The sequence below is a fragment of the Dermacentor variabilis genome, chromosome 1, assembly GCF_050947875.1.
Source record: "Dermacentor variabilis isolate Ectoservices chromosome 1, ASM5094787v1, whole genome shotgun sequence".
Lineage (NCBI taxonomy): Eukaryota > Metazoa > Arthropoda > Arachnida > Ixodida > Ixodidae > Dermacentor > Dermacentor variabilis.
Genome location: NC_134568.1, coordinates 267,113,599 through 267,185,687, shown reverse-complemented (window position 1 = coordinate 267,185,687; position 72,089 = coordinate 267,113,599). Strand labels below are relative to the sequence as shown.

The 72,089-nt window shown below is 45.7% G+C and overlaps 3 protein-coding genes across 3 annotated transcripts in view; all 3 read right to left on the bottom strand.

Moving 5' to 3' along the window:
* The window catches only part of LOC142573512 (uncharacterized), a 5,452-nt gene extending 4,451 nt beyond the window's left edge, over positions 1-1,001 (bottom strand). The window contains exon 1 of the mRNA XM_075683025.1: positions 534-1,001. Within this exon, the coding sequence (XP_075539140.1) occupies positions 534-949 (416 nt within the window). The 5' untranslated portion in view covers positions 950-1,001. The remainder of the gene's footprint in view (positions 1-533) is intronic.
* Positions 1,002-9,943: 8,942 nt separating this feature from the next.
* On the bottom strand, positions 9,944-16,013 carry LOC142566633 (uncharacterized). Its single transcript, XM_075677495.1, has 4 exons — positions 15,502-16,013; positions 13,043-13,285; positions 12,019-12,040; positions 9,944-10,126 (listed from the first exon to the last, which is right to left on the bottom strand). The coding sequence occupies exons 1-4, from the start codon at positions 15,915-15,917 to the stop codon at positions 9,944-9,946; spliced, it is 864 nt and encodes a 287-aa protein (XP_075533610.1). The 5' UTR covers positions 15,918-16,013.
* A 23,259-nt stretch (positions 16,014-39,272) lies between these two features.
* On the bottom strand, positions 39,273-48,296 carry LOC142564232 (uncharacterized). Its single transcript, XM_075675155.1, has 2 exons — positions 47,649-48,296; positions 39,273-44,331 (listed from the first exon to the last, which is right to left on the bottom strand). Exons 1-2 carry the CDS (start codon positions 48,108-48,110, stop codon positions 44,032-44,034), a joined length of 762 nt encoding a protein of 253 aa, XP_075531270.1. The 5' UTR covers positions 48,111-48,296; the 3' UTR covers positions 39,273-44,031.
* Between the last annotated feature and the right edge of the window lie 23,793 nt (positions 48,297-72,089).

Sequence of the window (72,089 nt, the reverse complement as noted above, 5' to 3'; positions counted from 1 at the left end):
CCAAAACTACCAAGCAACGAATGGATAAATAAAAATTATAGGCGCTATATTCACGCCTAGAAGACACAAACCTCCCAATTTGCGGACGGGTTCTGCTTGGAGCAAGTCGTGTTCGTCTCACCTTCTCTATACTGTTTGTACAAGAATAGCAATAATTGCGCTTTCGGCGGGCTTTGTCTTCCTTCTGCCAGACTAGTGCCGATACGAGACATCGCCGAATTCGCACAGGTCCATTCAAGGCGTTCAATCGTAACTCCTTGCTTGGCCTTGAGATGTGAAAATTAAGCGATGAAATTTTTTGTACTTATGGCATATAGCAGAATACAACCGACTGTCGGAGCCCACATGTTCAGTTGAGGCGTAAGCGTGTAACTCAACAAGTTACACGCATTCTTTCTTTTGTTTGCGAGGCAAAACAACCCGTCAGTGGGATTTTCACAACATTACAGAAATAAAATAAAATTCCTCTGTTCACTGAGTATGTTCGCAGTGGTCGTGACACATGATATAGAAAACACCGAATTGACCGTTACCTCTGTATCAGTAGGCGCATGGTGAACCTCGAGGCTTCCACCGTCTGGTGCCAGGCTCCTTGCGCGGCCCATGGCACTTGCTTGGTGTTACACAGGGGCACGGTGTCCTTGACGCCCATACTGACCAGCGGGTACAACTCGGCCCTCGGGAACAGCCTCCTTGGATGTCCTGCGTGGCTGCCGCAAGTGCGTTGGTCGACCGTGTACCACGGCTTGAGGTCCCGAATGTCTGGGAGGACGTCCTCGATGGCCAAGTTACTGAACACGTAGGACACGTCATCCTTGGCCCCATCTGGAAGTGCGGCGAGTGTGATCGAGGAAGGTGTCTTGCGGGATGGCGTCGCTTCCGAGATGGTTGACAGGCAGCCTTGGAGGAGACGGTGAATTTCGATGCCGCTAGGTACAGCGATCTCCATGACAGGTAGCAGGACGATGCCGTTCCTTTCTGCGATGGTTCTAAGTGCGTCCGCCACGATTAGCTGCGGGTTAGAAAGCACGGGACAGATTCTCCTTTGTCGCCTGGGCCTCGCGTGCCAGCGCGCGCGCGCGTGGTATCCGTGTCGTTCTTCTTTTTCTTCTCTTCCATCTCTAAACCTTCTTTAGCGAGTCAAGGCGCTTTGCTCATACGCTCTATGTTGGCCCACGCGCGAGCTCTAGCGGTGAGTGAAATTCGGTGAAATAAGAGTGTGTCAAACTCGCAGCCAGTTCTAAAAAAAAGACAGTGGGGGGAGGGGACGAGACATTGGCGCGCATGTTGACTATTTGGATTTCCGTATTGAAAGAAATGCAAAACGCTGAAATACTTTTATGAGACAACCGCTGTTCAGATTTGGGTAAAATTTGTTGCATCTAATAGATAAACTTACAGGCTATCTAGTTCGGGAAACACCATATCAAATTATGGCTGTGCATATTTGCACATCTGCCATATTTGCACATCTGCCAAATTCTGCACATCTATAATTCGCCAGCAAAAACAAACAAATTTCTATCAAGTGAATCTCTAAGAGAGGATAAAGCGGGCAAACGGTATATATGAAATGATAGTCTACGTAAAATTGCTACAATGTTTCAAGTGTCTTGCGAAAGTCATAATAAAAAATAGTGGTCTGTTTCAGAAAGAAGTGTCATCCCTATTGCAAAAACCTGCGCCACTGGGACCCAGTGCGCCGGATTATGGGCCCAGTACAGCGCGCTGGACGCTGGGGCGCTGGGAAGGCGCTGGGAAGGCGCGGCGTACTGGGAGGCACTGGCTACACGTGCGAAAAATAGCTCTAGCGCGTTAAATATACGGTGCCTGGACAGCGTATATATTTTTTTGAATACAGAAAGCAAGAAAGAGCGCTTTAGTGCAATAAAAAAAACAGAAAAAAAACGTAAAAAATAAAGCTGCTCCGACAAGGATTCGAACGTCCGACCTACAGATCCCAAGCCCGTCATTTTACCACTACGCCACGCCATTTTTTTTTTTTCTTTATTTCCAATGTGACAACACAAAATAGAGAAACCAACACAAAAATGTTAAATGCGCCAACCAGTAGCTTGTTGACGCGACATTGCTAAAAATGTTTTAATGACACTAGGTCATTAAGTACAGGATACCATGTTGGCTGTTCGTCCTGGGACTGGTACACATCTCGGATATAGGCAATGCTTTCAATGAAGTTTTCTCTTACCGATCTTACAATAGGATCTGCATGTCTGACAGCCATTCTTGTTTTCCACATGCTATGCATGCTTAATACCATGAACATGTCATAGGGCACACCCCCGTCATTGTTAACCGCAAGAAAGTTAATTCCATATGGTGTGAGGGGCAAATCTTTTTTCAGCGTTCTCTGGAGGACATCCCAATGAAAATTGAATCTAAACAGTCTAGGAATATATGTGTTAGTGTTTCTGGCTTGCGGCATAAAATGCAATCAACTGACCCGGGAAGAAAAAAGCCCTTTTCCTGCAGCCAGGGTTTGACTACGCCACGCCATCAGCGGAAAATACGCGGATAATTTGCCATGTCAAAGCCGAGAAGCAGTTTGTTTCGCAGAGATACGTCTCGTACATACGTGGTTGATGCGCTATCGCCCAGCAACTAGAACTCACGCCTGTACCAGAAATAAAAAGTTGCTGTCCGTATTCAGCAGTATGCTTCGAAGTCCCACACCATCGATTTTCGCTTGCGATTGCTCTTTTAAATACCCGCGCCGAGATCGCTCCCCACCGAAGCTTAGGCCTAGCGAATCCGCCGAGTCCGTCCTCTTGGCGTGTCTAGGCGCAGGAATCAAGAAATCTAACACGGATAAATCACTCTATATTTCAGCTTTCGCATCGATGTTCTTAAATAAACGATTTTTTCATGTCTACAGTGCCAGCACAAGAAGCGGTGACCGCAGATGTGACGCGTCATAAACACAGGTATGTGTGCTATCGCCGAAGGCTCCCAGCACTAGCCCGCGCTTCTCTGACGAAGATCTATGACTAGACATGCGTGTTGACTGAGAGGCATCACTGAACTAAGGAAACGGTGCATATCCTTTGCGTGAAGAACAAGAAATGGCTATCGAAATCGGCAGTAACAGGCAATACACCATCCCGGGTCGGCGGTTCATTTAGGACTTCTTTTCGAAATTAAAATAGCAATCGCAAGTGAAAATCGATGGTGTGGCACTTCCAAGCATACTGCTGAATACAGACAGCAACTTTTTCTTTCTGGTACAGAAGTGAGTTTTAGTTGCTGGGCGATAGCGCATCAACCATGTCTGTACGAGACGTAGCTCTGCGTAACAAACTGCTTCTTGGCTTTGACATGCCAAATTATCCGCGTATTTCCATCTGATGGTGTGGCGTAGTGGTAAAATGACGGGCTTGGGATCTGCAGGTCGGACGTTCGAATCCTTGTCGGAGCAGTTTTATTTTTTACGTTTTTTTTTTCTTTTTTTGTTGTACTAAAGCGCTCTTTCTTGCTTTCTGTATTCAAAAAAATATATACGGTGTCCAGGCACCGCATATTTAATGCGCTAGAGCTGTTTTTCGCACGTGTAGCCAGTGGCTCCCAGTACGCCGCGCCTTCCCAGCGCCCCAGCGTCCAGCGCGCTGCACTGGGCCCATAATCCGGCGCACTGGGTCCCAGTGGCGCTGGTTTTTGCAATAGGGATAGATGACGTTTATCTTCTCTTGGCGTTTTATTAGGTCTACTTTAGGGATTAGTAAGATTATTTTTCATTGCTTAATTACGGAGTTGTAAAGATGTCCCTTGGCTTTCTTGTATATTGAAAATATTTAACATTATTATAAGAACACTGGCGGAGTAAGAAATGTAATTGCTGCACTTGATATTGCCTTTTTCCTTGAAATGCAACAACCCGCATCGAAATTACTGTTGTCGTTGCCGAGTTAAAAAAAAAAAAAAATGTGGCAGTTTGGGACGAGCCGAAGCATCGCTTGCGATAGCAATATATTAGACTGCTATACGAAGGGAGGATAGTACTTTTATCGGCCGTGAACTTCTAAACATTCGCGTTTTGACTAAATTCACAAGCATCGTTTTACGCGCGCACAGGGAAACTTGAACACATCTCACTCGATGACCGCGGACACTCGCTGTTAAAATGTTGGCGTCACGAAGAGCGGGTTATGCAGCGAGCGAATTGACTCTAGTGCTGTCTCTCACTTCAACGCGTACTAAGCAGGGCAAGCACCACGCAAGAAACCATCAGTCCGCAGCATACCTACATTATGTACCGATCGCCTTCCGCTTTTACGATGGAGCCGGCGCGACCACGCTAAGCCGTGCCATACGCAGACGCCGGCGTATGGCACGGCGCCCCTCTCCCGGTACCTCGCGCACGATTGAAGACGGCGCGTTTGCTCCCCGGCTTCCACAATTGAACGAGCCAGATCGAGTCACCATCTTCGGCTCATCCTCGCAAGCTCTCACTCGCACCTATATAATGCACCTCGCGGACACGCGGTTATGGAACTTGGACTTTATACGGAATGTCATGGCGACAGTGACGACGGAAGTGTGCCAGGAATGTCTATATAATTGCTTTTACAATGAAACGATGAGGGCTCCCGAGCTAAAGCTTAGGCATGCCGCACATTCTGTTAGCAGAGGTAGAGCGCCTTCAAAGGTGCGAAATCGTCAAGGCAGTCAAGCAATGTAAGCTGTCAACGTGAATCCCTCCCTACATGTCTATCTGCAGACTCCTCGAAACGCCTGCAGCCTGCACCTTCGAAGGCGTATCCCCCCTTCTAGTGACTCGCATCGTTGTATCGTTCTTGTATTGTTTACTTGTATCATTCCCCGTACAGAAGGCAAGAAGTGCCTACGGGGGCAGTAGGCACACATCGTTGTGCAGGAGAGCTCGCCGACTGCTTCATCATCATCATCATCATAATCATCATCATCATCATCCAAAACATTTATTGGTTTCTATTCAGAGGGTCTTTGTTCACGCTCTTTACTAGGTTTAGCAGGGGTGGGTCCAGCGGTTTCAGCTGCCCTTCGTGCTCGCTGCACGAGAGCAGTTTTGTCCTAGCAGCGGTCGGCGGCCAACAGTGTTTGCCATTTCTCGCCACTTGGATTTATGATTTTGGGGACTGCTGTCATATGTTGGAATTCTCATGTGATCTGAGATATGGTATTTAGCTTCGCATCTGGCGGGGTAGATGTTTTACTTGGTATATTTATGTTGGGCAAGGTTCCTGTCTGGAGCTGTCTCGAATCAGTGACCTCCGCCCTCGTGTGTGACTTATGTGGGGGAGGATACTGTATCCTGGTTCCCCTGCAGTAGTGTGCCAATAAATCAGAGTAGTCACTGGGAACAGATGGTGGACTTTCGAGTTTGGATTCTTCGGCTACTCGGATTGCATACCGTTGAGCAACCCTGTCCGTCTCTTCGTTCCCCGGCATTCCTGCACTTCCCGGCACCCACAGGATCTTTTGTTGGATCGGCTGTGGCTGTGTTGTGTGGAGTGTTACGCTGCCTCTCATCTCGGGGAGTACACGGAGTGCGCGGTGGCCTATTCTGCTGTTGAGGAAATGTGAATCAGTTGGAATGGTTAGTGATTTCCCGGTCCTCAAGCCCTCTGCCGCAGCTAGAGCGATGGCTCCTCAACTTCATTCACGCTTCTTCAGCTTATGCAGCCGCTTGCAATTTCGGAAAGGCTTGCGTTGATGACCATGGCCATTCTGCACCCTCGTTCGGGATTTTGTGCGGCTGCGTCCTCGTACAGTACGTCGTTTTTGGTGGAGAACGTGCGTTTGATGTCAGTACGTTGGATGTCTCCAGCTTATGTCGCGTCCGTCGGGTTCCCTTATTTTAAAAATATGTTTGCGAAACTTTCACAGAGCTTGTAATAGAACTTACAAAACATATTTCACGTTAATAATTTTCTCACAGCATATGCACTCTGTGGAACAATCAACAAATGAAAGAAGGATCCTCCACGATTTGACCACGTTAGTCCATCTTTGCCATCTGCACCCTGAGGTGACGTGCAAGTGAAGTTAGCCAATAAAACTAGACGCGCCCTTGGAGTTAAATGTCATGTCTCCCTACGACTAGCTCATTTATAAGACGGGGTCGTCAGAGCTCACGAAGAGTACAAGCTTGGCCAAACTCCAGGCCTTCCTTCATAGCGCCCCTGCTATTGGATGTCTGATTGTGCCGTGTTCTAGAGCTTGGTAGGTACCCTACCCCCATATGGAATCGACAGATAATCAAAGCAAGAAAACATAGGCGAAATATTTGTTGTTTTACTTGGAGTGTAGAATTGATAAGCTAAGGGAAAATCAAAGTCGACGAAAAAACACGTAGTACGGTTGGAGTGTGTAGTGCGAATATTCGAGCGGTAGACTGTGGTGTGGGCCAGGCGTTTTCGCTCCCTGTCTCGAACTCACTAAATCACTTGGGAATTTGAAGGTCTCGTTTATTTCATGACATTTCAATATGCCAAAAAAATGTTTCATAGCGTTCTCGTTTAACCTTCTACGGTCACATTTAATTCTCGAGCGCTCAAAGGAGTTCTGCGGATACTTTAGCGCATCCGAAGGCGCCATGAAGACGATGCTTAACCGTGGCATGACGATTCTGAAATAATGAAGATAGCATAACGAGCACAGTACGACAACGACGGCATGGTGATAATGGGATGCCGACCGAGCGTATGACGATGTTGCCTTGACGACAAAGACACGACGATGATGGTATGACGAGAATCGGATGAAGAATGTGCAATGACGACAATGAAAGGGCCATGATGGTTTCACTAAGACGATATGACAAGGACTGCATGACAATGAATGTATGTCAACGACGAAATGACGGCGATGGCATAACGCTGGCATGTTCGCGACTGAATGACGACAGCGTCAATGCGATGAAATGATGAATGAATGACGTCGATTAAACGTCTAAAGTGGTGTGACAATAGGATGACGACGAGTGTATGATGATGACGACATCACGACATCTGTATGATGACGATCAGCCTTCTTTGACGACGATGTTGGACGACGATGGCGTGACGGGGACGGCGTGACATCAACTGTATAAGAATTGGATGAAAGCGATTACGTGAGAAAGCTTGGCGACGACTTGGTGTGACGATGCTGATGTGAAAATGACGGCGTCACACGACGACGGCCCATAACCAGCGGCACATACCCCTGGAGACTGCAGACTGCACACTTGTGCAGTCTGCAGTCTTGTCCGCGCTTGTGCTGACGGCGCCAACGACCCAAAACTGAGAAACGAGCTAAGGAAAACTAACACTTAAAGATAACGTGCCGATTGTTATGCCCGAACTCACGCCCTCCGCAGAGAGCATGGGTACGGCTCGTACCGCTCCTACTGAGCCTCTTTTTTATCTGACATTGTCTCTTATTACAGCGGAGCTGTATGTAACTAGGGGCGCTATAACGTAAAACTATTCCAAACTTTTCTATTCCAATTCTGCTATCAGCCCTCCACGATTGGTGAAAAACTTTTTTCGACCACCCCCACTTCACCTGTCTGTCACGCGACGTCACGAAAACCGCGATAGTTCCCTATCTGATATGATGTGTACACACTGATTATGCATGATTTGACAGAAAAAAGAAAAACAGTTATTTCTGATTCGACCCCTTTTCGCCATTAACCCTCGGCTATTGGTAAGAAGTTTTCTGGCTGCACCCACTTCACCTGCCTGTCACGCGACGTCACAAAACCGCACAAACTCACGGCGTCAAAGTGACGTGTACGCGATAAAGATGCATTAATATGCCGAACAAAACTGAATTTTCTTCGGAATAGCCACAGCCTGCCCCGTTCCGAAAGGAATAAATGATGGCTGCCGCCGATCGCTGAGACGCTGGCTACTCACACCTGTCGGAAAGCATGGATGTATTTGCGTTTAATAAAACTTCTTGCGTGGCCATGCAATGTTTTCGAGCACTTTCGGCACGTTTACCACTCCATTCGGCCAACTCTTCTTTGCTGAGGGTCAGTTTTAGCGTCATTCTTACGCTTCCGTTGCATGCCGCCGTGATTTTCGACCAGCCACCACAAGCTAAGTAAGGGAAAGCCGACCAATCGCAGACGCCGGCACCACCCTCTTCATCCGGTTATCGATTTTCAGTGCACTGGCTCTGCCCCAGCGAATCCCTCTCCACTGGAGCGTGCTCCTCGCCTCTTGTCAGCCAATTAGATACGACAAGCCGCTCAGTGCAGGCAATGTTATTCGTTTTTCAAGCAAACAAAAGTGACCTCCTATGAACGAGGACAGTGTTTGATTGGTCTGTTCAGACAACACTGCGGGTGACCGCCCGGTGCTTGCGTTGGTGGTTACGCAAATTTGACGTCAGGAAATTGGAATAGAAACATATTGGAATAGTTTTACGTTATAGGGCCCTAGGGTGCGATAGAATTTTCGTTTCCGCATGCAAAAACTATCATCATCAACGGCTCATACGCCCGTAAGTAAGCAATAAATGCAATGGCTCGTAGCCCCATGAGCCAGAGGCTACAAGCACACAGCAAAGTGAAGCGAAAAGTTTTTACATTCCTTTTAATCACGCATGCAACATACACAATGGCATGTCGAAAACTGTCATCATCAATGGCTCATAACCCCGATGGGCATTGGCTCATACCCCCGTTGAGGAATGGAATGGAATGGAATGGAAAACTGACTTTTTTAAGATTTTAGCGGGTCGAGGCCTAAGTCTTCATTCTTGAAGCTTGGGTCCTCTTCAGCCATGGATGGGCCATTAGTCCAGGGCTCCACTAAGCCGGGCCCCCTCGCACGCGTGCGCTATTAGAGCTCTTTGAGTCTCTAGCTCGCGGCTGGTGAGCCAGCTCTCCCATTGCTCCGCACTTCGTGTTTTGTGTTTGTGGAATGCCTGGTTTCTTGTATACTCCTATGTAATGTGGTATAAAACCAGTGAGGAATTTTGAGCCGATTTGTAGGCACGAAAATGCGCAAGTCGACTTTCATGACCTTCGTAAACCAAATAAATCAACATCAGCTGTCACATCTACGAACGACCACTATAGTTTTCAACATAGTGCTACAAGCCGAGGGGAAAGTTCACGCTGCGCTTTGTGTTGTTGTCGGAAAGGATAATGCGTATCTGAGCTACCAGAGTTAAAGGAACACTTAAGGATGGGTGGAACTTGCAATAATAATAATAATAATAATAATAATAATAATAATAATAATAATAATAAGCTGGGTAATCATGTTCTGATGTTTCTACTTCATCTTCCCAACCATTACCCCGTCCGAACGTACAGTCCGCTGGCAGCTTTAGAAGGACTGCCTTTCGAGCAGCGCGGCGTGCAATTCCAGCGACCCCTGTGCACCCGTGGATTACATTCCATTGCAGGGTATTACAGTCAAGCACACAAACAGAACCATTTGACTGGTCTGGCCACATTGTCGCGAGGCAGGATTGCCGAGATGACGTCGTAGCTTTTGAACGGTAGAGTTATCAATATAAAATAAACAGAATTACAGTGCAGGCCTCATTCAATTTCGCCCATTACCACCGCCCACAAACGCAATGCTCAAGGAATTAACATAGCAACATATTTCGATCGCAAAAAACTGTATTATAACCACATAAAATAATACTACTTTCACACAAATATACTGAAAAAAATGGTAAAAGTTACGAAAGAAAAGTGCACCCACTCCCGGGAAGCGGCGCCACAGTTTCGTAACACTATCGTCGCGGCATAGCGACACGGCGACTAGCTCGCAGCGGTTGCTGGAAGCGTCGTCGCCAAACATTGCGCAAGGCGACTCTCATCTGATCGTAGTGGAGCCGCCAGTGCGCCCCCAAACGTCTACTGTGGCCATCGTGCCAGCGAACCGAGTGCGCTACGAAGTCGCCGGTCACGTGGTCAGCAGAGAACGCACGGTCAGCCGCTCAGCTTGGATAAGCACAGCTGAGGGGACGGTAACGCCGCCTGCAGAGCTTGGCGCTGTTGTGCCGCTGCAGTGGTGACAAAGTGCAACCGAGCAGACGGCAGCCACACGTGCGGCGACGACGGGCGACTCCTGTCGGGATTGCCGTACTGCCGTCTACTCTGTTCGTGGAGAACCTGATGGAAGGAGGGAAAAGATACGAATTGTTTGTGACTCAGCCAGGGAGAGAGTCAATGTCCGCTTTCCCAATCGGAAAATTTAAAAAAAAGCTTTTTACAGCGGGTGAACGCACAGTATCTCCGAAAACAACTTTTCGATCGTTTAATCTTGTGTGAAGCTGCGAATGATGTGTTCTGCGCAGTTAATCGAATATACTTCAAAATAGCTATCATCCATGAAATACAAGCAGGCCTGTTTGTAAATAGAAAAAATAGGCACACCCGTAAACACTGAGAACCAACTCGCTTTGCTCTGCGAAAATCTGAGGGATCTGAGGGTTTGGCATTTAAGGCGTCTCCTTAAGAGGAAGCTTTAGCTCGGGTGCTCCTATCTAAATACATGTAAAAGGAGAATTCGTTTTTCTCGGCAACCACTGCACTAAATTTGACTGGGTTTGCTGCATTTAAAAGCAAAACTTAAAATCTGGTGACTGTTGGTTTCGAATTTTTGAGTTAGGCCGTCAATATTTTTTTAAAAATTGACAAAAATTGCAAATTTTCAGAAAACGAAACTATCAAGTTTACAACTCTGTAACTCAACAAGAAAAAATGATATCGCAATTCTGTTAATTGTATCTGATAGCACATCTGAAGCGGACAAAATTGATATGTTACACATGAATCTCAAAAAATGTAGTGATATGTAATTACAACTTTTGCAGAACCCTCGTAAACAATGTAACAAATTTACGTAAGATGTAAAATTACATATAATATTTGTCCGCTTTGAATGATCTAATGGATGCCGTTTACAGAACCGCGATATCTGTTCTTGATGCAGAGCTATTAGTTTGTAAACTTCATGCTTCTATTTTTTTCAAACTTCTGAATTTTTGAAAATCGTTCTAACAAAATTCAAGCCCTAAATCAAAATTCTGCTTCCAAGAGTCACTAGAATTTATCTTACTCTCTCAAATGCAACAAATTTCATCAAAATCGGTCCAAGGGTTATCTCAGAAAAACGTTTTTGCGTTTTTACATGTATTTGAATAGGCCGCGTCGGAGTTGGGCACGAGCTAAAGCTTGCGTGCTCTATAATAAAAAAAAAACGCATGCAAATACGAGCCAATCTTTGCCAAGACTACGATCATAGCCTGGTGCTAGGCATTTAGAATCAACTTAGCCGAGTTTAAGCTTCGTTGCGGCTGGACATTAAACGAGACATACAGTGTCATTTGGTCTTGAATACTCTAGTTTCGAAGTTACCTCGACGCTTCGGGCGGTACGGAGTGTAAGTCAGGGCTCAGTTTTCCATCGGTATCCAGATGTAAATATCTTCACGAGAAACTGGCTACTCAGCATAGTTTCTGTATTTTTCTCAAGACTAATGAACGGGAAAATCAGTTGCGCAATATTTAGTATGTCTGCAAAGAGAACCAAATAACTCTGTGTCGCGTCCTCCTGGGGGGCGCGTTTTCTTCCACTTTGTACTGTATTCAATGCGGCCACAGGATACGCTGCGCATGTGGCTGTTGACATATCGAGGGCAATGTGAGCCAAGGCACATCGCCTAGGCTGAGGGACCCTTATGAGTTTCCTTTATCGCTTCGTTCGACAGTCGGGTGAATAACAACTTTGCCTTTCTTTCGCTCCTTTGAAAACACAATGACAGTGACTCGTAGCTTCCACGAGGCGATACCTTTTCTGTAAGACCATATTTGACCACCATATGGTCTAGCGACTGGTCTCACGGAAGACTGGAGATTGCGATGCAAAAGTGACTACAGCGACTTCGGGCTTCTGCGTATTATAACCACGGCGGATCGACAATGAGCAGGAACGCATTTTCTCTATCGCTTCATTGTTAAGTTGGCGCGGTCGTTTGTTTTCTTTTCTAAATATTTACATACCAGTTGTATATTTATGGTATTTCTAAAATAAAAATAAATTAGGGGTGTTAGCTGCCAAAACAACGATGTTATTATGAGGCACGCCACAGTGCCGTACTCCGGACCTTTGTACCTCCTGGGTTTTGTTTAATGTGCACCTAAATCTAAGTACAAGGGTGTTTTCGCATTTCGCCCCTAGCTGTCGAATCCAGCAGCCGTGGCGGCCGTGATTGGATCCCGCAACCTCATGCTTAACGGCCTAACACCGCTGCCACTAAGCAATCACGGCGGGTGTATCGTATCTATTTATCATCCTGCACGCTTTTATCTATAACACGTACTTTCGTACGAACTTTATCTTATCCATTACTCCTGTGATATTGGTAGGTGGTGTATTTCATGGTAAATGTATATGGTTCAGGTGTCCATAGAGAAGTCAAACAGTAAAGAAGCCCGCAGCCTCTACCTTTCCTCTTCGTCTACGAATTCACGTAAAATTTACCAACGGTATACTGTCCGATTAATGACTCAACACATGCATATTTTAGAAATAGATCGTTTATATATTACTCAGCTACAAACTTGTAGACTTGGTGCAGCTTTTCAACTCGTATCTTATTTTTCTAAGATTTCAAGTTATATGCGACTGAATGTAAACAAGGATTATGCGAACTAAAAATTTGCTCTTCACAGCCCGTATATTTTTACACACTCTCTCTATCTCATAACAGCTTTGACTGTAAAGCCAAATTGCCCAGAACTGGGTACTAACGAACAGTCTACATGGCCTTCTACAAGTACGAACATCGGTATTTTACGAAAGCGCTACAATCTCTTCGCTGAACGATAATTTCACATTGAAAGATTACGCTAGATGATTAAACCGGCCTAGGCAGCAGTTCATCGTGACACCTTGACTTACACGAGCATATATGTGACCTACAATCACGGTGTCTCTTACGAGATAAGATGGCGTAAATGGAAGGGTAATAAAAGAGGCCGCACTTTGACTGCAGCGTTTTAGTGTGACTGGTGCTTGGCTTACCTCGCGGGTAGCCTCCAAATGCGGCTGCTTGGTACAGCCACGCCGTACGTGTCGGCGTTGCTGTCAGCCTTGGTGGCGTTCAGCATCGTCAACGCGCACGGCAGCGTGTCACGCGGGTGGATGCGTAGCCTGCAGCCCGAGACGTCGAGGCTGCACTCGGCAGATGCCACGTGGTCGCACTCGACGAACCGGCCACTCGTGGTGGCGGCCGCTTCCGATCCACGCGTACTCGGATCTCGCGCACTGCGTTGACAATACATGAAGACAATGAACAGTGCTGTTTAAATGCACATTCGACAAGTAAGGCTCCGACGAACGCTGCAGCTCGTCTCACGAAACGCGTTCTGCTTCATTCGAAGCAAACAGCGCCTTCAGAATCGAAACACCTAACGATGTCATCACCCATCCGGGAAGCAGCAAAATAGATTCTGGCTGCTCAATTGGGTTTTCATACCATGCAAATATGCTACGAAATGACGCTTGGCGCCGAATACACGTAGTAATGTTGGTTCTGGAAATACAACTGCTATGTGTTAGGATATAACATAATGCATTCTAACTCATCCTCACCACACTGAGAATGTTTTATAGATTGCCAAAAAATAAGTCTGTGTGTTCCAACAATTGCTTTCTTCCGTTGTATTTCAAACTTAATGATTAGCCGCGACCGAAAAGACCTCTAGCAACGGTATTCTTGGTTAGAATTTTTCTCTTCGATTTTGTTTATTCAGACACGACTTCAATGCAACCAATAAAGAAACGTAAAAAATAAGAAAGTGTCCTAATAGAATACTTCCCGGTGTACTGTGATTAATACGTCATGCGCCACTCGTTTTACTGTCAGTTTTTCGTGCCAGAATTTCAACCACTTTTGTTGTGTGTTCAATTTTCGCATTTTTTTCATAAATGGGCAAAAACCTGAACTTCATCCTTTGATACCCCGCTTTTGTCTATGTGACACAATGTGGTATCGGACCAGAAAGTGCCTGAATGCATGCTTTTCAATTGTTAATATGCTATTTGATTCTTATGCAATTTGTATGGTAACAGAGAGCGGCATCGTATATACGTAGGAGCGCCAACTTATCGCGTACTCAAAGATGTTGTTATTGTTCTCGTTGCTATTATTATTATTATTATTATTATTATTATTATTATTATTATTATTATTATTATTTATGGGGCAAAAATCTGTAATGATCGACCTGACGAATTTTTCTCGGTTCAGTCAAAAAAGGTTTTAAGGAAAATGTCATCTTCCGTTTGAGTTTTTTTATGTTTGGGTATGTGTTTATTTGAAGTAATTTTGTTGTCTTAACCTGTATATCTATATGAGCGTACGAAAATGTTGACTACGTTGCCAAACTTGTCCTTAATTTTAGTCTTTTGTTCTATATAAACATGAAAAAAAAATATGTTCACTACGTTGGAATAACATGTATTAATTTTTCTGTTTTTGATCTATATGAGCGTGAAAATATGTTCACGCTACACTGTATTAGCATGTATTTAATTTTCCTTCTGTTTGCACAATGTTTTGTCGGCACTTGGGAAACGCCTGTATGTGCATACACTGAACTCATCGCTGTTGCCGGCGCTGCCAGGTCTAGTCACACAAGCCATTTAGGCTACGACAGGCCCGCTTACTATGTATTTATTCTTGTGGTGCATAATAATAATAATAATAATAATAATAATAATAATAATAATAATAATAATAATAATAATAATAATAATAATAATAATAATAATAATAATCGTATGCAGCTATGCTAAGTTCTTAGCACATATTTTTATACCACTGTTCGCACCCGAAGATATATCAATACAATAACACTGAATCATAGGCTTTAACCCTTCCTGAAGCAATACTATCCAACGAAATGATGTGGTCTAGCTGTGAGGAGAGTTGAAATCAGTTGAGGAACCAGAACTATCAAGGAACGAATGGAAAAATAAAAATTATAGGCGCTATATTCACGCGTAGAAGATACAAACCTCCCAATTTGTGGGCGGGTTCTCATTGGCGCAAGTCGTGTTCGTCTCTCCTTCTCTAGACTTTTTGTACAAGAATAGCAATAATTGCGCTTTCGGCAGGCTTTATCTTCCTTCTGCCAGACTAGTGCCGATACGAGACATCGCCGAATTCGCACAAATCCATTCAAGGCGCTCAATCGTAACTCCTTGCTTTGCCTTGGGACGTGAAAATTAAGCGAAGAAATTCTTTGTATTTACGGCATATAGCGGAATACAACCGACTGCATAGCCCACGTGTTCATTTGAGGCGTAAACGGGTTACTCAACAAGTTACACGCTGTCTTTCTTTTCTTTGCGAAGCAAAACAACCCGTTAGTGGGATTTTGACAACAGTATAGAAATAACATAAAATTTGTCTGTCCCCGTAGGATGTTCGCAGTGGTCCTGACATATGATATAGAAAACACCGAATTGACGGTTACCTCTCTATCAGTAGGCGCACGGTGAACCTCGAGGCTTCCACCGTCTGGTGCCAGGCTCCTTGCGCGGTCCATGGTACTTGCATAGTGTTACACAGGGGCACGCTGTCCTTGACGCCCATACCAACGAGCGGGTACAACGCGGCCCTCGGGAACAGCCTCCGGGGTTGTCCTGCGTGGCTGCCGCAAGTGCGTTGGTCGACCGTGTACCCCGGCTTGAGGTCCCGATTGTCTGGGAGGACGTCCTGGATGGCCAAGTTACCTAACACGTAGGACACGTCATCGTTGGCCCCATCTGGAAGTGCGGCGAGTGTGATCGAGGAAAGCGTCTTGCGGAATGGCGTCTCTTCCGAGATGGTTGACAGGCAGCCTTGGAGGAGACGGTGAATTTCGATGCCGCTAGGTACAGCGATCCCCATGACAGGTAGCAGGATGATGCCGTTCCTTTCTGCGATGGTTCTAAGTGCGTCCGCCACGATTAGCTCCGTGTTCGAAAGCACGAGACAGATTCTCCTTTGTCGCGTGGACCTCGCGTGCCAGCGCGCGAGGGCGTGGCCTCCGTGTCGTTCTTCTTTTTCCTCTCTTTCATCTCTAAACCTTCTTTAGCGAGTCATGGCGCTTTTCTAATAAGCTCTATGTTGGCCCACGCGCGAGCTCTAGCGGTGAGTGAAATTCGGCGAAATAAGAGTGTGTAAAACTTGCAGCCAGTTAAAAAAAAAAAAACGGGGCGGGGGGGGGTGAGCGAGACAATGGCGCACATGTTGAATATTCGGATTTCCGTATTGAAAGACATGTAAAACGCTGAAATACTTTCATGAGAAAACCGCTGTACAGATATGGGCAAAATTTGCTGCATTTAATAGCTAAAGTTACAAGCTATCTAGTTCGGGAAGCACAATATCAAATTATGGCTGTGCATGTTTCTACATATGATTGATAAGAACAGGTAAGTCCAAAAAGTATGTATACGCAAATTTTACACATCTATAATTCTCCAGCAAAAACACACAACGCACTTCCATCAAGCGCATCTCTTAGAGCACATAAAGCGGCCAAACAGGATGTATGAAATAATAGTCTACGTGAAATTGTGACAATGTTTACAAGTGTGTTCCGAAAGTCATCATAAAGATAGTGGTACAGTTCAGAAAGGTGGGTCATAGATCACGTTTATCTGCCCTAGCCGTATTATTAGGTGTAGTTTAGTGATTGGTGATATTGTTTTTCATTGCTGAATTACAGAGTTGTAAACATGGCGCTTGGCTTTTTCGTATCTTGAAAATATGGAACATTATTGATATTAGCTTTTTCTTTGAATTGCAACAAGCCGCATCGAAATTACTGTAGTGGTTGCCGAGTAAAAGGAAATCTGGCAGTTTTGCACGAGGCGAAGCATCGATTGCGATTGCAAATTATTAGGCTGGAATGCGGAGGGAGGATAGTACTTTTATCGGCCTTAAACTTGTAAACATTCGCGTTTTGACTAAATTCACAAACATGGTTTTATGGGCGCACAGGAAACATGAACACATCCCACTCGATGACCGCGGACACTCGCTGTCAGAATGCTGGCGTCACGAAGAGCGGGATGTGCAGCGAGCGAATTGACTCTAGTGCTTTCTCTCACTTCAACGCGTACTAAGCAGGGCAAGCACCGATAGTGACCAATTCCTATGATAGTGACCATATGCCTGCAATTGTTTAAAAAATCCTCTCCTTTCCATACAATACCATTAAGATCACCCCATTGGAAACTCCATCTAGCAGACTTATTTCTATTCGCTGAAAAGGCCAGTCCGGACTCATTAACAACAGTCCGGACTCATAGGCCAGTCAGAGTTAACAACACAGGAAATAAATGAAACGATTACTGCCTCTATACTCGCTGTAGCAGAGAAGACAATCCCGTAATCATTCGTCTTCTTAGGGGAAAAAAATTAAAATCCTGGTGGATGGATCAGTTGACAAAATCTAAAAGAATACAAAACAAAGCATGGCGTATCTTTCGGTGACAACTAACACAGGATAACCTACTCTCTTTCATAAAAGCAAAACCGAACGCCAGGTACACACGCAGAGAAGACGGAAGGCTGTCCTGCAGAACCAATGTATCGTCCATAAATAGCTCGATAATATCGAGAAGACTGCGGGATCAGCTTCGTAAGTTTACAGGCGACGACCGATCCTTACTCTATTCCCATACTCTCACCCGCAGGCACGCAAACAGATTTAAAAGAAAAAGCAGACGTATTAGGCCAGCATTTCCATGACATATCAAGATCTGTAAATTATTCTGCTACATTTCAAAAATACAAGAAATCACCAGAAAAACTAAAGCTTCCGGCCGCAAAAAGTTCAGAGTGATATCGTATATTAGGGGGGGGGGGCTGCTTTATCGCTTACGGAAATCAACAGAATACTCAATACTGGCAAAAAAAAACAGCACCTAATCCAGACAGAGTACATTACGAAAGGCTCGCTGACATATCTCTTAAAACTGTTGAAACCTTGCTTCGTTTTTTTTTTTTTACATAATCTGGGAGACCGGGAAAATGCCCAAAGAGTGGAAAAAGCTATCCTAATCGCTTTCTTGAAAACTGGAAGAGCAACTGACTACAACAAATACAACAATCCTACAACAGCAACCAACTATAGACCCATAGCACTCACAGGCTGCCTCGCGAAGTGTTGTGAAGTCATTATAAACATAAGTTTGACATACGTCCTTCGAAAATCAGAACCTGCTCGATAACCATCAGTGAGGCTACACGAAAGGTTACTGTACAATAAGATCACTTAGTCCAGCTAGAACATGAGATACGTGCGGCCTTTCTGCACAAGCAATACTTTCTGACTGTTTTCTTCGATATAGAAAAGAAAAGGCGCACGGCACAACATGGACGTGTGGTATCTTGAAGGACTCAGCGGATTTGGGGATCCGCGGTAGAATTCTCAAATGTCTAGCCTATTTCATGTCCGACCGAACATTTCAAGTGGGTTTAGGTACGGTGCTGCCATGCGTTTTAATTCAGGAAAATGGTGTGCGACAGGAATGTGTATTGTAAGCGCAACACTGTTTCTGGTAAAATTGAACTAGATGAATAATGTAATTCCCTCCTATGTAATGCATTCATTATACGTTGATGATCTGCAAATAGCGTGTCGTGCAACGAAGTTGGCAATTTGCGAACGGCAAATTCAAATTGCATTAAACAAACTCACGCAGTGGTAATCGGAAAACGGTTTTCGCTTCTCAACTGAAAAAAAAAAGAACTATTAGTGTTGTCTTTTTACAAAAAGGAGGCCCACGACACGATCCCATCCTTAAGGTACATGAAGCCACATTAGCATACAGCAACAGCACAAGTTTTTGGCTGTTCTTTTTGATAAAATGTTGCACTTTCTTGCGCACATAAATAGCCTTAAAATTAATTCAAACATAATCAAAGGCCTGTCCCGGAAGCGCTGGGGCTGTTATCGTGAATGCCTGCTACGCATCTATCACACTTTGGTACGTAGCATATTAGACTACGGTAGCATCATATATGATTCAGCCTGCCATTCTTACATCCGACGACTTGATCAATTTCATAACCTAGGACTATGACTGGCAAGTGGTGTTTACAGAACATGGCCTGCCCAGAGCTTATACGTTTACTTTTATGAACCTCCTTTACAGCATAGCAGAGCGCTACTAACTTTTTCCTACATTCTCAAACTGCAGTCCTCACTACAACACAAATGCTACATCATCGTCGCACAGTGCAACTCACGCCTACACTACACAAATAAACTGAACACGATCAGACCTCTTCTTCTGCGATAGGAAGAATGCTGTCCTGTGTATGACATTCCTCATGTGCTCCTTAAGGTTGATGAAAATCCACGACATCTACCCCCGTAGTGCGAATTTATAGATTTAAATGATTGGGCATTGGTCTCCCTAAAGAAAAATGACACCCCGTACGAACACATCATACAAGAATTCCGCGCTCATCAGGACAAATGTCAAAATTACATGGAATTTTACACTGATGCCTCGAAAACAAAACACCAGGGTGTGGGTGACGTAACGGAAAATTGGGAAACGCTTATTCGATTACCGCAGTATGCCTCTGTGTACACAGCCGAAGTCTACGTAATATCTTCTGTAGTTAAGAAGATCATCGCTGACAAACACGAAACCACAGTCATATACACTAATTCGTTAAGCACACTGAACACTGTACACATGAAATCCGTATGTGAGCCCCTGTTAGGGGATATATCAAACATAGTGACTAGAAGCAAATGCGGCAGATCAATTAGGCTTTGCTGAGTACTAAGCCATGTTGGGATACCGGGTAATCGAGCAGCGGATAGATGCGCATCAATGGCAGCGTACAAAGACATAACAAACACAACGCCTCCATGTATGATACTATCACTGCAATTAGGTAGGCCCTAAGGTCAAAATGGCAACACGAATGGGACCATTGAATAAGCAACAAACTACATCTTACTGAACCGGTAATTGGCGAATGGAAGTCGTGCAGTCACCAGCAATGGTTCTATGAGGTGATCTTTTGTCGACTTTGGATTGGACACGCACATCTTACACACAATTTTCTCCTTCGAAAAGGAGCCCGCGGACTTGCGAAAAATGCCATGAACCTCTTGCAGTGATACACATCCTTATGAGATGTCCATACTTTGAAACACAGCGACGGAAGCTTTTACACAACCTATATAATTTACATATACCTTTACACCCTACCCTATTACTGGCAGAAGAACCGCTACTGCCATTTACTAATTTGTTTGACTTTTTAGAGACAACTGGTTATTTGCATAAAAGAATAATGTAAGGCTGGTTTATCTGCTTTATGGTTGCGTTTTCTATTGCGTTGTGACAGGCGCAGCATGACCTGAGTAGTATTTGCGCCATTAAACCCCAACTAACTAACTAACCAACCGACCGACCGACCGAATTGCTGTCGTATATTACCGTGCCAATATGTTAAGAAATGACGATTTGCAGGATGTATTAGTCTTAGCTCTGCGAGTGCAACCGCCGTGTAGTAAAATATGAAAAAGAAAGTACACTGAAAAGTTAAGAGATTTCCGAAAAAGATATTTCGTGTGTGCCAAATATGCCTATTTTCCATTTTCTTGCAAGCTTGATGTTAAGCCGCGACCATTGTGGGCTCGAGAGCGATTATATGTTATTATTATTTTCTTGAATTCTCTTCGCTGATGCACGACTTCATTCGAACCAATGAAAGAAGGTACAACATATATAAAAAAGTATCCCAACATAATACATCCCCAGTACATCAGTATATCGAATGCCACGCGCTTTTTCGCGCTCTTGGCACTTTGTTCTAGCACCGTTTCCAGAACTTCGGTTTTGTGTTCAATTTTTGAATTCCTTCGCAAAGGGGCAATAGCCTTAAATTCATCCTTTCATACCATGCTGTTTTGACTAAGTGTGGTGTGGAAAAAGACGCCTTGTTGGAAAAAATGCTCCTAATACCCAGATATTTTGTTGTTTTTTTTTTCTTTTTATTCTTACGTCGTTTACATGGCAGCAGAATTCACCCGCCTCGTATGCACAGCAGTACCTCTTGCGCAATTATGAAGAATCTTTCTTTTTTGCTCATTCTATAATATTGTACTAAGCTTTCCAAACATGTTTTTGTCAGCTGCGTGCACACGGGAACTAGCATGCTGGAAACGAGACTAAATGATAGCCTGGAACCCTTCGTCGATCATTACCATCCAACAAACCTATATGATCTTGCTAGCATGGGGCTTGAACTCAACTGCGGAGTCAATGTCTACCCAAAAGTACCGAGGCTCGGATAGACCAAATTAAATTGTTGGCGCTGTTTAAAGCGTAGACGAAGAAACTGCTCTGGTTATGGGTCGGTCGTCATTGGCGCTTATGTCATTCTTTTTCTCTTTCTCTAGGTTTTTCTTGTCATCATCATCATCAGCCTGGTTAACCCACTGCAGGGCAAAGGCCTCACCCATACTTCTCCAACTACCCCGGTCATGTACTAATTGTGGCGATGTTGTCCCTGCAAACTTCTTAATCTCATCCGCCCACCTAACTTTCTGCCGCCCCCTGCTACGCTTCCCTTCCCTTGGAATCTAGTCCGTAACCCTTAATGACCATCGGTTATCTTCCCTCCTCATTACATGTCCTGCCCATGGCCATTTCTTTTTCTTGATTTCAACCAAGATGTCATTAAATCGCGTTTGTTCCCTCACACAATCTGCTCTTTTCTTATCCCTTAACGTTACACCCATCATTCTTCTTTCCATAGCTCGTTGCGTCGTCCTCAATTCAAGTAGAACCCTTTTCGTAAGCCTCCAGGTTTCTTCCCCGTACGTGAGTACTGGTAAGACACAGCTGTTATACACTTTTCTCTTGAGGGATAATGGCAACCTGCTGTTCATGATCTGAGAATGTTTGCCAAATGTACCCCAGCCCATTCTTATTCTTCTGATTATTTCAGCCTTATGATCCGGATCCATGGTCACTACCTGTCCTAAGTAGATGTATTCCCTGACCACTTCCAGTGCCTCGCTACCTATCGTAAACTGCTGTTGTCTTCCCGAGATTGTTAAACATTACTTTAGTTTTCTGCAGATTAATTTTTAGACTCAGCCTTCTGCTTTGCCTTTCCAGGTCAGTGAGCATGCATTGCAATTGGTCCCCTGAGTTACTAAGCAAGGCAAAATCATCAGCGAATCTCAAGTTGCTAAGGCATTCTCCATCAACTTTTATTCCCAATTCTTCCCACTCCAAGTCTCTGAATACCTCCTGTAAACACGCTGTGAATAGCACTGGAGAGATCGTATCTCCCTGTCTGACACCTTTCTTTATTGGAATTTTGTTGCTTTCTTTATGGAGGACTACAGTGGCTGTGGAGCCGCTATAGATATCTTTCAGTATTTTTACATAGGGTTCGTCTACGCCCTGATTCCGTAATGGCTCCATAACTGCTGAGGTTTCGACTGAATCAAACGCTTTCTCGCAATCAATGAAAGCTATATATAAGGGTTGGTTACATTCTGCCCATTTTTCTATCACCTGATTGATAGCGTGAATATGGTCTACTGTTGAGTAGCCTTTACGAAATCCTGGCTGGTCCTTTGGTTGACAGAAGTCTAAGGTGTTCCTGATTCTATTTGCGATTGCCTTAGTAAATACTTTGTAGGCAATGGACAGTAAGCTGATCAGTCTATAATTTTTCATGTCTTCGGCGTCCCCTTTCTTATGGATTAGGATTATGTTAGCGTTCTTCCAAGATTCCGGTACGCTTGAGGTCATGAGACATTGTGTATACAGGGTGGCCAGTTTTTCTAGAACAATGTGCCCGCCATCCTTCAACAAATCTGCTGTTACCTGATCCTCCCCAGCTGCCTTACCCCTTTGCATAGCTCCCAAGGCTTTCTTTACTTCTTCCTACGTTACTTGTGGGATTTCAAATTCCTCTAGACTATTCTCTCTTCCATAATCGTCGTGGGTGCCACTGGTACTGTATAAATCTCTATAGAACTCCTCAGCCACTTGAACTATCTCATCTATATTTGTAATGATATTGCCGGCTTGGTCTCCTAGCGCATACATCTGAATCCTGCCTATTCCTAGTTTCTTCTTCACTGCTTTTAGGCTTCGTCCGTTCCTGAGAGCATGTTCAATTCTGTCCATATTGTACTTCCTTATTTCAGTTGTCTTACGCTTGTTGATTAACTTGGAAAGTTCTGCTAGTTCTATTCTAGCTGTATGGCTAGTGGCTTTCATACATTGGCGTTTCTTGATCAGATCTTTCGTCTCCTACGATAGCATACTGGTATCCTGTCTAACGAAGTTACTACCGACTTCTGTTGCGCACTCCTTAATGATGCCCATAAGATTGTCGTTCATTGTTTCAACCCTAAGGTCCTCTTCCTGAGTTAAAGCCGAATACCTGTTCTGTAGCTTGATCCGGAATTACTCTATTTTCCCTCTTACCGCAAACTCATTGATCGGCTTCTTATGTACCAGTTTCTTCCGTTCCTTCCTCAGGTCTAGGCTAATTCGAGTTCTTACCATCCTATGGTCACTTCAGCGCACCTTGCCGAGCAGGTCCACATCTTGTAGGATGCCAGGGTTAGCGCAGAGTATAAAGTCTATTTCATTTCTAGTGGCGTCATTCGGGTTCCTCCACGTCTACTTTCGGCTATCCCGCTTGCGAAAGAAGGTATTCATTATCCGCATATTATTCTGTTCCGCAAACTCTACTAATAAATCTCCCCTGCTATTCCTAGAGCCTATGCTATATTCCTCCACTGGCTTGTCTCCAGCCTGCTTCTTGCCTACCCCGGCATTGAAGTCGCCCATCAGAATAGTGTATTTTGTTTTGACTTTACCCATGTACGATTCCACGTCTTCATAGAAGCTTTCGACTTCCTGGTCATCATGACTGCATGTAGGGGCGTAGACCTTTACGACTTTCAATTTGTACCTCTTATTAGGTTTCACAACAAGACCTGCCCACCTCTCGTTAATGCTATAGAATTCCTGTATGTTACCAGCTATATCCTTATTAATCAGGAATCCGACTCCTAGTTCTCGTCTCTCCGCTAAGCCCCAGTAGCACAGGACGTGCCCGCTTTTTAGCACTGTTTATGCTTCTTTTGTCCTCCTAACTTCACTGAGCCCTATGATATCCCATTTACCGCCCTCTAATTCCTCGAATAGCACTGCTAGACTCGCCTCACTAGATTTTCTTGTATTGCGATACAAATTATATGGACACTCTAGGCGCATTTTTTCTCTCGTCGTCCCCGTTCCCGTTACCGCGATGTTCGGTATGAAGTCCAAGGGCGACAACACCGTCGCCGCGCGTCGTGTGCTGTACGTGCGAGTGGAAAGCGCGCGAGGGAAGCCGCCGGTCGCGGCTCAACAAGGCTCGCTAAAAGCCAGAAAGCGGAGAGCAAACGCGCCGTCTTCCGTCGCGACGGAACGCGATATAAGACGTCGCGTTTGGTCTTCGCTTTCTGCCTTCGCGTGAAAGGCCGTGAGGGGATGGGAGGGAGGGAGGGAGGGCGGGCGGGGTTGGGCTCCGGCAGCACGTGCGCATTTCGCTACCGCACGCAATGGCACAAATGACGATCGCAGCTCAATCTCGCGCGCCATTTAAGGAGGAAAGTGGGGAGGCAAGCGAGGGAGGGAGGGGATGTGCTACATACCCTCAGGTGAACAACAGCTAGAAGCAGTGCAAAAGGTCCAGTGAACTGCTAGCGTCAATGTAAACACAGTTTTGTTCGTTTGTGATTACGCTCACGGAGTGCTAAATTCCTTTTTTTTTTTGTTCTGTCGTAGCTACATCAGAGTTGCTCAAACAAATCTTTTCTTTGGCATAGGTGTACTCATGCAAAGAATATTTCTAGGTAATATATTCATATCTTTTCGCGCTAGAAAAGAAAATAAACTTTAAAAATAGCGTTATCTCTGTTTACTTATTTCACACTTGATATCTAACGGGGGAAGCGGAGTGTCGAAGCACGTTGGTATTGGATGTAATCAGCCAGCTGTTCTCGTACAAAAAGAGTCATAAAGAGAATACAAAGATTGCAACAAAGTCACCAGAACGAGAACACGTGAAAGAAAAAGGAGCCGCGTTGATCGGCTGCTTTGTGGTAGGAGCCTTACAGGAAACCTCGTTTGGAATACATCGTCACTCCAGATAGAAATGCGCACTGAACATGCACCTGCTCCCTTCATAATGATTATAAAAAGCAACATGTCATTGTCTTTCAGAGTAAAATAAGTTATTTTTCAAAAAGAAGCGGTAATTGGAGAGGAACAACAGCAATGCTGAAAAGGAGGTTACTCAAATAACGGCAAAAAAAAAAAAAAGAAAGCAAGGAGCCCAACTAGCTTTTCATATTGCAAGCTCTCCCAAAGAACCGCAAATAAATTTAGGATTCGCTGAATTAGATCACTCTGCCAGGAGTATTAGGAAGCATGAAATACCTAGCACTGTACCCTTTCGTCTTTTGACGCCGAAATACATGGACATTTCATTTTCTTCATCTAGCGATTATACAGAGGCTTATGGGTTCAATAAAGAGCAGATTTCAGTGAAGACCATGGAAGTCATTGCTTAAACAATGGAAACCAAATTATTATATAAAAATATTTTTCAAGCTATCATTTAAATATTTCAAGCCGTTTCGTGGCCAATAACTGCGACGTAGCCATTCTCTTCGCAGTCGTTATTCGTAATTAAACGACGAGGACGAAAAGAATGTTACAAGCCGTTACTATTTCTATTCCTTAACACTTATATTGCCTTGACATGATCTTATTTTATTTTAAATGTATCAGCCGCTTATTGACCAATCCCCCGTGGTGGGCATGTGCGATATTGATGAAATGATCATGATCTTGGTCATCGTTGATTGAACTGCGCCACGTTGGGAAACCGCGCTGTCGCGGACGTCATTCGTCTGCGCATACTCGGTCACGGGTGCCATTTAAGTTGTGAACTTGATCAGGCCTCGCTGCCACCGCGACTGAGAAGCTGTGTGGATCCAATACTTTCTATTCGTGCCTTGGGAGACGGACCACTGGTGCCAGCAGCCATTCGCCTTCGCCAGCGTGGACGCGGCCGCTCTGCAGCAGGTCGCCGTTCAGCAGAACGCGAACGTGAGCCACAACTGCTGCAAGGTGTGCATCTTGCTAGAAGGCTATACAAGCGTGGGGAGTAGCATCGCCTCCCGTATTGACAATCATTTGCATGTAGTGACGTTGTCATCGCCAACGAGCGACCTGAGTTTCGTCGTATGTGAGCGCTGCCCGATGTCTGTGGGGTTTGGCAGTTTTTGTTCTCCATCGCACCGACATGTCACTTGCCTAAGCCACTGAAGGACAGCCTCGTTGGCACCGTGGTGCAGCCGTCGGGACTGCACCCGCCTGCTCAAGGAGGAACATTTCGTTGCCTTGCGTAGTACGCTGTACTCCGCATCGAGCCACAATGAAGTATTGGTGCTGCCGCTGGGCAGCAACACGACCCCAAACATTCTTCGCTACTGTGTGTTAAATAAGCTTTATTATTGCGTATTTCTTTAATTTCATAGCTTGATAAATTAAAATTTTTCGAAGACATACACGGTGATTTGCAATGCCGACATTGTTTGGTAAACTCGGATCAGTTTTCTTTAAGGGTCGTTTTAGCTTCGCTTTCTGGCCGCCTCCCCCTTTCAGGTTGGAAGAAAAGCAGCACATCCCATGTTCCGCTCATTACGTTCTGAACTTGGGCTGCCTCGCGTGTCACCCGCCGTGGTTGCTCAGTGGCTATGATGCTGGACTGCTGAGCACGAGGTAGCGGGATCGGCTCCCGGCCACGGCGTCCGCATTTCGATGGAGGCGAAAACACCCGTGTACTTAGATTTAGGTGCACGTTAAAGAACCCCAGCTGGTCAAAATTTCCGGAGTCCTTCACTACGGCGTGCCTCATAATCAGAAAGTGGTTTTGGCACGTAAAACGCTATAATTAAATTTTTTTTTGCCTCGCGTGTGATGACTGAGAAGACACGCCAAGGCTAGCTGTCCCATGTGAGAATGACAACAGTCGGAAAAGCGCTGGAAGACGGGAATAATATTTCATGTGGGGCCGCGGGATCCGAACAGGGTCTTTTTGAAAAATTGTTTGAGTGGCCTATGCATATAAAATGTACTAACTTATTAAGGCTTCCGCTAATCTGTAAAATGGACTCGAGACAGGATGTTGAACTTACTTCGTCTCGCACAAATGCAACCAGTGTACTCAACAAAGCGTTAGTTTTGTTCGCTGCCGGAGTGGTTTGACTTATCGTAGAGGCAGCCTTTGAAGGCGGCACTGCACACCTGCGATTCGACTCGAACTTGAAACTGCAGCACGTTCTTCGCCCGTGACAGCGCGCCACTTGCGCGTTACGTGCCATGAAAGCGCTGCTGGCGTGCAGGCGTTACATAAGACTTGACAAAACGCTGTACATATCTCTATTTAATATGCGTTTGTGTTTGTGTCTGTGTGTTCTGTTTGTTTGTGTATATGTGATCACTGTGTATATCTTAAATATCATCCCGCACCCGGAGATGCATGCCGGATGATAGGCTAAGCTATCATCTCCCGCATGTCATTATAGTTTGTTTATCTCTCTTTCTCTAATCAGCCGTATAAGTCGCAGTAAATATTTGCTTAACAACTAAACAAGCAGGGTATTATTCACTCACCGCAAACAGGGAGATTACGTTCGATGAGATCCGTTCACGTTTACCATAAAGACGCTTGTGACCTTAGACTTAGGTGCACGTTAAAGAACCTCGGGCGGTGAAAATAATCTCGAGTCATCTACTACGGTGTGCTTCATAATGATGTCGGTGTATATGCACGTAAAAGCCAAGAATTTTTGTTGCGAATTTTATCCAAAGAGAAGGTTTGCTTCAATATGATGTCATAATGTGATCGCATTTGTGATGTGAACGCACGCACGCAAAAGAACATCAACCTCCAACCGATATTGTACTGAGTAGTAACCAGTGGCGTAGCCGGAAATATCGTTGGGGGGGGGGGGGAGGGGGCTGACGTTGCAGCTCGACCTCCTCATAGAATTTGTGGGAGGATCAAATACATGATTAATAGCTGCATTGCCATTGCCAAAGATGCTGCAAACGAATTCTTGAACGCTGCGCACTGTCAATACAAGTAAAATATGTATTTTTTCGAAAAAGAATATACTCGGACGTCTCAAAAATTGTGCCCGAAATAACTGATATCAATTCTTCTATATTTTCTGGCTATTTAATAAGTAAAAAAATGTTACACACACTTAAGAAATATATCGGTTTGAAACTAGCAAAGCAGTGCATGCCGCTGATATGAAAAATGTAAGGGCCATGAACTGAACAAGTTGAGGACAAATATTTTAATGAATTTGTCATTCAAGAACTTTGTAAACATTGTTGTACATATACAACGGCCAGGAAATATATCAATGACGCTGTCCTTTGTTACAGTGTATTGCACAGGAGCAGCTGTCACCGGTCGTGTATTGTGAGTAATTGCACCGAAATTATAGTCACAACAGGGAGCACATATAAAAAGCAGGAGTTCTGCGAAATATACGAGGGCCAGTCAAATGGAAATGAGCCAATGCGAATATGTGACAAACGGGGTGTTTATTTAGAAGTAGTCGCCATGAGCTGTTAGACATTTGTCAGGCTGCCTAACGATTCGCGTGATTCCCGTCTCATAAAGTTCCTTGGGTTGCTGCCTCAAAAATCCTGTAACTGACTCTTTCACGTCATCGTCCGAGACGAATCTGGTTCCCTTGAGCTGTTTCTTTATATGTCCCAAAATGTGGAATTCTCAAGGTGACAGGTCTCGACTGTATGGTGGATGTTGCAGCGTCTCCCACATCAGCTTTGCCAGTTTATGTTAACCACATCAGCGACGTGGGAACGGGCACTGTCATGGAGGAAGATGACCCCATTCCTGAATTTTCCACGTTGTTTGTTCTTAATTGCGACATGCAGTCGTTCCGGCGTTTCAAAATATCGGAAATGATTGATAGTCTCTGCAGGTTAAGCAAAATCCATCACTAATGGCCCCTGACGATCAAAAAAAAAAAAGTCAGCAACACCTTTCCGAAAAAAATGACGGCCTTTGCTTTTTTGGGGGTGGTGAATTGGGATCTTTGCACTGTAAGCTTTGCCTTTGTGTTTCAGGCTCGTTGTGGTGCCAACATGATTCGTACCTCGTCCCAATTGCAGACAAGGAGTGCTCACCTTTTTGTGATACCGGATTAGATGAGTCAAGGTAGCGCCGTACCTGTGTGTCTTCTGGCGGTGGTTCAAATTCTTGCGCATCCATTGCGCGCACAAGAGCCGATAACCGACATGTTCATGAATTATGGTGTGACCCGAACCGTGACTGATGTTCACAGAACCTGCCAATTCGTCGATGCTTATCCTCCGTTCTCGTCTAATCAGCTCATGAACCTTTGCAGTTGTGGTGGGGGTGATTGCATAGTGGCTTCGGCCCGTCTTGGATGGTCTTTGCAACTTTCTTTTCCTTCTTTAAACCGTTTGCTCCAACGCTTCACAGTGGCCAATAGAATGCAATGTTCAACATACACGATAGCCATACAGCGACTAATTTCTTTTGGGGAAACACCTTCAGCTGTCAGAAACCTCGCTGTTCAACTTTTCGAGTGTTCATTATGTCACGCAACAATGTTCAGCGTAGTGTATGGAGAATTAAAACATTTATCCTGACACCTGCGTGCCACTTTTGTAAATGAGAGATGCCTGCATGCTACACGCATGCCTTGCATATAATTAACCGAACCATTATTGCACGGAGTGGGTTGGCTCATTTTCATTTGACTCGCCCTCGTACATTAGGAATTCGAAGATACAATGGGATAATACAAATGCGAAGATACAGCTTGATAAAGGTCAAACGTGTGTCACTGGAAACCAAGTTCAATGCACATATACACAAAACCTCGCAACAAGGAAGGAAGGAAAAAGTGGAAAAGGAAAGGCAGGGAGGTTAACCAGTTTAGCTTAACCGGTTCGCTACCCTACACATGGAGCGGGAGGGGGGGATGAAATATGGGGAGGAGAGAGACAGAGAGAGAGAGAGAGAGCACATAACACAGCACACACATCGTTAGTTACAGTCCGTCACTCTTGCGCGGTACGTGACATCACTGTCACAGCCGCTTGTCCAAGCCCGTCTCCTTCATAAACCGAAGTAGTCCCTTCGTCGCCTTCAGCTGCGAGGTCGTTTGCCGGTGATATGTCAAAATCGTTTCAACTGACAATGGTCTATTGTCAAGGTGCGCTAGAACGGACGCCAGGGACTGTCTGTAAATATCATATTCAGGAAAGTCGCACAGAATATGTTCCAGCGTCTCCTCGCAAAGACAGGCATTGCAGAGAGCGTTGTAGGCCATTCCAATGCGAAATGAGTAAGATTTCGTGAAGGCCACCCCTAGCCGTAAGCTATAAAGCAGGGTGGCCTCACTTCGGCGGAGTCCAGTTCGCATACAGAGATGCATCAAAGCGGGCAGGTCGTATTGACGATTGCTCCGGTTGGTCTATCTGCTTGGCGTGCACCACAGAGAGAGCGTGATCTCCCGTGCAAATACTCGAAGTCTGCTGGCTGCGTCGAACCGTGAAAGTGGCATGGCCTCTTCCTGTGTGTCTTCAAGAGCTGCCCGAGCGGCTTTATCGGCGTCTTCATTTCCTATGACGCCGCAATGACTTGGCAGCCACTGAAACGTCACGTGATGTCCTTTCTCATGTGATGTATGGAGTAGGCATCTAATATCGAACACGAGCTGTTCGAATGGCCCGCGACGCAGAGCTGATAGCACAGATTGTAGGGCTGCCTTTTGGTCACTGAAGATTGACCATTGTCGAGGTGGTTCCCGATTGACGAAACAAAGTGCAGCGCGAAGAACAGCTAATTCCGCAGATGTCGATGTCGTTAGGTGGTCAGTCCTAAAGCTGATGGTAATAGCTCTTGCTGGGACCACCACAGCACCGGACGAACACTGGATGTTTGTGGAACCAGCAGTATAAATATGTACACTGCCCGCGTACCTCTCGTGCAGAAGAAGCAGAGACAGTTGTTGCAGCACAGGCGACGACAGCTCAGACTTTTTCCTGATTCCTGGTACGCTGAGATGGACTGTGGGGCTGATAAGACACCAAGGGGGTATCGATGGTTTAGATGCAGCGGTGAAGCCCGAGGGAAGTTTGTCGTTGTACTTGACGATAGTTTTAGAGAATGATGCTTGGTGCCTGTCTGAAGGTAGTGTTGCAAGGTGGTGACAGGGGGCACATGCAAAATGTCTGATGTGCATTCTCAGGGCTTCCACCGTAATGTGAGTTTGCATTGGATGGTCCCGAGCAATCGCAATAGTTGCCTCTGTTGCCAGATGGTGGGAACAGGCACGGGCAACGTGCCTAATTTGCACTCTCAACACTTCTACCGCAATGTGTGTTTGTATAGGTTGGTCCCGGGCAATCGCAATAGTCGCTGCTGTCGATGTGCATTTCGGCAAACCAAGGCAAACTCTGAGTGCTTGAGCTTGTGCTTCCTGCAGAAAAGGAATATTTGTCTTGCAGGTGTTGTTCAGTACAGGTAGACTATATATTAAAAAACCGAGAAAGAGAGCCCTGTACAGTTTCAGCATTGCGTCTACTGACATCCCCCACGTCTTTCCTGTCAAGTATTTAAACAACTGGGAGGTTGCTGTCAGGGGCCGTTTCATGTAGGCCATGTGCGGGCTCCAACAGAGGTCTCGGTGGATAATTACGCCAAGAAATCTGTGGGATCTGACATAGGAAATGGTCCGCCCATTGATTGAGATGACATAAGGTGTCATTGGTTTGCGAGTAAATGCCACTAGTGCACATTTTTCTGGTGATATGCTGAGACCTTGTTTACACAAGTAGCTCGCCGTCAAAGTAGCCGCTCTTTGAAGCAGTGCACGTATCTGAGGACGTGTGACTGCTGCAGTCCAGACACAGATGTCGTCTGCGTATATTGAAATTTTGGTGGTAGTTGGCAAGTATTCAGCAAGTCCAATAAGAGTGGGGTTGAATAGCGTCGGGCTGAGTGCACCGCCTTGAGGAACGCCCCTGCTGGTATAGCGTCGCGTAGTTGGGCCATCGTCAGTTAACATATAGAAGGATCTTGCAGATAGGTAGCTTGCAATCCACAAAAAGACTCGACCACCTAGGCCAACCGTCACAAGAGCGTCGAGAATGGCCTCATGTAATACGTTATTGTATGCCCCTTTCACATCTAAGAATAAAGCTGTAGATAAACGCTTGCGGGACCTTTCGTGCTGGACATATGAAACAAGATCAACTACATTGTCGATGGAAGAGCGGTCACGTGGGAAACCAGCCATGAAATTCGGATAAACCTTGTAGTGTTCAAGGTACCATTCCAGGCAGCCAAGGGTCATCCGTTCCATTATCTTTCCTACACAGCTGGCCAGCGCTATTGGGCGGTAAGAGGTGAGCTCTAGCGGGGATTTTCCCTGCTTCAAGAGTGACACCAGGCGGCTTACTTTCCATTCGTCAGCAACATCTCCCTCCTGCCATGAGGTATTGTAAAGACTCAACAATGATATCCGTGCGGATTCTCCGAGATAGCACAGTCCTTGCTTTCTGGCGGCGTCTTCGGTCCAAAAAGCAAGGACTGTGCTATCTCGGAGAATCCGCACGGATTCTTCGACTGGCCGCCGTGTGATGAAGGGGGGGGGGGATTGGGGGTTAGTCTCTCCACCCCCGCCACCCCTGAACCCCATCAAGGACATAATAAAGTTTTATCTTTCTCTCCGAGATAGCACAAACCTCGGTATGATATACCATCTGGACCCGGAGATGATGAGCGCATGCAGAGAGCTAGTGCCGCCTCGAGCTCCCCCATTGTAAAAGGAAGGTCCATGCGGCAATCACGGGAAGGGGGGACGTCATCTCGGGCTGGAGGGTCTGGACGAGTCGCTTGGTCTGCCATCCGCGCACAAAAATTTTTTGCGACATCGATGTCTTGCTGCCCTTGGAAAAGCGCGAGCACCTTGAATGGAAAACGCTGTTCCGGAAGGCAACGCTGACCTTGCACCGTTTTCCAAATGTGAGACAGTGGCTTGCGGGGGTCGAGTGTCTGGCAAAACGTCGCCCAACGTTCCGACGCTAATCTATCCATTCGACGCTGAATCTTTTTTTGCATCCTCCTGGCTGCCCTAAGGTCATGGATTGATATTGTACGCCGATATCGACGTTCCGCCCGCCGACGAAGTACTCGAAGTCGCTCTAATTCTATGTTTAAGTCGTTTCGCGTGTAAGAGATCGTCAGCATGCGAGTGGCGTTTTGCATCGTATTTTTAATTGTTTGCTCTAACCCAGAGGGTAGGCCCTCGCGGCAGGCATCTTCCATATCAGATTTGAAGTTGGCCGATTGAGTCGTCCGAATGGTATTCCGTGGGCCAGATCTAGACGACAAGCCTTTGATGTTCAGATAGGTGGAAATGTGATCACTCCCATGTGTCTCAATATCTGGAAACCACTTCACACATCTAGCGAGAGAGTTGGAGACGAAAGCAAGGTCGAGGCAGCTGCCGCATGTCATGCCTCGAAGAAAGGTGTGGCTACCATCGTTCAGGAGAGTAAGGCCATAGTTGTAGGCGATGCTTGCTAATCTTCGTCCTCTTGCATTTGTCCTTGTACTTCCCCATGCTGGATGGTATGCATTGAAATCACCTGTGATTACCCATGGGGCGGGACAAACGCTCAAGATATCCACTAATCTTTTACTATCGTAACTGCTGGAAGGCGATATATACACGCCTATGAGAGTAAAAAAGAGTTTGTTCTTTTTTACTGTGATGCATATATATACAAATTGTCGTCATGGGGCGCAATTGGTTGCAGACCATAGGTGAGTTCACGACGAACAAAAACGATGATTTTGCTGCATGCACCATTTGTTGATGACATGATAAATTCGTACCCTGACAGGCTGATTGGTTTCGACAAGTTGGGCCCACAAATGACGATGAGTGGAAACACATTGGTGTTCACAAACTGACGAAAATCTGAAATTCGTGATTTTAGCCCTCTGGCGTTCCACTGGATGACGAATGCTGCCTTGACTTCTTTTCGGAAGGAAAGGGTGGAGTATGGGTAGCCATCTTTCTAGTTGAGGGATTCAAGCACTGGGCTTATGGCGTCCAGCACTTCAAGTGCGCTTCGAGCAGACGGTGTCCCCATGTCCACTAAAATTGCTCAGACGGCCTCCGACGTAGCACCGAGATGACTTGACGATCTGTTTTAGGTGAATCATCCATGGACGGAGAAGGCTCCGGTGGGGCAGAGACCTTCTGAGGTTCCTTAGCAAGGGAGCGGCTCGGTAGCGTAGGCCATTCCTCTAAAGAAAGAGTCTTATCTGATTCCCTCGTGGAAGTGGTGGGCCCTTTCGCGGCGCGACTAAGTGGTACCGTAGTGGAGTGGTTACTATCGCTTCGCGCATGCGCCTTCTTTGAAGATGTACGATGGTGCCGACATAGACGCCGGACTACTTCGGCTGCCTCCCTGTAGGCCGAATTGTCTCTGGCCATTTGCTTCAGAACCGCTCGCTTCCTCTTGATGCGGGGACAGTCTTTCGACGAGGCTGCGTGAGGGCCGCTACAGTTGCCGCAGTTCAGAACTGTGGCACTGCAGGTCTCTTCTGCATGAGGTTCAGCGCAACGGGGACACAGTAGCGAGTTGGGACACACTCCCTTGACGTGTCCTAGCCTGAAGCACTGGTGGCATCGAAGCGGCTTCTGGATGAATGGTGGAACCGGATGTCGAAAATGTCCGACTTTAACGTGGGATGGTATACAATCCCCCTTGAAAATTACTTTTACGCAGCGCGTATTCCCAAGGCGGCGCACTTGCGTAATGTTCGTACCCTCGTTTGCCGGCTCGATGAGGCTAGGTAAATCATCATTGGGAATGGAAATGGCAATGTCGTAAATTACACCGGCTATGGATGTGTCATCGATGGGGATGAAGGGGCGCATTTTGATTTCGCCTAGCTCCGTGATTTCTTGAAGTTTTCCAAGCACACTCGCGTTATACACGTCTATGGCGAGTATATTCTAGCGTGGATTTATTCTGATGTCTTTAATTTGATCCGGCACTGCACATTCCAGAAGAATGGACAGGGCTTGCCTGTTCAGCAACCGTAGGTTGCTTGACGGTTCTTCCGGCATAAAGATGATGACGTGTGGCCAGCGCGCAGGCCTTGACTTCATACTCGTTGTACTCGCAGGAGTTGACGGCGCAGTGTTGGCGATCTTTCTCTTCGTCCTCTTACTCCGGACGGGTATGAAGCCGTCGTCGGATGAGTCGTCTTCCGACATGAGTACAGCTCGGCGTCCTCGGTGTCACTGGGGGAGCCAACTCGCTTCCTTGCGGTTGACGGCCGTGAGGACTTCTGGCCAGGCGGGCCTCTGGCCTGCTCCGTGTCCATGGCTGCAAGACGGGGAGGCGAGGCACCTCGAAAGTCGAAGATTTCACCAAAAATTTACAGAGCACAGAAACAAGTGTTCTGTCAAGAAGACACTTCGTCGCAACAAGATAATTAAATATAGGTATAAGTCTCCGATTAATCTGTGTATCTAAGCAAAAGTCACTGTATATAATACGTCAAGTAAGGCAAATAAACGTGTTGCAGAACCACAGATTCACAGGTCACAGCACCCCATCCCTCCACTCCCCTTGTTGAATCGCGTGCGACAGGAGGCGGCGCGCATCCTCCCCGCTTTTTTCCCTTGCGCACACAAGGCTGAGCCGCCATCATCGGCTCACCCATGTGCCCCCCCCCCCCCCCCTACACTTTCACTCGTACATACCGCATGCGGCGCGCGGTCACGTTGTTATCGCCCTTGGACTTTATACGGAACATGAGAGCGACGGAGATTGCAGGTATGCACCTGGGGTGTCCATATAAATGCTACTGCAATAATATCATACCAGTATCCGGCAATTGAAGCGTCCCGTGGCCCATTACTTTCCGCAAAAGTAGACGTACCAAAATGGAACTTTCACCATGCGACAATTTGCGGCACCGCAACAGTGCTTCTTTTTTTCTTTTTGGGGGGGTGGGGGCATGGAAATAAAAATCGCAAAGGAAGACATGTTGGCCATAATCGAATGCCTACTTTGGGCACCTAATGTGGCTACCGAAGGAATATCGAAGAAAACGGGAGACGCTTGGTCCACAGAAAACCATACGCATACTCGGTATTGTTGCGTTCTCCAGGGTAGCGTACCCCACCGCTGCCGAGTTGTTGCGCCGCCTGTTTATCGAAGCTCGACCGACGTTACTATTGGGTAGCGTGGCGTTGTCGGCGGGCTTCAGGCATCCGGTAGACCATGGCGACCAGGCAAGAACGAGACGACTTCTAGGGCGAGACTTGCACGGTTTATTCAATGGTTGGTGAAAGATTAGAAGAAGAGAAAAAGTGAAAAAGTACATTGCGGGGCCCCTTAAATAGGTCCCCTAAAATTATAGGCGGGATCTTGCTCACGTCAACGTCATGTGAGCCGCACTGCGTCTGGTTTTGGAACGGCGGCTGGTCCCACTTTCTCCGGTGACGTTGTTTTGCGGCTGGTCCCACTTTCTCCGGTGAGCCTAGACGGGCTTGCCTCCGCAGGTGGCACCCAGCAGGTAACGTTATAAGACATCGTCGGGGCTTTGTAGCAGGTTATACTTTCGGTGGGCCTTTCTTCTAGGCGAGGTTGGTTCTCGGAAAGTGCTGACAGTTTGTGGAAGGGGTCCCTCTTTGAGTGGCACCGTTTGTGAAGAGCGTTCTGCCGCACACACACAAAGGGGCTGTGAACAATGCGGGGCGTCCGCTCGACCGGCATCCACTCGACATAACCATAACAAATTAGGAGTCCATTCTTCGTTTCAATGAGGCATGGTGGCCGAGCATGCTTTTTGCTCTGGGTGCTACGCTCCAACCGTAATAGTATCCCACACCGGCGAGACAAAATTTTCCGCAGAGGTTGCGCTCAAGCAAACGCGTTGCAATCCGTCCAGTTGCCGCAATGATGGCGGCAAGCGACCATTGTTTTTTGTTCTCGTCTGCTAGCCAGAAAGCGTCGAAAACTCTACCAGGCCAAACTCCACTGGGCCAGAGAAAACGAACGCGCACCGAAGGGCACCACGCGGTGGTCGGGGCAACACGAGAAAAACGCATGCGCTCACGTTGGCTCTGGCAGTCCGCGGGTAGCGAGAACAAGAAAATTGAAACGGCTAAATGTGTCCTCGCGAATAAAAGTCAAAGTAGAAAAATAAATAAGAACGTAGTTACCTTCGCTGGTTTTCGTGTCTTGACATGGATGCTTTGGCGCAAAACATGCTAATATTCTTTTGTTTCACACGACGGCAAAAAAGAACCACCACTACGCTTCGTCTCAGCGGACCTCACTGCGTGATTTGTCAACTAGCCTGAAAGTGTGTTCGTATGGCTTGTCTAGTCAATGCACATTTGGCGTCAAATGTTTATAACAAAATCAAACCCACAAAGTTCCAGAATTGAAAATCTAAATAAAGCACGACTTCGGAAATGTCAGTGCACCATGCACTCCGTAGATTCCGGGGCCTCCGCGAGATGCCGCGTCCTGCCCGTTCCATATCAAAACGCCCTTGAAACTTTGTGCTCGGATAGTACTCCTTGCGTTATGTGTCTCCTGGCCTATGAGCGTTGCAGCGAAATCCAGCCCGAGTTCGCAGTGTTCAAGCTGAAATGTCTTTTCGAGCATGAAAAAGACATTCTAGACAAAATCGAGCATTATTTTCGGCACCAGAGGTTATTTTGGTCTGTAGTGAATGACAGCACGGAAAAATTTTTTTTTTTGGGGGGGGGGGGAGGGGCTGAAGCTCCATAAGCCCCGCCCCATACTAGCTACGGCCCTTGTAGTAACAACAGCGTGCTAATGACCGGGCGTATCGCTGCCATGATGACTCTTCTTTTCAGTGCTTCAAAAGTGGGAGGGATGTAAAGCAATATTTTTTGGCTTCGCTTAAACGTGGAGTCTAGAAAACAAGGAAGACTCTGCTAGCTCATTTTTGGACGCACTTGATCAACAATTTGATATCTGTACTTTTATTGAGACCTGCTTTTCGGATGACTGCCATGTTATTCAGTTAAGGTGCTTATACAGTTTTGCGAAGCATCACGAGAGGAGGCGGTGTGGCTATATATACGTTAAATATCAGTTTTCAAACTGCTTCAGAGTACTCACTGATGAATGTGCATTACGAATGTGTATAGATAAAGTGGCTTGATACAGTCATTGTCGTTACTTATAAACATCCATTTTGTTATTGAGTGGCTATATAAATATCGATGCATTATCGAAGGACGCTTGTGCGTAAAGAAGACTCCATGTTTCTTTTTGTTTTGTGTGTTGAAATGTTATTCACGTGCTGACAAGAGTAACAAACACGTCTGAATTGCTATTTGTTCCATAAAAATATCAGAAATAACATTGACGTGATCACTTGCCCACGCCCCCGTTTTTTAGCTTCTTTCACCCTGGTTTTATGAACTATTATATAACTTTATAATACAGCGTTGCCTTTCAGTGAACTTAAAAGAACCATGGGAAATCAAGGAAACCGTAAAGAAACGCTTCCCTTCTGAAAAGAATGAAACAGCTTGATAAGTTTTTTGTTCCATTTATTTAAAAAATCTGTCTGTCGAATATACAATGATAAGAAACAAATTGTATTTCGATATTAAGCACAACATAATTCATAACATTAAAGTACGATAACCAGTATTTCTAAATATAGAAGGAAAACATGAAAAATGTGTTGCCGAGCTTATGGTAACGAGAGGCCAGATATTCCAGATTTCATAATCGAGGATGTACCATGCTCAGGCGCCTTACTTTGCTGGTGTTTCAACGACTGCGGTCCTCAGTAGGAGTAGTTGCACTTAATACATATCTGGTAGCGTCGGATAATTCATTTATGGCCGCATCATAAATGCACACTCTGCTGTTAAGATTAAACAATAACATCGCATATTAACTAAAACCGCAGACGAATGAGGCCGTCGAGCAAGGTTGTAATCTGGGATTGTCGGTGTGTCTGTCACGAAGACCTTCACTGTAGCTCAACTAGCAGACGGAAACAAAGGAGGAACAGAGCGCACACACAGCGTTGACTTTCAACAATGTTTTATTTCTGGTAAACAGCGACACTCGCACAGTCGGCATCAAAAGTTGTCCGGACCGTGGAATCTGAGAAACGTTGAATTGCCGACCAGTTTGAGACCATAGCCAGTAATAAGAAGAAAAAAAACACTATGTTGTTTGCATATAGTATACAGGGTTTAGTACAGGGTGGATGCTTCCAAATAACAGGCAGCGTGCTCAGGCTGTGGAAACATTCAGCTTTTTCTCCGATTCCGTGATCTGTAAATTTTTCCCTCCGACTGCAGATTTCGCACGTGACGTCACAGAGAAAGAAATAAAAGGAAAGGCAAGGAGTTAACCAGGTTGCACCTACTTTGCTACCCTACCCTGGGGAGGGGGAGAGAGCAGAAAAGAAAGAAGGAAAGGGAGAAAAAAAGGAAGAACAAGTGATGCGTGAGCACACCCATAACGGCGTTCACCGCGCAATCGCACGTGGTCGTCACATCACAGAACACGTGTATAGACTTAGGGATAACAAATAAACGTCAATATTAAACACATTGTAAAAAATGTCACTATTATTGTCGTGTACTCCTAACGCATGCGTAAGAAAAAATCTGTATCTTTGTTTGATAGTGAAAAATGATGTCTTCGTTACTAGCGCACGCATCACAGCATGTCTCCATGTAGGCACATACAATGATTAGGTGCTTCGGTACCCACACTTGCTTTTCTTGCTCGGATAACCGCATCTTAAAATCGAAGAGCACAGCACTTGCGTCAATGAACGCCAAGAAAACCATCCGGCGACGATTTGTGTGTGCTTCCTGAGTCGCTCATTCAAGACATGTGTGTCACTGTTTTCCGGAAGCAAAGCGTTGTTGGAAGTTAGCGCTGTGTAGATATGTGTCCTATTCCGCCCCTGTGCATGTCCACGAGCAAGCTGTGCTACGTTGAACGCGTCTGAATATGGCCCACACTGTTATCAGGCCACTGTCGCATATTTATTTTTTTTTTTAAAGTCAGCGCTGCGTCTGTGTACATTCTGTGCCTCCTTAATCTCCGTCGGTTCCCGCGCTGTTGCCTTCTACTATGTTCAACCAACAAAGCCAACTGGTTACTCTGCCCATATGCGCAACTTGATACTAAATTCTGGCACAGTCCTTGATCAATTGAAGGTTGTACAGGTATTTGTCATTTTTAAGGGCGGTGATAAAAATGACATCAATATCTATACGTAGCTAGGTCTTTCTATTTTTGCCATTACTTTCAAAAGTGATAGAAGATAATAAATACACTACTTTGAAATTTCCCTAGAGCAAACAAGACGGTTATAAAACGTCAATACGGTTTTCAGAAGACACACACACACAAAAAAAATTAAAAATTAACCGAGATGGCCTTACTTGATATAAAACATAACATTATTCAATATTTCCGGCGTAAGTTTCTGGCGGTAGGAATCTTTCTAGACTTCAAGAAGGCCTTTGTTTCAGTAAATAATGATATTTTACTACCGTAACTGTGGAAGTGTGGTATCTGAGGGAATGTTTAGAAAATTCGTAAGGTGCTACGTTGAAAGCCATTTGCAAAACACCAGTTATTACCACAGTTAAACATAACGCAAGAAATATGGCTTAGATAGCACGCGATGCACCACAGGATTCAATTCTAGGCGCGTTACATGTTCTCGTTGACATAAACGACATTGCAAACATACTACATACGCCCGAGAACATTCTATACGCTGACAGCACACATTTCTTATTATTTACTATTTATTTTATTTTTGTCTTGAGCGAGAGAAATAATATTACATTTCTTTGGAAAAGCTATCTTTTTAGGTTCAGGACAAATAAATTAGAATTAGCTGCTAGAAAGACAAAGTATACACTGCTTTTCAACACATAATAAGCCTATTGAGCAGGAGGCTTTTGTCCAATTCAATGGGCAATCTGTTAACCATGCCATATCGCATAAATGACGTCAAATTTCATGAAATCTCATGTTGGTCTGTCGACCCCAAATATGTCTATACTAACACTTAGTGTTATATCAGTACTGTTCGCAAATTAAGAATCAGGCTTCCACAATGAGTAAAAAAAAGCAACTGAATCCACTCACATTTACAATATTGTCTTTTACAACGAAAGCTAAGACAGTAGCATTCGCGTACTACAAAAAAGAGCTGTTCTGTTGATTGAAGGAGAGGCGTGTCGCTATAATACGGCTCCTACTTAAAAAAATAAATAAAAATGCTAACTGTTACAAATATCACGAAGAAAAAGCATTTGGTACATATCAGCAAATCAAATGCATTCCTGCAGTTTCTTTTCTAGAAAGTATTTTCGGCAAGACCACAGTCATTGCCTAAATGACGCAAATCTACAAAAAGGGGAAAAAAAAGAACACACAACAAAAACGTGCAAATTATGGCATCCAGATGCTATGCTCCATCTCGCAAACTTCGCGCAGAGCAGCGAAGGCTAGTGCTCGCGTCAGCCAACCAGAAACGAGAGCCGGTTCCCTAATCCAGAGGAAGGAGACGGAGGGCTCACCCATTGCGCACTAAGTAATTCTTCCGTGACGCATCGATTCAACAACGCGACTAGGCGAGCTAGAGGGCACGTGATTTGGATGCAAACAACGCTAAAAACGGTATAATACAAGAAGCGTGCAAAACAGCGCGATGACTTGTGCCTTCTTGTTTTGGCCCGTTTTTGGCGACCTCTGCTTCCCAAGATTCGACTCCGTTGTCGTGCATCAGGGGCGGACAGTGGAGGAGCCCTTATTCTAGCTCCTCTTTCCTCGTCGGCTGACGCCACCTATCACTCCTTGTCGCTGCACGGAGTTGGCGAGATCAGTTCCTGCATTTTTTAAACCAGCATGTCTCGACTTCCGTTATTGAAAAGTGCGTCTCAAGACTGTCCTTCATGAAGTAAGAGAATATATTGCTGCTTATTAGCAACTCAGAAGTAGCTCCGGACGAGGACGAATTTTTGTTCGACTACGAAGCTTTGTTTCTGAGAAACACGGCCGTGTGGGTTTCCTTTGTAGCTTGATCGTGCTGCTTACGGGTAGATGTCGATTTTTCCGTTCCTGAACATTCCCCCACCTTGCGGAATTCCGCAGAACTGATTTGCCATATTAAAAGTAGCTCAACATCACGTTTTAGTTGCTGTTTGAATGGGCTACTTATGTTTGTTTGCAGGAAATTTTCAGTCACGAATTCCAGACACACGTTTGCTTCGCTTCCGCTATGTACTTCGTGTGCACACTTTCATATGTACTAATACTCGTTTTCCAAATCGCTGTTCTGAAAATTATCGGTTATAAATTTTAGAATTTTAATTTCCTATTTTGCTACGCGCTAAGGACAGTGTTGTTGTTTCTTTGTACTGCCTTAATTGTTACGGTGCATATCGAGCACTGTGTCAAGGGAAATTTAGGTTGATGGGTGGGTATTAGATGCTTCATTGCCTTTTTGCTGGTTCCCTAGACATGTGTTTAGTTCCTATCGTCCGAATAAAAATTCAGATTCGATTACATTCAATTGAGAGTGAAGCCATCGATGAAACTGTATGGAAATACAAAGAATGAATTCACAAACTAAATGCCTTACGACATTTAAAACGGCAGTGTCGTATTCTTTGAAGCTAGATCAGGCTGCCTGAGAACGGGAAGTAATAGGACAAATTTTTCCGACGACCACGATTCGTTCATAGCGCGTTGAAATTATGCAAGAACTATTAAGCATGTCCTCATTAAGTATATTAAGTATGTCGCAGATCAAAAGTTAAATCCTGGTATTTTATGTGAAAAAAACCACGATCTGATCATGAGGCACACCATAGTGGGGAATTCCGTATGAATTTTGACCACCTGGGGCTCGTTAACGTGCACCTAGATATAAGTACAGGACGCGTTTTTGCATTTTTCCGCCATCGAGAGCCACCAGATGAAGGAACGCGTAAGAATGGACCATATAGTGATGGCTCGCACGACCTTCAAACTAGTAAAGGCAGCGAAAGTGCCTTGAATCTGCTAAACCCATGCTGCTGATTCGGCATTCCCCACGTTTCTCAAGAGTCAACGCATTGAGGGCTAATCTGCTGAGAAAACTAAACGTCAAATCACACGACTGCAAATGCGACCGGTCCGTTTCGCGCCTGCATTCGCCAACCCGCAGATGCGCCTCTGCAACGAGCGGGCGGTCCTGCTTTCGCGAATCGCTTCTTGAACTCGAAAGTTTTATTGGTTGAAACATAATAAGACGCTGGTCACATTTAAAAGAAAGAGATAGAGATAAAGAGCAAAGGTGTTTCGGATTGTGTAGAAAAGACTCCAGACGAGGCTCCCGTGTGGGCGCTCCCGCCGTGAAAGTATTTTTTTTCCCTCAATTTCTTAGCAATTTGTAATGTGGTCGAAGATATACCCGTTTTAAGCGCAATAAAAATGGGTAAGAATAGCTAGTAATTTGTTGGTTGGCGCCGCTGCGAAACATCTTAATTCCATCGCGGACAGACGTATACAGGCCGTACGATCCAGCGGCAAGTGCCCACAATAGCACGCGCGAGCTAATGTTCCATCCTTAATTAAAAAAAAAAGACTACATGCGTCTTAAGCGGTTATTGAAGCCTGAGCACTATTAACTGATCGCCCACGAAATGCGCACCAGATTCTCCGAATCAATTCGAGGCTGCGCCGAACGTGCTCGCCGCGCGACAATGCACACATGGGCGCGGCGACGCGTTCGATTTCGACGTCACGCCGACGGCGGCTTTCTAGCCGGTGAAATGGACGATCTGGTAGACCGTCTCGGTGTTGGCCGCAGCGGACCCGGTAGGCGAGCTGGTGGCACTGCAGCGGTAGACACCGTAGTCTGTCGGCGACACCCCGTAGATGTGCAGCGAGGCGTGGTGTCCTCTCGAGTCGGCGAAGAACTTCCGGTCGGCCAGGTCCAGATGCCGGTAGACGCAGCCGTACTGCACGGGACAGAAGCACGGCCCGCAGCTGGGCAGTGGAGGACGCCACGCGACCGGCGGCTGGCCCCGCGGAAGCGTCGCCTTCACCCACACCACGTTCTGCGAACAGTGAAACGCGCTCATTCCTCTCGCAAGCTCCTGGCATGGCATGGCGTGCCATGCCATGCAGGTGCGTGCTCTACATAAAAGCACATAACGCAGGCCGCCAGGACGGGGATGACCCCGCAGGGCCCTGGCTAAATTTGCCCAAAGAGGCGCGGCCGTCTCCTTTGCCGCAGTCACTCTAGTACACCTATTTAGCTATAGTTCACAACATCCACGGCAGCGTATACGTTGGTGTGACTATAATAAAACCTCAATTTTATTTAATGCAGTTCGCTCTTCTCTAGACATAGAGCTCGCCTGCAGGAATAGTTTCGGCCATAAATCGCCCTGCTTCCATCACGGAGAGTGCACAATTCAACATAGAATTCAACTGAAATGCAAATTAACAGAAGGCTTTGGCATGAAGGCATATTGTGGCCTTAGTAACAGGCCAGATAGACCGTTATATCATGCCCACCGTGCAGCGTAAGTACATATACAGGGTTTTCTTGTTTCTTTCTTTTGGGCAATGTAGATTTTCGATAATAGGGATATAAGCGCAGTGAACGTGGCGTTTTTGCAGATGAGTACCTTGGCTAGGCGGATATACTTTGTCTCTAATAACGCGAACTTTAGAAGACTGATTAAAAAAGATTCGTTAATTAACATTTTACTAGTGTCTGTGGGGCAGTTGTCTCAGTGGAAAATTTGATGGCAGTCACATTTTTAATGCACCCCCATTTTTTAAACACCTTGAAAATCGCACTTCGATATGTTCATCATCAAATTGCAAAGCTCAATCGAGGCAATGTCGAGACTGAGCGCGTCCCGCTATACGCGTCAGACGGCAACGCCCCGCGTAGAGAAGCGTGAGGGAGGTGAAGTTTGAATGACCACATGCCGCGGCAAATCCTGACCCGACACACTGCAGCCGCATATGCTTGCCAGGCGAAGCGTGCCGTATCAGTAGCTGCCGCGACTGGCCCGAGACGTTCGGTTTCCAACTTCCGCGCGCTCGTCGTCGCGGGGCGTTTCGGTCTGATGGCGGGGCCGGCTTTCTCGCGCTCTCGCGGCGCTCGGTTTCGAGATTGCCCGGATTTACCGTTGAAATTCCATGATAAATATCTCGAATTAGGTGCGACTTTACAGATAAAAAAAATGAGGGTACAATGAAATGTGAGTGCCTTCAAATTCTCCATTCAAACAACTGCCCCTAAGGCACTAATACAAAAATTAATTAATATTTTTTTTCGTTAATGAGTCTGCTGAAGCTCACGTTATTAGCCGCAATATGTGTCGGCCTCGCCTAGGAATTCGTCTGCAAGAACGCCATGTTGGCTGCGCTTATAGCCTTCTTATATAAAAAAAAATTTATGTTGTCCAAAAAGAAAAACGCCCTATACATACCACTTACTTCCTCTGGAAAGGGGAAAACACAGAAATGTCGGTTCACGCTGGCGGTCCTTCGTCGCAAAGCCTGGCGTTTGCCTCAGACGCAACTGAAACGACCTTTTCATGGCTCTCTTGCACTGCTAAGAATGTACACCGTGGGAAAATTAGTGAAGGCCCACAGTTCAACCACACGAAATATATAAAAGCGACCTGCAACACATATGGCGCTAATTAACGGAAATATTTCGTCATTATGCAACGCCCAGCATCCTCTTCTTGAGGGCGGCTTTGATCCGTGCACGCCGGCAGAGAGACAAATACATAATCTGCTTCCGCTTAAATAATGACTACCCCAGCTAACCCACATATTAGCGTCCTTAATGGGGCTGAATAGGCCCCGCATTCATTGATGTTTTCTTAACGTCTCGGAGCAGAAACGGCGCTCGAAACAAGCTTCACCTAGAGACCAGTTATAATGTAGTCATTGCATCTTTGTACTGCGAACAGCGGTTCCTATTGATAAACGCCCGAAGCACGCTGTCATATCAATATCCACATGCTATAAGTAGCTATATATCCAAACAAATGTAGGATGCAACTGCAGAATCATTACTAGGTTAGTTATAAATATCTCATATACATGACACTCAAACCCTCTTATAACAAACCAGTGGATTCACGAAAATTAATTCGGTAATAGCCCAATTATTTAGAAATGACTGTACCCGCGTATGATGAACTTTTGTTGATAGTTCATGATACGCGGGTACGTTCCGAAAAACAGCAAGACATATATGCCCCGCTAATTGGTAAAAACATGCAGTGTATTTTATTTATGTGGTTAGGCGCTTAGCTCCGCCTCCCCACTCCCTGGAACAAGCCCCTGGTTTGTGTTACGGAATGTTGAGTTCGGCACAAGCAATATCTTTTGCATGGATAGCACTCGTGGAGTTATTGTTATTCTCTATGGTAAATAAGTATCGTATTTGAGTTCGCTGCGGTTTGAACTCTATAACGACGCATCCATTACTTGCTTGCGCAGCAGCGTTGCTTGGACATATGTGCGGGCTCAGATGCGCACCTATGTTTGCTTTCTCGGGGCAATCGGATGAAACAACGTGTTTCAGCACCTCAGTGATGACGTTTAAAAGTCCTGTCGTTATTAGGGCTACTTTCGTCGACAAGCAATAAATGACGCGGCCGGTGTGAAATGGACAGTACATCATCCGCCGACGACCTGCTTATACCATTATTTGCAAGAGCGTATGCAAGATTGATAGGTTCAGCAGTGATGCTCGGTTAGAGTAATCAGACTTTGGTCGCGCGTTGCAGCTCAAAAGCGAGCGAGGCTGTTTCCACAGTTACTCCTAACGGACAGGACCAGACTGGTCAAAGTAGCTACAAAAAAAGAAAAAGAAAAATATATATAGAAAGAGAAAGAGAGAGCCCTCATAAGGAAATAAAATATAGAAAGATAATGCAGCACCATCCTTATAAGCTACCAGTGTCAGTTTGAATTTACGTAAATGGGTCCCGATCATTAAACACCAGAAAAACGAAAAAAAATGATGGGCGTCACTATCCTGCCTTGCACGAGAAAATTCGCGACTCAATCAGACGTGCATGGAACACCGTTCGAAGACAGGAAAAGTGCAATGAAAAAAAATTAAGAAAAAAAAAACGTTTTCAGAGTATTCGAGCACCCGCTACGATCGCGGAGCGCTTATGGCATTCTGTTGTGTAGCTAAAGGTCACGGGTTCGATATCTGGCATTAACAGTCGCTGTACTCCCCCCTGTTCCCTCCCCTCCTTATTACCACGTCCACCGTATAGACGGTGTATATTTTTGGGTTGCTACAACAAATAAAAAATCAATAATTTCAGCAAGTGTGAAGAGCTTGTGAGGGGTGAAAGTGTAATCGAAGAGCAAGTGTCTTTACCGAGACCAGCTGATCTCCGTGCAGGTCGCAGACTAGCTCGACGTCGCGTCCTCCGTTCAGGTAACGCACCGTGCCCATGCCAAGAAATTTGCCCGGGAATGGGTCCAAATTTTTCGGTGTCGGTAGCCTCGGGTATGATGGAACCCAGGGTCCTGGATAGGGCAGGGACGGAGGTGGCGGCGGTGGCGGTGGAGGTGGGGGTGGAGGCAGCGGAATGACTGGGTAGCGGCCGTCGGGGTAGCCCTGCTGATAGCCGGGCGCGTATGGGTAGCCGTGAGGCTGGTGGTAGCCATGGTGCCCCGAGTGAGGGTACTGGAAGCCACCCACGGCGGACGCCGGCTGGTACAGCCAGTACTGGTGGTGGCAGTCAGTGCGCGGCGGCTGCGGTGCGGGTTGATGGTGCGCCGTGCTCTGGCGCCGGTCCACCGCTGTGAGCAGGCAGAGCAACAGAGCTGTCCTCATAGCGCGCTGGCGTCTCTCGGCACTGTCGGGCGGCACCCACGAGATCGCGGCTCTTTTGCTTTTCGGCCAGGAAAGAAGGACCGTCTCGGGGCATCAGCCAAGCCGAACGGGCCGAGAATCGTGCAAGGACGGCCTTGCACGCCCGTCTCCAGGGCCGCCTGATGACGACCCCCGGCGCGTCCAGGTGCCGCGTGCTCCCGGCGTTGGCGAAGCTGCCAGAAAAAGCGGTGCGCAGGCGGCGGCTTTTGTCCGGCTCCGCGCTGGAGGCGCCTTTAATGAGGGCCCTCCCCAGCGGCCATTCCTTTCACGGATGACACTGCTCGTCTCGACGGCTCTGCTGGCCGGAAGCACGCTGCGCATACCTAGCGCTCAACGCCCATCTCGTTACTCGCCGAGCGCACGCGTCACAAATTCACGGTGGATGCTTGTTCGTCTTGTCCCTTTGAAAGTAACAGGGAACGAAGGACCTCGCAAGTGTTAATATACGCGCATCTTGTTAGATCTGTCCGTTTTATTTTCACTTTTCCCTTTGCTATCAAGAAACGAATGTTGTGCCACTGAGATCTGCTAATCATGCTTACATGATAGGAAGACGCCCGCTACGCCCTAAGCGCGTCCTGCAGGACCATAATAAAGTTTTCCAATCCAGAGGCCATCAGAGACGCAATATATCGTTGAGCATTAAGCTCTCTTGTTCCTTCTGCCGATTACTTGACACAAACGCTAAATTTACTATACGGAAGCCATCGAAGCCATATCTGTCCTCGGGTATAGGTGGAACACGTTCCAGGACTTCAGTGCCGGGAATTTTTAAGAAATTCCTTTGGGCTTGTATTTTAATGCGATGTATTCTTTGGCTCATACCAGGCATCGCGCATTCTACAGAAATTACTAGAGGGAACTCTGGTGCTGCGATTGTTCAACTGCCATGGGAATGATGGTTAACATGGATTTGTCGTCTCGTTTTCGTGCTTGTGGCTTCAAACGTTCTTGTGACGTTATTACGCTTTATCTCTCTAAATTTCCGAGCGCTCATTGTTCTCTAAACGCAGCAAGGTAATTTGTCTCTGAGGACATGCACATAATCATTGAGAATTGTTGCACTTATAACGCAATATGAGGGTTAATTAGCTTCCTTGAGACGATCCCGTCCGTCAATCAATGGACCGTTGGTTCGAAAAAGCGCCAGGGGATACGTGCTGTGGGCGGTGTAAAGGAATTAAGGGGTGATGGGGGTTGTGAAGGAGTGCGACGAGAAATGTGGTGACGGGGTGAGGAAGAATCGCGCGCCTCCAGCTGCGCGCGACAGCACGTTCATAGCGAACCCGCTTATGCTATATTTAGCCATCCTTGCTACCTAACGAGGTTCCTAAGACCGACTATGTTCTCTGCTGGACAGCGCAATGAAACAACAAAATGTACCTGAGTAACCTAATTGCAACACATACGCCTTTAAGTGCAGAATTCTTTTATGAAAGCGAACCTTTCCTTGCTTTCCTCCCCAGGATGCAGCGAGTCTGCTCGGTCGGTTTCTTGCCGACTAAAGTGGACCGATCCCGTAGGTTGTTCAATATAAAACTGAGCCCACCCCGTGTGAAGGAAATATAGGAGGTGCGGCGAGAGTGTTGTCGAAGAGTGCAGGAGGAATTAGGTGGGAAGGGAGGGAGGGCGAATAGGCAAGTTTGCTTGCTCAAGCCGCAATTCCAGCGGAATTCCAGCAAATTTTCGAAAAACTAGCGCGGTCTGACAATCACTATCGATGATTTTTTCCAGAATTTTGTTGAAAATAGGTAGCTTGAAAAGTCACAGAGCTGTTTGAAGCCAGAAGGGCGACTTGAGTCCAATATAGACTTCTACATGTCTTGATTGCATCTCTGAAATACCTTGCTCAAAATGCATTCTAAATGAGTCACTTTTTTGAGTAGTTCGACATTTCGCAAATGATTTTGCAAAACAGTACTTAGTACTGGAACTTAAATACATTTAGATGGTGGTTTGTACTCTTAAAATAATTTTCAAGATACTTCAACGGGAGTTGACTGGTTACCGGTGAATCACCTCACTTAGTCTTTGACTCATTTGACAAACCATTGTTGTTACAGCATCGTGTGGCGAAAAGTGCGTCCGTGTGTCTTTATGATAGCTATGAGAGCCTCATAATCAGATAATGATTTTGGCACGTAAAACCCTAGAATTTAATTAATGATGGTTATGTGCGACAGTTCTGACATGGCAGCGTTGGACGAGGCGGCAAGCTTTGCTTTGAAGCTGACTTGCTTCGCACTAAGTAAAAAAGTGTTGTTTGGCTCTGCCAACGTCAAGATAGAGATATAAACGGGATGATAAAGGCAGGGAAGTTAATCGGATGATATTCTGGTTTGCTACCCTGCACTGGGGGAAGGGTAAAAGGAAATGAAAGACGAAAAAAAAGCGGAGAGAAAAAGAAAACTGACGGGAAAAAATGTGGGAGAGGTCGTGAAAGTCGATGAGAATTACAGTCTCTCCAATAGGCCACTCGAGCGGAAACATTTCAAGGCTGCGTCCACTGTCTTGTGGTGTGACGACGGTATAGGTCGGCGTTCCAGGACCGTCTGCTCCGAAAACGGCCGGTCGTCAAAATGCGCCTGCGCAGTCGCGAGTAACTGCCTGTGTGCGCTGCATCGGGGACAATGACAAAGAACGTGTTCGATACTTTTCTCGTCGCCGCAGTGGTCACACGCAGCACTATCCTGCCATCCGATGAGGAAAGCAAACGACTTCGTAAATACGACGCCAAGACACAATCGGTAAAGTACTGTTGTCTCGAGTCGGGATAGTCCAGGTGGAGGATGAAGTTGCACACAGGGGTACAGTCGATGTGGACGCGTGTGCTGGAAACTAGATGTGTCCCACAACGATTGCATCGTATGCAAGCGCTCGAAGTTGCGCTGCTGTATCTATTCTTGACAGCGGCATTGGCTCCTGCACGTCGTCTTCATGAGCATATTTAGCAGCTTCATCGGCCTGTTTATTACCTATTATGCCACAGTGGCGAGGGAGCCACTCAAGTGTGACGTCATGCCCTTGCTCCACGAGGCGATGAAGGAGCTCGCGGATTTGTCTAGCAGTGTACCAGTCTAGCAGTTTCATTTATTACGCCACATCCAGTGATGTTTTCCTTGCAACGGGCCTTTTTACATGTGTCTATCGTAGACAACTCCTTCAGTAGCCTTTTTTTCTTGTTTTTCTGCAATTTCTAATCTTTTCTTTTTCTCGGCAACCGTTTATTTAGCCTTTTTGGAAAACCACTTTCGTTCATTTTCTCTTGGAGGGCTTGTTTGCAACCAGGCTCTAATGTTTGTGTAGAGGCTACTCATGCAGTTTTTCTGTATGACAGCTAGTGATCTTGTGTTTATCAAGAAGGATAGTTAGCTTTGCTCCTTGCACTAGTCAGTGCAGGCATGGTATTATACCAAAATCAAGATTTTTGCTGTATATATATGCGTCTGCGCCTGACTATTAGATATTTGATTCGATATTCGATATTTACTATTCGCCCACCTCTACTTCTTTTTCGATATTCAGCACTTTTTAAAATATGCTTTTGGAATATTCGGCAATTTTCTGAGTAAAATCCTTTGAATAAATTGAGTAAATTACGCTCACTCACAACTATGTCTGGTCAAGAAGCCAGAGATTATATGGTTCTGGATGAAGTGAAGGAGGTGCGGTCGGAGGCTAATGTAATAATTTAAATTAAGAGTGCAAGAAATGCTATGTTTCAAATAATAATGAAATTGTAATAATAAATTCTGCGATGTTAGGGAAAAATAAAAGTCTTACTTAAATTATTTGTGAGTTTATTTTCTTTGTGATGCACGTAACTGCGCAGTGAACAGTGCAATACATAAAGCATAAATATTTCACGACATTACACGTTTCACGGGGTGAAAAAAAAACGCAGTTGTGTGCATTGCATTTATTCATTGTTTCTCTAAAGCTTGGCGTTACATAGATTCCAATTTACGATCCCTATAGCTCAAGTCCGTCTGTTAGCACACAAATCAGTGGTGCTACCAACACTCAATTATGCTGCGATTATTTGGGAGCCATACACAAGGACAAATATTGATTAACTGGAAAGGGTGCAAAAAAAAAGGCTGTTCGTTTTGTTTTTAATAGCTTCGGTCGCAAACTGATAATTGAAATGTTATCGGAAGCCAATCTACCAACCCAAAGTCAGAGAAATCGCTATTCCCGTCTGAAGTTTCTCTATCACTTAATTAAAGGACATTATAGCATCGACACGACAAAGTTAATTTGTCGTGCTTTCAACTTTATTGGATGATTGTTTATGCAAATTTTTTTCTATACTATTTTTTGTAACAACGCTGCTAAAATCCCCAAAGAGGGTATTGCAGTATAAATAAATAAATAAATAAATAAATAAATAAATAATTAAATAAATAAATAAATAAATAAATAAATGTGATTTGGATCTGCGTATTTTTTTTTCTAACACTAGCCGCAGTTTCCGGTCCCTGATAGTTTGCTGTGTATGGAACGCCTGAGGCATAGAGTTCACTACAATACGGGATCGTTCAGCCACCATGGGAATGATGGTCAATACAAGCATGGATTTGACTGACCTTCGCGCTTGTTGCTTCAGACGTTCTTGTGGCTTTGTTTAGTACGCGTCTTCTGTGGGGTTGCGCGAATATTTGACACTTTCGAATAACCAGTCGAATATTACCAGGCCTATTCGATTCGGCCCTCGAATTGGACAGTTACTGTTAGATTTGGTTCTGGAATAGACACTATTAGAAAAACCGAATAGTTTTCGAATAATTTTTTGAATACTTAATGCTGTAGGCTTTACGTGATCAAACGTGAAATTGAAGCAAAAATGCGGTAACTTTCATACAGAGGTGCGTGAATACAAATGTTTTGGAATACTAATTGAATACGAATAGAAAGTATCGAATATCGAATCGAACATCGAATGGTCAAACGCAGACGCATAAACGTATTTACAGCAGGAATATGTATTTATGCGTTATAACGTACCACGCCTGTACCAACTAGTCAAAAAAAAAAAAAAGAGAGCTTGCTATCAGGGACAAAGAATTACTTTTAATAACGGGATAAGTAATTGTCACGAAAAAAAACTGCACGAGTAGCCTCTCAACGTCTTTAGAATTTGGTTGCAAACAAACATTCTAGTAATTATTGGCTGCTGTATGAATTGGAGCTTTAGAAAAACGCTAACTAATGGTTGCCGAAAATTTATCAGAAGTTGTGGAAAAAAGTAAAGAAAGGTTACTGAAGGACTTGTGTGCGGGAAACCCATGTAATATAGCTCGTTGCAAGGAAAACATCACTGCTCGTAGCGGAAAATATAAGGATACTACGCGACTAGGCTGCCGAAAGCACCAAATGGCAAACTATATACGAGCAAAAGCCACAGATTGTAATGCAGGTTCCCGCCGCGAAACCGAAAACAAAACTAGCATTATCCATTTTTGTTACTGTGTTTTTTCGAAAAACGTTGTCGTTGTTTCACTTTTGATAATTCGCCATACTTTGTTCAGCAGACGGAGAACAGTAACAAAACTTTTAACAGTCGATTGTTTCGAAATATTGAGTTAGTTTCGAATATTCGAAAATACGGAATATCTCTTTTTCGAATACGAATAGTTAGTCTGTAACGTATTCGATTCGTGTTCGAAACTTCAAATATCCCCCCCCCCCCCGCAACTATTTTCATCCCATTCACAGAGGACGTAACCTACTAGAGCACGCTACGTCTCTAAGACACCCAGATTTTTCTGGCTAAACACGATCTCTCACAATAAAATGTTTAGCCACGGCATCTGGCAGTGGGTACGTTTGCTAATATTCATATATGCAGATCTAACCTGTGTATTTTCATCGAATGCAATATGAATAGGTTTCACTGCGGCATATCGGCTATAATAGTATTGACACCATCTGCCGTGACCAATCAAGCTAAAGAAAAAGGTGCTGCTTTTTTCTTTTTTTTTCACTCTACTATGGCCGCAGACGGGCTGCATTTCTGATTGGGTCGAGATTAGGTACACAGCTATTAACTGGCCAACAGGGTTCTGCATTTCTAAACTATATATGAGTATGCATGACCGCGCATGCTACGAAGAGCCCCGAGTTTGCGAAAAACTGCTTAATTTATCCTAATGCTCCATTTGTGCTTTTAGTAAGCACTATTTATATTATGAAGTGCAATGACAAAAACCTTTAATGCGATTAGCATTCTTAGGATCCTTCACGCACTTTCTTCGGTGTTTCTACGTTGCTGTGTCTCTAACAATTTTCCTGTCAACTTGCGTAGCTGGGTAGTGTATGGTCTAATGAACGGAACATCGAGCGGCTGTGCTGAGGGAACTGTGTACGAAACCAACCATTTGGCCAACTTGAGTCCCTGAGTCTGTGACATATGTGCTGCTATTCAGTGAACCTCTTTGACGCCAACTTGAGTCACTGGGTATGTTCCACTGGGTATGTGTTGCTACTCAATGGTAAAAAAATAAAAAAATAAACCTGTTGAGCTATGTCTGGTACATCTGGGTACGTGAAACATCTTGTACGTGATGCTGAGGGTGTACGGTCACTATAGGGTCCATAAAGGACGTTAACAAATACACAAGTGACATTTATTCATGCGTTACAAAGCTTTCATGCTTAACCTATGATACAGCCAGCGAGTGTCCTACTTTGGAACTTTGCAATCGTGCTCACTCCATATTCGCAGTGGGCCCGCCATGGTCGAAGGTGGTGGGCGCGAATTGGCATTGCTCTGTCTTACTGTCCGAGTTTCTTCAGGCCATTTCCGGACTCTACGTGTCAATCGTGGGGGTGCCACAGCCCAGCAACCATAAAAGTTCTGCAACAAACTGCACACTTGTAAGCCTTATAACACCTCGTACCAACGGCAAAAATCTATTTGGTGAACCACTGCGCATGCGGCACGCTGCACAGCGCGAGCGAGAGCACGTGCGCGCGCGCAAGTTCCCATGCGGCTGCATGCTTGACTGTGGTGCGCTTGGGACAGGTCGCGTAGCAACAAGTTGGTGCCAGTGTTTCCCATTCTTCCCCGATTTACCAGCTAGTGCTTTGAGATGTTTTGTTGCATACTGCAAGCCTTCGGGATCGGCCCAGGTCTCAAGGAACAGCTTCAGGATCAACGTCAGGATCAACTAAAGACACTTGTATTTCTGAGTTCGGTACGGCATTATCCTGGGTACATTTTTTTTTCTGTTTGATCTAAGCCAGGTGTTAAGAAATCAAATTCGTTCCATTTCAACTTCGTGAAAAAGAGCGTCACTAAGCATGGGTTTTAGGAATCTTCCGAAAAATCTTGCTCGAACTTTACACGGCAGCGTTTCTCGGAGCAGAGTGTTTGGCTGGAGGCATCTGGGTGTCCTGATGGCTATCTTAGTTTCAGTCATTGAGACCGCAGTAAAAAAAGGTTATAAAAAAAAGAAGAGAACAGTCTCCTGGCCAGCAAACTCGCAAAGAACTAAAAAAAAAGAGGTGGTGGCAATTACGCCTATTCATCGGGTGTTGCATAATCTAAAGAAAGCATCGCAGTCGTCAAATATTAAGGCTATATTTTGCGTCCCCTGGTTTATAGGCTTTGCAAGTTAACAGATCACAGTGCTCGAAAGACGCCCCCTTTTTCTCTTCTTTTCTTTTTACAGTGGTTGACATACAGAGATTCGTTCGATGTCAAGCAGCAGTGGTTTACGGAGTTCTGCTTTCTTGCGGAATAGTAGGTAAGTTGAACAAGCTCATCGTTACCTCAGTGGCCGCCTCGGGAAGCATAGCAGTAATAGACAGTTTTAGAATAGGGGCCCCAAATGTTTTGGGGCCCCAAAGAAATAGCGTTGAAGCCACTGCGCATGCGCGAGACGCAAACTGCGTTTGGGTTTTGCGTTGGGAACGCTATTTCACCGATTTAGCGGGAGCCCAAATAGCGGCCCCAAAAGCTTTGCGTCAGCAAACACGGCGGCACCCATCGAAGCGACGGCTCTAACCTAGCACCAAACTGAGTTCGATTCGTGGTAACGCTTGAAGTTCGCAAGCAGGGAGAAGTGACTGCGGTTATCGCTTTCTCTCAACTAGCGTGTGTTATGTAGATTCATTAGACGCCGTTGATTCCGAATTCGATTGTGGATATTATGGCTCGTAGGCCTAACACGGCTTAGCTTGGCTTGTGAAGGCAATGTTCGGTGAAGGCACATAAAGTTGGTGTGCTCAAAACTAAGCGCAACTAATTGTTTGCTGCTTACAGAATAACCTCTAAATTGTAATTAAACGCGAATACACGCAAGTGAAAATTACTATTCCTATCATAAAATGGTATATTTTATTTAATTATTTCTAATAGCTTTTCTTTGACGCCGTAGTGGCGCTGTCAGCGCAGGACGCTATCCGCAAACGCAAAGCCCTATTCTAAAACTCTTCACTCTTGCGTGCCCCAACGCTAACACTCGCAAAGCTCTTTGGGGCCCCAAACTATTGGGGCCCCTATTCTAAGGCTCTCTAATGTGTCATAGAATGGATGAAATGGAGATCTGGCCAACTGCGCAAGGGGCACGCGGACTGCTAATTTTGACAGTTTTGTCGCTCTCGCTCATGCCGAAACGCCGTGAAGAGGCTAGCCTTGTCATCCAGGCAGAGATGACGTGTGAGGAAAAAGAAAAAAAAATGTCAGTGACGTTGCTGGTAAAAAATCACTACGTTTTTTTTTTATTGTCACAATGATATAGCGCACATGACTTAGTGTCACATCGTGGTCACATCGTGGTCACATCGTTGTGTATATTTACCGCGTTTTTCAAATAAATCAGTTGGAATTACGCTAAGTACCGGGTGATCAAGTTTAAGTTTGACAGAACTTTTGAAGGTTGCCTGTGGCAGATAGTGTAATTCTAGTCCTTGAGCTGGATCATTCAAAGAGGCAGACATTACTTGCGCGATAAATTGAAGGATATATTCAACTAATTAACAAAATTGCTCTATTTACCTTTCCAATTAATCACTTGACACCACATGTTGCAATTTATGAATTGTAGCCGGTGCGATTGCATTGATTGATTAATTAATTTTCAGGATGACATCAGTTTCAGTATATTCATTGCCAAAGGGTGTGATATATGGGCGTTCTAGTTACTTTTGTGCTTCAGTGGATAAACGAGCGTTTTATTACAAAAATTAGGTGGAATAAGAGTTCACTTTTACCGCTAGTTTGATGACGCGTGGCTTGAAACCACCCGCCGTGGTTGCTCAGTGGCTATGGTGTTGGGCTGCTGAGCACGAGGCCTCGGGATGGAATCCCGGCCGCGGCGGCCGCATTTCGATGGAGGGGAAATGCGAAAACACCCGTGTATTTAGATTTAGGTGCACGTTAAAGAACCCCTGGTGGTGAACATTTCCGGAGTCCTCCACTACGGCGTGCCTCATAATCAGAAAGTGGTTTTGGCACGTAAAACCCCATAACCTTAAATGTCTTGAAACCCACGCCGTCCTCAAAATTCGTCTTATGTGAATCCGCCTTGTAAACTCGCCGGCTACAATTCGTGAATTGTAATAATATTATAGTAATTGTATTAATACGTTCCTTAATGAATGTTCGTCAATTAATTGTTGATGTGTTTAGATTTTTCGTGCAAGTAATGTCCGCCTCCTTGAATAATCCAGCTGAAGGACTAGAATTAAGCTATTTGCCACAGGATATTTTTAAAACTTTGTAAAACTTAAAAATGATCACCACACGTATATATAAAGTCCTCGCATACCTTTGTCCACGTTTATTAAGTGCATTATACTTAGGGCTGCGTGTTTTCTGAGAAATCCAAAAAAATCCGATAAGTACTCGCCGGTAAAATGTTTCACAATTCGGATTTATTCGATAAACTCCGATTTTAACGGCCAACCCTGTTCCGTCCTTTATCGAAAGCCTTTCGATAAAGGGCATGTTATAAGCGGTCACTGATACATCGACCAAGGTTTGGCCGATATAAACTTTACCTCACGTCAACAGTATCTCTTAGGCCGCACCCATAGCACTTTTAACGAAGGGCTGGTCGCCTCCGGGAGCACAAGACAACATCTTCATATACGGTCCCCTGGCGGCACACGAGCGTTAGGGGACCGAATCAAGCACGGAAATCCTGCTGGCGGAAAGCATTGCATGCTTCCATGACGCATTTCTGTAGCGCGTGAACAGAAATTTTGGGCAAGCAAAATGGGAAAGAAACGAAAGCTTTCCAGTGACTATGTGAAGCAGTTTAGTGATTTTGAAGAGTCAACATCATCTGAAGGGATCATTGGTTGCAAGTTTTGTCGTGTGACAGTTAGCACTGCCATCGGCAACTGGGCCTTGAGAATTGCGGAGCATCTGCAATCACTATGCCACGTCCAGCTGAAGTAAGCCCCGTCTAGACACAGGCGAGTCCTTCTTTAACTGTTGTTGCTCTGAATTTACTTCGGTCTGAGAGCGTATGTAGCATTTCGTACAGCCTGACACGGTTTCTCCGTTTATTGTGCACGCTTCCTTCTATGCGAGAGTTCACATGGTCCAAATCCAATTTGTTCACATCGTCATGTTATTCCCATCCCTTAGGCAACTCGTCACAGCAAATCTCGCTGGAAGAATGCATCACACGGGTCCGATCCAAGAGGCAAGAGGCGGGTGACATCCCGCACCAGTTTTGTCGTGCACTCTGTCATGCTGCAGGATTCCACTGCACCAGGCTGATGGACCCCTTGGCAGCCTCTTTCGAAGCAAGTGTCCGGCGGCAGGCACGATGCCAAGTAGTGATCAACTATTTCGGAAATACCTACGTGAGTTCAGTACGAAAGACATTGCGACGATAAGCTCTTCGATGAAAGACCGCCCCATTTCCATCTCCATCGACGAGTCGCCGGAACTCCGCGGACGTCCGGCAGTGGCGGTGCTTGCAACCTTCTGGGACGACGAGCTTCCTTGACGTGGGACCCTAATGATAGACTTGCAAGTAGTTCAGCAGTGTAACGCAGTATCAATTGGCATGTTGATACAAACCGTTCTGCAGAAGGTTGGAAAGGCCTTGGCCGACGTAGGTGTGTTGTGCTCCGATTCACATGTAGAAGCTTCACAAGGACTTGCAAATCTCCAGCCCCGATTTCAAGGCACTTCACTTCAAAAATCCGTGCCACCTACTTAACAACGTTCTGGAGGATGGAATTAAGACGAGCTCATTTAAGGTAGTTCACGATTTTGTTGTGCACTTTCTTGCCCTGTTGAAGTCGCGGCAGCTGCGCCGTAAATTTGGTCTTGCGTGCGTGGCCATGGGCATGATCATCAAGTCGCTGAAGACTGCATGTCCGTCTAGGTGGTTGTCTTTTTATGAAGCCCTAGAAGATGTTCTGGACTATTGGTGTGCCATTTCACCTTTCTTGAGAAGCAACGATGCCAAAAGAAAGAAGTGTGAGAAACTCAAAACTCTTGTTTCATCGCCTGAAGTTGTGCACGACTTGCTGTTAAGCTGAGGTTTCTTAAGACGAATTTGTGTGCTGCACTCTCAGTCATTAAGGAACTTGAGGCAGAGAGTACCCTGGTACACCAGGTTTACCCCATACTGGAGGTTCATTTGCACGAGCTCCTCAGCCAATGGCGTGACCCACCTGAGGTCTTCACATCAGATGTCGCAAGTCTGTTGGATCTCCTTGACGAGAATGACCGCTCAACGACTGTCGTAGACCTTCATGGATACTACGCTGCTGTCGCTGAAAAATGGAGACAGGCAGTCGAAAGAAACCTTTGCAATGCACTCCAGTACACCAGTGAATCGTTTTGATACAGTGTTCAAATTGTGAATCCAAATGTGAAGCATGAGCCACCCCACGCATTGGAAACCTATGCGCAAATTTTTAAGTTTGTGTTTCTTGAAACTGACGACATGAGCCAGCTCATGAGTGATTTTTCGAACTATTAGAGCTATGAGATCAGTAACATTGCTGAACCCCTGTCGTTTTGGAGACCTCACACTGTCCAGTGGCCAGTGCTTTCTCGCTGCGCGCTGAGTCTTTTGGCTTTCCCTGTTTCTAGTGCAAACGTTGAAAGGGTATTTTCAAAGCTGAGAATCATCAGTCGAAAGGAGTGTGCTTCCATCAGTGGCAGAAACCTCGTAAAGTATGCTTGCATCTATTACAACAAGCTTTAAGGTTGTAATACGCACAAACTTAGGTGTTTTGTGTTCAAGTATTTGTGCTTGTGTGTATATGTTTGTCCGTTCAAACCTTCCAGACAACTAAAATACGCGTCGCGTGTTGTGATGTTTTCGTGATCAGATACATTTCATCTAAGATTTTAAAGTATTGAGAATAAAGCAAAATAAAACTCCGAATTTCGGAGAAGGAATTTAGGACAAATAAACTCCGATAAACGCCGACTTTCCGCCAAAATACAAACTCCGAAAGACACCCTTCGAATTTCAAAAAAGATCAACCCCGAAAACACGGAGCCCTAATTATACTTCGTATAATTCTCGAAGTACAATGCACGTCGTATAATATTTAGACAATTCAGAAAGCATCGTCGAATTGACAGTTCGTCGCGAACGGACGCTGTTTATTTTTTCGATAGGCAATGCTCGTCAATGCGGCATTGTGCTCTCTTCCAACCTCCTTATGCAATCTAGATGATCACACGGGTTCACAATCCGCAGTTTGAAAAACAGTACACGGGAGTATTTGCATTATGCCATCCGGTAACCATAAATATCGAAGCGGCGACGTCGAACCCACGACCTCCAACGGATAGCGCCAAAGAGCCACCGCAGTAGCTGGTTAGCGATCGTCTGGTGAACTTTCGTCCGGGCTCCTAAAGAGAGAGAGAGAGAGAGAGAGGAATAGAAGAGAGGAATAGAAGAGAGGAAACGCAGGGAGGTTAACCAGACGCACGTCCGGTTTGCTACCCTGCACTGGCGGAAGGGGTGTAAGGACGAAAAGAGAGAGAGATGAGATAGAGCACAGTTTCGGGAAGCACAAGTGAAGGTTCGCACCGAGTCTACACACGGTTCCCGAGACCTGTCGACTTGAGGTATTTACACAAGATTTCATGGCTTTCTGTGCCATCGCCGCGTACGGCCAGGGTCCAAGGATCTTCATTTCCGAAAATGGTCTAGAGTCCAGCTGGTTCAGTGCTGTCCGGAGAGCTTCACGCTCGACGTCGTACTGGGGACAGAGACATAGGATGTGTTCAATCGTTTCTATAGTTCCACAAGAGTCGCACATGGGCGTATCCCCCATTCCAATGCGGAACGAGTAGGCCTTCGTAAGTGCCACCCCAAGCCAGAGGCGGCGCGATACTGTTGATGGCACTTATAGCTTTAAGGATGGATCAAGCCCATGAAAATGACACTTCGGGAGGTTGGAAGACCAGTATTTGTGTGTCATAGCTTTAACCACGATATGAAGCTTTCTTGCAGCGTCCGTTCTGGATAAGGGGATTGGAACTGGTCGGGCTTCCAGGTGGGTAGACCGGGCGGCTTCATCGGTGAAGTCATTACCAGCAATGCCGGTATGTCCAAGTAGCCACTTGAATATAATTTCATGCCTTTTAGCGGTAGCTTCACGGTGGTCCTCTCTTATTTCATATGTCAGCTGCTCATGAGTCCTATGATATAGGGCAAAATGCAGACTCTGAAGTGCTGCCTTAGAGTCGCAAAAGATGGCCCATTTCTGAGGTACCCAGACGTATAAGTCGAGCTCTAAACCTACGCGAAAAATACGAGGGAAAGAATAATGTAGCATATGTCCACGCCAATCAATTCCGAGACCCAGATAAAATGGTCCTGGTCGTTGTAAATACCTCCCACCACGTGCTCGCCGCATGCTCTGTGAGCACGCGGAGCACCGAGGAGGCGGAGGGCTCTGCCACAGGACTGGCCATGAGTAAGGCCGATATAGAAACAGTGATAAGTGTTTCTAAAGCCACGGTCCGAAACTTCACCCGAGGGCGAATCTCTCCGATCGCCCAAATTATTGTCAACTATGAAACGAAAAATACAACTGGTACGGACTCCAGCACTCCGTGGCTCGGGGATTTATCGACCGAGACGCAGGAGTCGGAGTACGGGGAAAGCCATGACAGGCTCTACCTCGAAATTGCACAGCACTTTAGGCTAAAGAATAGAACGTTCCCTGCGGGAGAATACAAAGCTAGATAAAAGGCAGGAGGTAGCCTGGCGACGACTCCAGAAACGTTACCACGTACCGTCCTTTATTGCTTCTACTGCTCAGGTCAGTTCTCAAGTGAATGGACGTGGATTTGGTTTTCTTCTTTTGCGATCTCTTCCGCGTCATGTGGGCAGTGGGAGACCGTGCTCCTCAGCTTCAGCTCCGGCCCGAAGATCCAGATCTCAACCGTCGCGCGAGCCGAGGAGGTCGCCGTGGCCCAAGGATTGACATACGAGCCAGTAGTGGCGACCTTTGTCTCGCGGGTATGATGCCGAGGTCTTAAAGTGCTTACAGCTTATCTTAGTTGTTAGTATCCCCATCGCCCAAAATTTTTCTGGTGAGGTTATGACGTCAGAGTGAAAGAAACACGTAGCCATGATAGTGAGCACGACGAAGACGGGCGACGGGAAACAAGGGATTACTTGAGTGACGCTGCTCCGGGAGTCGCCGTGTAACAAACAGCACGTAACGGCCTTCTACATGGCTTCCGCCAATAAAGGAGAACGAGCGCGGAAGTCGCGAAAACGCCGAGATTCACCTGCCCGAACGAGCGTAGGAAAGGCAGCTTGCCCGACAATCATCCCTGGCGCGCTCGCTTCCTTCGAGTGAGCTGCCAGAAAGACTGGCGAAGAAGTGGGTTAGCAGCGGCGGCGCCGTTCGCGGCCGCACTCGCATCGGCGCGCGTGTGTTTACGGTGTTCATCCAGCGTGCGCGCAATGAGGAAAGCTGCTGCGCCTCGTTGCCAGCTTTGTGTCCGCGGGAAGGACTGGGCGGAGGGGGATACTTTCCACCACCGTCGTTTCGTAATAGGACGGTGGCGAGCAAAAAAAATGGGAACAATAAGCGTAGCGAGGCAGAGGATAGAGCTGGTTGAGGGGTGCCCAAGGAAAAGTGGCGGAATTTCGGCAGTGTCTTTTTCACTCGCGACGAACGCGCGCAGCCGAGTGTGACTCCTGTTGTCTGTTGCGCCTCGCGTGGCGCTCCTTTTCAATGCGGACGCGAGGCTGCTGCGCGAGCGCGGTTGGCGTGGCCTCCCGCACGCGCGCGTTCGGAATGGGCGCCGCCCAACTTCGCTCGTTTCGTCGGCCGCGTCTATAGCGGGCGGTGAAAGCGACCGCACCATTATGCTAACCGTTGCACGTCGCGTCGGTACATGGGAAGACGCCTCTTCCGCCGCGGTTTACACGCCGTGGGCGTCATTAACCATCATGCGGAAGCGGCGCGTGCCGCACACACGGATGTGAGTCCGGGAGGCGCACGCTCGCTAATTTCTCTCTGCGGCCTGTTCAACTATAGAGGTGATGGTTAGGCTTCGTGAGGCTCGAATGTTTACGTATTGTCGAAGTAGATGGGGCCGACGCGAGTGCAACGAAGCAGTCCCCCCCCCCCCCCATTACGAGAAAATATATGAATAAATAAATGGCAGTTCCTTCGCAAATTATGTTCGCCAAGCGACGTATACGTATTGATTTCAGTCCTGCTAGACTAGTTTTGATGCGGCACCGTGAACCGATACAAGCATGTCGCGCGCAGCACCACATGCTATGTCAGCCAAGGGTATCTCACTGGATGATTGCATTGTTTCCCGCCCCGCATCGCGGCCACCACCGAAGGTTATCACAAAAATAAACTTCTGGGCCCATATTCACAAAAATGTTCTTGCTGTATTATTAGCGAGGGAGGCCGGTCAATAGGAAATAGCACTCAGGAGCGAAAATATTTGCGAATTCAGCCTCTGACGCAGTCTGAGGCCGCCTACGTACTAGGACATGTGATGCGAGGGGAAACCGTTTTTCAACGCAGAAATAGGCCACCCCTTATAATAATAATAATAATAATAATAATAATAATAATAATAATAATAATAATAATAATAATAATAAGACCGCTCCAGAGTAGAGAGAGAGAGAGAGAGAGAGAGAGAGAGAGAGAGAGGAAACAGTATGCCTGCACTTGTGCACAGGATAAGCTGACCAAAATAATAAGATAACTTCTCAGGACGTGTTTCGTCCTGCAAGAAATACGTTAGAAACAATTCAAATAGCAGTTCCTTCGATTTTTTTGAATAAATACTTCAAAATGCGCTACAAGGCTAAAAGAATTTCGGAGGCCTTTCTGTCCCGTAGTGCGTACGTGATAAAGCACTTTGACGCGTATGCCCTCAATAGTTTGAGAGAGAGCGAGAAAGACAGAAAAAAAAAAATGCATCTGCGTTTCGCCGACTTTAGCACTTCAGTAAATCCGTGTCATATGTAAGTATATACGTCTCTTGGTTTCGTAATGCTTTGCTTACGATGAAGTGGCTCTGTTCTGCCTAAATAAACAATTTCTTTGTTGTTGCGCGAATGTCTTTCTTTATGAATCACGGAAATTTGTTGTATACGTCTGACATCTGTCTATGGTGGTTCCTCTCCCCCAGGCTAGCGTGCAATAAACTAAATGCGAGTGAAAAACGGTATAGTACAATTGTTTTTTTTTTTGTGTGTGTGTGTGTGTGCACTCCGCGTCTGTTATTCCAATTTAGAATGACAACAGCTTTATTCAGTTTTAAAGAGATTATCTTTGTGTGCACACTCTAAAATATGCACTTTTACGCGATATATTTAACGACGACACGTGCTATATGAGCGACGTCGTATAGTATATGGGCTCAAGGTTAATTTCAACCACCCGGGATTCTTTAACGTGCACCAAAAGCACGGCACACTAGCATTTTTGTATTCCACCCCTATCGGAATGAGGCCAGCCAGGGATCGATCGCACACGCGACCTCGTGCTCAGCAGAAGAGTGCCATGTACACTGAGCCGTCAGCGACGAATTATATGTGCTCGTTCCAGCTATATATATATATATATATATATATATATATATATATATATATATATATATATATATATATATATATATATATGTATATATATATATATATATATATATATATATATATATATATATATATATGCTCGGAAAAAAGTGGCACCAGGCACTTTTACGCACCTGTCTCAATTAATAATAATAATATTTGGGGTTTTACGTGCCAAAACCACTTTCTGATTATGAGGCACGTCGTAGTGGAGGACTCCGGAAATTTCGACCACCTGGGGTTCTTTAACGTGCACCTAAATCTAAGCACACGGGTGTTTTCGCATTTCGCCCCCATCGAAATGCGGCCGCCGTGGCCGGGATTCGATCCCGCGACCTCGTGCTCAGCAGCCCAACACCATAGCCACTGAGCAACCACGGCGGGTGTGTCTCAATTAGTGGTACGCATATGGGCTTAGGACAATGTTATCACGTAATGTAACTAAGATTCTTGATGTGTGCGAGAATAACACGTAGTTTTTGTTTCACACCAACCTATTCATAGGCCACTGCAATTTGTAGCAAAACCTACAAGCAGTTAATGTTACAACAACTACGATAACTACAATTTAGTTAGCTCGCTTGCCATAGTCGGAAGTTCAAATCCTTCTTTAAGACTTTTCTTTAATCTGACGATGGTGAGCTTCAATTTCACCTCCGCCAGTACACATCTGCAGGCTTGGAGTGACGCCTGACACCGGCAAAAGATTCCGAGTGGGGCTATACTCATCCAGGTACAACAAAATTAGGAAGGCACACTAAGCTTGAACAAAGACACTCCCTCACCATAACAGGAATTGGCCTCCCTGGTGCAGTATTTGGCCACTACCTCCCTCATAATTCCTACAATTAATCCATGGAGTTCCCAGCAGCTGCGGAGCACCTGACCGAGGTGGCGGTCAGACCTGTAACGCAGCAGAGGGTGGTAAGAATCTCTGGGTCCGGACAGACCGCCAATGGAAACTGACCCTGAGAACCTTTAACAGCCAAAATCTGTCAAGTGAGGCTAGCTTAGCAGGACTCTTTGAGAAACTATCAGACATTGTTTAGGATATCATTGGCCTTAGCGAGATTAGAAGAACTGGTGAGGCTTATACAGTGCTGAATAACGGCCATGTCCTCTACTATAGAGGTATCTCAGATAAGAAGCAATATGGGGTAGGATTCCTAATCCATAAGGACATAGCGGCAAACATTGACGAATTCTACAGCATTGATGAGAAGGTAGCAGTAGTCGTAACGAAACTTAATAAGAGGTATAGATTAAAGTAGTACAGACCTACGCTCCAACCTCCAGTCACAAAGATGATGAAACAGATCACTTTTATGCAAATGTTGAGTTAGCGATAAGAAAAGTGAAAACTCACTATACTGTAGTAATGGGCGACTTGAATGCAAAAGTGGGGAAAAAGCAGTTGGTGAACAAGCAATTGGCAACTACGGCGTCCATTCTAGAAACGCTAGAACAGAGATGCTGGTAGAATTTGCAGAAAGGAATAAACTTCGAGTAATAAACTCATTTTTCAGGGAGCATATAGCAACAGAAAGTGGGCCTTGAAAAGCCCTAATGGTGAAACAAGAAATGAAATTGATTTCATACTTTCTGCCCATCCCAGCATAGTGCAGGATGTAGAAGTGATAGGTGGGGTAAAGTGCAGTGATCGTAGGCTAGTGAGGGCTAGGATTTACCTCAATTTGAAGAGAGAGAAAGTAAAATTGGTCAACAAGAAACAGGAGAACCTAGAGGCAGTAAGGGTAAAAGCGGAACAATTCAGGCTGGCACTCGCAAACAAATATGCAGCCTTAGAACAGAGAGATCAATATGACATAGAGGTAATGAATGAAACCTTAACTAGGCTGGCTACAGAGGCAGCGATTGAAGTGGGAGGCAAGGCACCAAGGCAACTAGCAGGTAGGCTCTCCCAAGTAACAAAGGACCTAATAAAGAAACAACAAACAATGAAAGTGTCCAACTCAAGAGATAAGATAGAATTCGCGGAACTGTCAAAACTGATTAAGAAGGCGAAAATTAGTGATATTCGAAACTGTAATGTCAGAAAGACTGAAGAAGACCTAAAAAATGGACGCAGCCTGAAATCAGCGAGAAAGAAACTTGGCATAGGACAAACCAAGATGTATGCACTGAAAGATAAGCAGGGTAATATCGTCAGCAATCTCAAAGGCATAGCAAACGCAGCGGATGAATTTTACACTGACCTGTACAGCACCAAGAGGAGTCAGGATACCTCCATTCGTAACAGTAATGAACAGGACTCAGAATTCAGATAATTATTCAATTCAGCATTTTGATTTATCGTAGATTTAGTGGTCGAGTAATTTGGATCAAGGATTAGAATTGTGCTATCTGCCACAGGCAATTTTTACAAATTTGGTTCAGCTAGAAAGAGGAAAAAAAGAAACTGTATAGGCAGTAGCTGCGGTAGCTGCTGCCGCGGAGCGTACTCCTAATTATTTCTGCATATTTGTTTGGATTGACAAATGATATTGCGAAACTGTTTGATGAATTTGAAGAATAAATTAAGAACGAATTCAGGAGCCTAAAATAAAATGTTATTGCGAAACTATGTGATGAAATAAAGAAAGAATTCTGAAAGAATGCTGAAAGTTAATATAATCTGCGGAAAGAAACCTTTGTAACCCGCCGTGGTTGCTCAGTGGCTATGGTGTTGGGCTGCTGAGCACAAGGTCGCGGGATCGAATCCCGGCCGCGGCGGCCGCATTTCGATGGGGGCGAAAACACCCGTGTACTTAGATTTAGGCGCACGTTAAAGAACCCCAGGTGGTCGAAATTTCCGGAGTCCTCCACTACGGCGTGCCTCATAATCAGAAAGTGGTTTTGGCACATTAAACCCCGTAATTAAAGAAACCTTTGTATGGAAGAGATAGATGTCTAAGGAGATCTGAAGGAGATGAAACACAGCATAAACTTTATCTGCAAATGTCTTGACGAGCCAAAGGCTTGACGCAATGTGATAGTTGCAACTTAAAATCGAAAATGAAACGCTGCGAACTTTTGCTCCCACGAAAGGAATGTGGCTGTGTGTCAAACCAACCCAGGGAAGTCAGATCAGTGCACGCTAAGCAGAAATATCGCGATTAAGGGACTCCTGGAAAAGGCATACGAGAACGCTTATGATATTACTGAAACAATTCAGTGGTGCTCTTGACGAATCGATCTTGCGCGGCGACGTGGATGTGTGCCACAGTGTTGACAAATGAAAAAAGGAAAGCAAACATCGTAAAGATCGTTGTCCAATCGATGAGGAAAGAAAAGCGTGACGCTATATTGTACAACAGGCTCGTAAGAAAAAAAAAAAGATAGATAGATAGATAGATAGATAGATAGATAGATAGATAGATAGATAGATAGATAGATAGATAGATAGATAGATAGATAGATAGATAGATAGATAGATAGATAGATAGATAGATAGATAGATAGATAGACACTGTCATTCACTGACAGGTAACGCTGCAAAACAGAAAGACACCGCATATAAAATCTATTATAGGGCTCAGAATTATTTCTGACCATCTGGGTTCTTCGACGCTGTACAGAAGTGTCACTACACGGGCGTTTTTGCACTCCGCCCCTACCATGTGATCAGCAGCGGAACGCCACAACCACTTGGCCACCCAGGTATAATATATATATATATATATATATATATATATATATATATATATATATAAACACCACCAGGCCCTAAAACGGTTATGATGAGTGATGAGTACGTTGAGGTGAGAATATGAAGCGTATGGATAATGCTCGCACTATTTTCCCCGCGCGCTCAAGCGGCCAGCCAGGCCGCGACTTAGCCAGGAGGGAAATGCCGAACGAATCGTTTGAGGGGCGAAACGTGAACGATCTCCGAACCACCATAACGATGGTCCGATGAAACGTCTACGGGAGTAACGCGATAGTTCACGGGGATGTTTGTTCAATAATAATGTAGGGTCCAAGGAAGTGGGATTCAAACTTCTCACACAAACAGGGTGTACGAATGGGCGTCCAAAGGAGCACTTTCTCTGCAGAACGAAAGGAGACGTCGCGACGAGAGATGTTGTAACGTTGCTTGCGATCTAACTGACTGACTTCTGTGTTGAAGCGAGCACGTTGACGGCATTCCTCAAGTCTCGAGACGAACTGTTCAAGTATACCGGCCGAGGCACGTGTTGTTTGGGGCATTAAAGAAAGCGGCGTCGATGGCGAATGTCGGTGAACGGCCGTAAACTAGGTAGAAAGGTGAGTACCCCGTAGTTCGTTGGATAGCGGTGTTGTGAGCAAATGTCAGAAAAGGTGAAAGTTTCTCCCAGTTGTCGTGGTTTGGCCAGATATACATTGATATAATATCTGTTAGTGTGCGATGAAATCGCTCTGTTAAGCCATTTGTTTAATGGTGATATGCGGATGTCGTCTTATGAACTGTGCCACAAGCTCCGAGCACTTCTTTGGTCATTGTTGACATGAAAGTATTACCGCGGCCACTTAACAGTACACTAGGTGCACCATGACGCAGCACAATGGCATCCAGAAGAAGGTGGCAACGTCTGAGGCCGAATTATACAGCGTAGAGGAGCGGTCTCTGCGTAACGTGTGAGCTGATCAACAGCTGTCACGATTCATCGATGACCTGCCGGCGTTATAAGCAGAGGGCCGAGTAGGTCTATCCCAACGATGGCAAAGGGTGTCTCGGGACATGGGATGGGCTGTAAAAGCCCAGCAGGAGGCGAAGTCGGTCGTTTCCGCCGTTGACACTAGACGCAAGAAGCCACGTACTTGGCCACAAAGGTAGACATGCCTGGACAAAAGAAACGGCTCCTAACGCGGTGGTATGTTTTGTGGAAACTCAAATAGCCAGCAGATGGGTCGTCGTGAAAGGCTTCAGGGACTTGTGTGCGCAGCGAACGTGGAAGAACAGGTACCCGCGGTGTCCGTCGGAGTTGTAAATGTAGCGGTGCAGCACATCGTTGTCGAGCTTAGTCACAGTTGTCGACGCAATCTGGCATTTGGTGCAGAAGTAGTTCTGCACAGGCGTTGGATGATGCTGTTGCAGTAGGGATCAGAACGTTGACACGAGGCGAGCTGATTGACGCGACTGGAAGATAACTTGCCAGGAACCGCTAGAGGTAACAACGGGAGTGGCGACTTAGTCTCATCATCAAGTGGCGAGCAATGGAGAGATGTACTCGAAGATAATAGTGGCAGGGGGCAGCGAGAGAGAGCGTCGGCATCTTGATGCTTTTTCTCAGACTTGTAGACAACGCCAAAATCGTTCTCTTGTAAGCGGACCACCCAGCGATCAAGGCGTCCAGACAAATTTTTGATTGACGACAACAAGCATAAGGCGTGGTGGTCGGTTATGACCGTGAAGTGGCGTAGGGACAGGGTGCGGGCTCAGGACTTGCGGGCAGGTCGGGGCAGCTATCTCTTCCCTCACGATATGGCGTAGGCCGCCATCAGGAGGCGTCATATGGACCTCAGGAGGAGTTGACGAAGCTTGGGTGTGCAGTTCCTCATGGATGATGGAGCGAATCAAGGCATGTAGCTCGCTGTCGTTGGACACCTTGAAATCAGATGTGTCAGGGTGTAAGCGGAGCATATGAAGCTCACCGAGACGCTGACAAGTACTGATGATGTCTGCGATAGTAGTGGGGTTCAGCACTACAAGGGCATTGAATGTCACGGTCCCAATACCCTTGAGCAGCTGTCGTACACGGTCACTCTCTGCCATCGAGGTGTTCACGCGGCGGCAGAGGACGAGGACGTCCTCTATGTACGAAGTGTACGACTCGCTCGAGTGCTAAACTAGTTCAGCAAGCTTCTTTTTGGCAATATCGGAGCGGACAGACGAGTTCGCGAAAATGCGGCATAGGTGGTGTTTAAGGCGCTCCAGTTGTCGAAATCAAGCTCATGATTGTAAAACCAAGTTTTCGTGACGCCGGTTAGGTAGAAGGCGACGTGGGAGCAAGTTTTGCAGGTTCGTTCCAGTCGTTAAAGTCACTAACGTGCTCGTATAGCTCCATCTTCAACGTCGTCACTTGGAAGTCCAGCAAAAACCGGTGGATCCTTCTGATAGGTGGTGACCGTCCAAGAAGGGGTTCCCGCAGGAGCAGGCAAGGTGGATGTCGTGGTATTGGTTTGCTGGTCTTGGGACATGGTTGAGTGCAGTTGGTAGAGGCGGCGACCCGAGCGGAGCTCCAGGGATGTAGCGTAGGTGAAGCTGAAGAGAAAGCCGGAGCGAGAGGACGAAGAAACCGAACAGCACACTCCACCACTTGTGGGACAAGGTTTAAGCAGCCAGGCTCTTCTTTGTTCTCCCGAGTGAGAGCCCCACCAACAGGCCCCAAGACTGTGATGAGTATTTACAGGTGAGAATATGAAGCGTATGAATAATGCTAATATATATATATATATATATATATATATATATATATATATATATATATATATATATATATATATATATATATATATGCCACGCAATGAACCTCAAACTCAGAGGCTATGCTGAGAGCACGCACGCTATGGACTTAGGGATGCGGACCGTCTACCCGAAATGGCGTCGCCCTCTTCCCCACCCCCCCTTACAAAGAAAACTCTTTATATCCTATGATCAAAAAGAGAAATTCTATTTGCTCAAAAGCATGCAAAGTTCGTATATAGTTATTGCAGATTTCCAATAGGCAGCGACTTTACACACACCTTTCTTCCTATGCGTAATCTCGAAACCGGCACTTCACACCATTCAAAAAATTGTTTAGTGGTATCCGCCTTGTAGCTTAAGCAGCGTGCCGGAATGAAAGTATAATCGGCCAGTCGCATGTTTCTGGGAAGCGCGACTTTTTTCGTA

Coding starts and splice junctions, on each gene's coding strand:
- LOC142564232 (XM_075675155.1), bottom strand. CDS start 48,110: ATGAGGACAGCTCTGTTGCTCTGCCTGCTCACAGCGGTGGACCGGCGC. Junction 44,332..47,648: donor ACGGAGATCAGCTGGTCTCG/GTAAAGACACTT, acceptor CACTGTTCGCAG/AACGTGGTGTGGGTGAAGGC.
- LOC142566633 (XM_075677495.1), bottom strand. CDS start 15,917: ATGGGGATCGCTGTACCTAGCGGCATCGAAATTCACCGTCTCCTCCAA. Junction 13,286..15,501: donor GTGCGCCTACTGATAGAGAG/GTAACCGTCAAT, acceptor TTGTCAACGCAG/TGCGCGAGATCCGAGTACGC. Junction 10,127..12,018: donor ATACCATAAATATACAACTG/GTATGTAAATAT, acceptor TCCTTCCATCAG/GTTCTCCACGAACAGAGTAG.